This window comes from Pecten maximus, chromosome 18 (assembly GCF_902652985.1).
Source record: "Pecten maximus chromosome 18, xPecMax1.1, whole genome shotgun sequence".
Taxonomy (NCBI): domain Eukaryota; kingdom Metazoa; phylum Mollusca; class Bivalvia; order Pectinida; family Pectinidae; genus Pecten; species Pecten maximus.
In genome coordinates, this window is record NC_047032.1 from 26,094,746 (window position 1) to 26,166,834 (window position 72,089).

A 72,089-nucleotide genomic window follows, 5' to 3' on the forward strand; every position below is an offset into this window, starting at 1 on the left:
CCATGTCGTGTAACGTTGAGATTAAGAGTCTGGTTCCGATAGGGATTAGGACCGTATCGTGTAACGTTGAGATTAAGAGTCTGGTTCCGATCGGGATTAGGACCATGTCGTGTAACGTTGAGATTAAGAGTCTGGTTCCGATCGGGATTAGGACCGTATCGTGTAACGTTGAGATTAAGAGTCTGGTTCCGATCGGGATTAGGACCATGTCGTGTTACGTTGAGATTAAGAGTCTGGTTCCGATCGGGATTAGGACCATGTCGTGTAACGTTGAGATTAAGAGCCTGGTTCCGATCGGGATTAGGACCATGTCGTGTTACGTTGAGATTAAGAACCTGGTTCCGATCGGGATTAGGACCATGTCGTGTTACGTTGAGATTAAGAGTCTGGTTCCGATCGGGATTAGGACCATGTCGTGTTACGTTGAGATTAAGAGTCTGGCTCCGATCGGGATTAGGACCATGTCGTGTTACGTTGAGATTTAGAACCTGGTTCCGATCGGGATTAGGACCGTATCGTGTAACGTTGAGATTAAGAGTCTGGTTCCGATCGGGATGAGGACCATGTCGTGTAACGTTGAGATTAAGAACCTGGTTCCGATCGGGATTAGGACCATGTCGTGTTACGTTGTGATTAAGAGTCTGGTTCCGATCGGGATTAGGACCATGTCGTGTAACGTTGAGATTAAGAGTCTGGTTCCGATCGGGATTAGGACCATGTCGTGTTACGTTGATATTAAGAGTCTGGTTCCGATCGGGATTAGGACCATGTCGTGTTACGTTGAGATTAAGAGTCTGGTTCCGATCGGGATTAGGACCATGTCGTGTTACGTTGAGATTAAGAGTCTGGTTCCGATCGGGTTTAGGACCATGTCGTGTTACGTTGAGATTAAGAGTCTGGTTCCGATCGGGATTAGGACCGTATCGTGTAACGTTGAGATTAAGAGTCTGGTTCCGATCGGGATTAGGACCGTATCGTGTAACGTTGAGATTAAGAGTCTGGTTCCGATCGGGATTAGGACCATGTCGTGTAACGTTGAGATTAAGAGTCTGGTTCCGATCGGGATTAGGACCGTATCGTGTTACGTTGAGATTAAGAGTCTGGTTCCGATCGGGATTAGGATAATGTCGTGTTACGTTGAGATTAAGAACCTGGTTCCGATCGGGATTAGGACCATGTCGTGTTACGTTATGATTAAGAGTCTGGTTCCGATCGGGATTAGGACCATGTCGTGTTACGTTATGATTAAGAGTCTGGTTCCGATCGGGATTAGGACCATGTCGTGTTACGTTGAGATTAAGAGCCTGGTTCCGATCGGGATTAGGACCGTGTCGTGTTACGTTGAGATTAAGAACCTGGTTCCGATCGGGATTAGGACCATGTCGTGTTACGTTGAGATTAAGAGTCTGGTTCCGATCGGGATTAGGACCATGTCGTGTTACGTTATGATTAAGAGTCTGGTTCCGATCGGGATTAGGACCATGTCGTGTTACGTTGAGATTAAGAGCCTGGTTCCGATCGGGATTAGGACCGTGTCGTGTTACGTTGAGATTAAGAACCTGGTTCCGATCGGGATTAGGACCATGTCGTGTTACGTTGAGATTAAGAGTCTGGTTCCGATCGGGATTAGGACCATGTCGTGTTACGTTATGATTAAGAGTCTGGTTCCGATCGGGATTAGGACCATGTCGTGTTACGTTGAGATTAAGAGCCTGGTTCCGATCGGGATTAGGACCGTGTCGTGTTACGTTGAGATTAAGAACCTGGTTCCGATCGGGATTAGGACCGTATCGTGTTACGTTGAGATTAAGAGTCTGGTTCCGATCGGGATTAGGACCGTATCGTGTTACGTTGAGATTAAGAGCCTGGTTCCGATCGGGATTAGAACCATGTCGTTTAACGTTGAGATTAAGAGTCTGGTTCCGATCGGGATTAGGACCATGTCGTGTAACGTTGAGATTAAGAGTCTGGTTCCGATCGGGATTAGGACCATGTCGTGTTACGTTGAGATTAAGAGCCTGGTTTCGATCGGGATTAGGACCATGTCGTGTAACGTTGAGATTAAGAGTCTGGTTCCGATCGGGATTAGGACCGTATCGTGTTACGTTGAGATTAAGAGCCTGGTTCCGATCGGAAATAGAACCATGTCGTGTAACGTTGAGATTAAGAGTCTGGTTCCGATCGGGATTAGGACCGTATCGTGTTACGTTGAGATTAAGAACCTGGTTCCGATCGGGATTAGGACCATGTCGTGTAACGTTGAGATTAAGAGCCTGGTTCCGATCGGGATTAGGACCATGTCGTGTTACGTTGAGATTAAGAGTCTGGTTCCGATCGGGATTAGGACCATATCGTGTTACGTTGAGATTAAGAGTCTGGTTCCGATCGGGATTAGGACCGTATCGTGTTACGTTGAGATTAAGAACCTGGTTCCGATCGGGATTAGGACCGTATCGTGTAACGTTGAGATTAAGAGTCTGGTTCCGATCAGGATTAGGACCGTATCGTGTTACGTTGAGATTAAGAGTCTGGTTCCGATCGGGATTAGGACCATGTCGTGTTACGTTGAGATTAAGAACCTGGTTCCGATCGGGATTAGGACCGTATCGTGTAACGTTGAGATTAAGAGTCTGGTTCCGATCGGGATTAGGACCATGTCGTGTAACGTTGAGATTAAGAGTCTGGTTCCGATCGGGATCGGGATAATGTCGTGTTAAACGATCAGAGAGTACAAGTTTGACATGTCTTATTGTTCATGTCACTGATGACGTAATTGTAACACATGTATGTGACATTTATGTGACGCTATGTATAGACAATAGGAATGTCGAGACAATGCCTTTCCCGGATGTCACCCTGGGAAAGCACTAGACGTTTCTCCTCGACGCAATCTGTCATCCGGGTTCCTAGGGTGTGGTTCGAGTCACATTCGCAAATTTCCGAACGGAAAATCAGATGTCATATGTTCAAACCTTAGCAAAGGCTCTTAAACAATTTAATGCATTTTTTTTTTCTTCACTAGTATATTTCAGTGAGGTAACACTAAAATGTTGACATCAGTCCCGCACTATCACAACTAAACGAACACTAGTATACCACAGCCTCCCAAATCACAAACATTCACCTAACACGAGACTCTCACACACAGGAAGCCGTCCTGTATTAATGTCCATAGCTGTTGATAGGACGTTAAACAATACAAAACCAACCGATATTCTGTCAGTATCTCGTATGAGTATCTTACTGCTTATTGTTAACACAATCATGACGCTATTGATCGGAAACTTGATTTCAGCTTTTCGTGATTTTTTTCAGTATTTTATCAGCAGCCTAATATTCAAATTTCGTCACAGAGAAAATAAAGTAACGATTTGCAAATTGTTTGTATTGTTTTAATACTGGCATATATACAAATGTAAAGTTCATATTTATCACGGGGATCATACTCAGGAGAGGCTATTTTTTATCTGACAATTATTTTGTTTAGGTGTAGTTCCGCGCCTTCCCCCTGTGACATAGTGTTTGTTACGTATACAGATCAATAGATGCGGCTTGCAAATCAAAGAAAAATGCGCACTGTATCAAATCCACCAGATGAATCATTCTTTCTGTTAAAGATTTCATTAAACGAAACAGGTCTGTATACAAGTCAAACAGATTTGAGTTTAATAGCTCAGTATTTGTTTGTTTGTTTTATTCTTTATGTAAAGCCCTCTTTTACGTTTTGTTGAATTGTGTTTATTACAGATCGAATACGACGGTGTTTTTGATATACACTATAACTCCTACTAAAGCATTACAATCAAAATATTTTACATATGTGTGGTCACACAATGTACCAAGAACAGTTTGTGTACATCGTGCAGTTATCGTGTTTACAATTGTGCGATGTGCTGAGCAAACTGCACAGGTATATATGTGACGTATAAACGATAGCTTGATCATTCCCTATATAGTATGTAATACATTGATATACGTACGCATATAAGACGAATGTATTTGTAAATAATTTACAGTGTTTGTTGAAATGATCTCCGGGGGACAGGGATGTATGGTCTCAATCAAAAATGATAGGTATAATCATGACGTGTACAAGTTTATATACCGAATTAATTCATTTTAAACAACGCCGAGAGTGCTCATCTATCTACATGTATATCTAGATCTATAGCTACTATATGGAACGTGATTTTTATGTTTGTAATTTCCTACAATTAAACTCATCATATGCAGATACTGTTTCAGTTTAGCATTTACACCGCATCATTTTTCAAATTACCTTATTAGATACCCGCATCATAGACTCACAGTTACCGTCATCATACCAAAAAATAACGATGTTAATATCAGCTTAATTACACCAAGTATCGCTAACTCATCGCTTCAGATTACATTTATATTGAACCAACTATCGATACGCTTACTCAGAATGTCATATAAAGTTGAAAAACATTGATAATTCACATCAGTTAATACTCGCCGTTTCCACCCTGCATGCGCCATATTGGATGTTGGTAACTATAGTTACCCGCATCATGTGATCCCCTGTGATTTATGGAGTAGGGGGTAACTTATTGCGGATTTCCTATTTTCGAAACGCATTCTTTGATATTCTTATCTATTTAAGTTTTTTGGTTTATTTTGTTGAACATCCTTTTAACAGCAGGTGTCATTTAAGGACCTGCCCGGTTTTGAAGGTGGAGAAAAGCTTCGAATTTACAACACAGATATGAAGGGCTAGTGAAAAAGTGTCGGAAAACGTTAACCACTTGGACACCGCGGCCCCTCTATTTTAGAGATCATTTGTTTCTTTTTTTTCAGTTTTTGTTTTTTGTTTTGTTCTTTGTTTTGTGTTTTAAGCCACGCTTATGTTGTTTCGTGGGTCATAGAGTTGCCCCTTCACAGTAATATCGGCGTATACTTAGTTTAAACATATTTTATTGTATCAAATATATACAATAGGATTGGGCACAAGTTTTCCAACTTATATCAAGCCCTTTCCATACAATATTATATAACACATACAAAATATACAAGATGACATTAACAATAAAATAATTATTTAGTGTGGGAGTGTGGATAAGGGAAGGGTAAGGATGGGGGTGTAAGAAGGTGCAAGTATACTATCTAGATTCAAAATCTAAAATGTATTATTATTCATACAGTATAATACATGTATGACAACATAGCTTTAATTTAATGCCTAAAGTAAACTGTCGTGGTTTGTTTGAATACACTAATTAAGTATTGTAAACTACCTGGTAATTTGAAACATTTCGAACAAATTGATATCGTATTCTTATTTGAGATTCAATGCAGATACTAAAAATAAACTAACTTATGATATTCCGTGGCATCTTACACTGAAACATTTCGGCAAGCTTCAAATTCAACCCGATCCTTTCGAGATTGCCGTTGTATTTAAGACAAAGTGTATATTATTTCACAAACTTATTGATAGTTGTTACGGGTTGCACGGTGATAGCACATATTACAAAAGAACATCCCCCCAAATACCCCCATCATCCCGTAATTTCTCGAACATTGGCCACGTGACGTCATACGAGTGAACCCTCTTTTAAAATTTTCATGTATATTCTACTCTGGTATACATAATATATAATCTTTGCATTTAATTGTAGTTAATCTAAATTACACCTTCTATATTTAGATCCATGTTCTGACCATAAGTTGACCATTGACTAGAATTATCCATCATTACCACACATGACAGGTTCGTGTGACAGAAATGGCCGGTAACGATATACGATGACTGATACGTCTAGTCTGTGTCATTAATGACGTTTTATCGGCGATTATGGTACCAGAGTTAAAGAACAGTAACAGTTGTTCGTTATACCTCCGGCAGCGTATGCACTACTCGTCATGGAAATGTATAAACTTGCATTAGTAGTATAGAAATGTCTCTTATTAATACACATGAAAAATTAATAATAGCGCCATAAAAATGAGTGTTATGGATCAAATACGGAAACGGAATGAAGTTGAATTATTCCCTTTATTCAAATGTAGAAGAGAAATTCGAACATTTCGGAGATAGTAGTGCACAGAACCTCTAGTGTTACTGACATAAAGTCGATATGGATATAATTTTCGGGATGACGGATAAATAGAATGTCGCCAATCACCAAAATTGTACGGTGTATCATTATCAACTGTATACTAGCGCCTGGTTACATTACATTGCTTCTAACCGGAAACAAAAAGGGCGTTTTAATTCGCCGCTCTCCAATAGTCACGTCAGTAAGTTTGATTTCCGGAAAGCCAATATTTTCGGCAAAATTATTCCTCGTGTAATAATTACGACAACAAGTACAAAACTGGCTTTATGACTTTATTTATTTTGCAAAAGTATAACCCGAGGTTGACATTGTTTTTTTGGGTTAATAAAACCATGTATTTACCTAAAATAAAAGGCAGTAATAGATTTATCATTAAACGACTTTTTCATTTTTATAATCAATGAATGCAAGTATATATTTTTTTATTTAAACATATTTTTATTTGTAACTGAACTTTTCAAAGGGATTGAGCACAAGTTATACAACTTATATAAAGCCCTTTCCCGATACAATTACACATAATCACTACAACAAGATGGCATATTTACATATTTAATTTGAGAGAGAGAGAGAGAGAGAGAGAGAGAGAGAGAGAGAGAGAGAGAGTTACATATCTATATATCCACCCAAACATTTAGATAAGAGCTAATCTTTACCGATGCCGACAACAGAAGTATACACAAAGCACTTTCCAAAGCTTGCTGCTGGTACTATTGTTCATCACTTCCCATGCCAATGTTTCGTTCTCCTTTCACTCCTTACTTCCTTGAATATCCGTTTTTCTTTTGTTGTCGGCATCGGACAAAATTAAGTATATTCAATTGAAAATATATATATATATACACACACACATATACACACACATACTTATGTATACATACACAGAAACATAACATACCATATGTAAATATATACATAAAATATAAATCTATAAGGGGTGTAGGAGAGAAATCAGAATCTTTTTGAGTTAGCGATGTATATCTGAGTGACTTGACAAGTTCTTAAATTTTCGTCTTGCAATAAATTATTTCTTGCGTGTTAAAGTAACTGCAGATCTAGTGGAATATACTCATTCAGACCACGAAACAATGCTATTCTCTGGTTCACATAATTATTACAAGCAAAGAAAAAGTGATATGCATCTTCAATTGGATGTCCACATTGGCAGTGACGGTAATTAATCAAGTTTACTCTATATAGGTCATTGTTAAGTGTGCTGGATTTGTTTCTTAGTCTAGCATGCAATATATTTAATTCTCTATCATCGAAAGAATAATAATTTGGAACTACAGTACTGTTTTTGAGGGATTTTTTAAAGGATGGATAACACACACTATTTCTGATTTCAAGATCAAGTTGGTTCCACTGTCAAATGGAGGATGGAAAGAAAGAGGAATTAGTTAATTGTAGACGGAAGTTTGGTAGAGAAAAGTTGTGTGAATCACGCAGATTGTATTGAGAGTTTTCTGAAACAGGAGGAGGTAATAGTGACGACAAGTACTTTGGAACCAGGTGATTTTTAATTTTATCAAATAATTGGGGGTTTTTTTCTTCTGGAACGTCTGTTACACAATGGTTCCAATCCACTTTCTGAATAGCGGGATTCTCTGCTGGCATACGATGGTAACCCAGTTATAATTCTGGCAGCTTCTAACTAGCTGTAGCTTTTCGAGTTTGTCTGCATCACTGAGAGAACACCCATCCCAAACTTCACTACAATATTCAAATAATGGTAGACAATAAGCTTTGTAAATCTTTAATTTTGCTTGTTTAATACATATTTTGAATTACCAAGTACACTTATCTGTTTTGCAACGTTTTTACCTATATTTTCGATATGTTTACTCCGTTTACAATTTTCATCTAACGTTACTCCTAGGTGCTTGTGATGATCCACAAAATCAACACTTACATCATTAAAATTAATATCTATAGCATAATCGTGTTCAGTGTTGGAAATGAGTAAAGCTTCCGTTTTTAAAGGATTAAATTTAACAAGCCATTTTTGCCCAACTTTGAATGTTTGCTAGGCCATTATAAATTTTTGTTTCGACAGCCAAAAGAGAATTATCAGAACATCATAAGGAGGTACATGTATCGTCTGCAAATAGTTTAGGAAGACTTTCAATGTTGTCAGTTATATTATTGTAATAAAGAGTAAGGGACCTAATACAGAGCCTTGTGGAACACCAGCATTTATATATTTAACAGTAGATTTGCTATTCCTAACGAAAACTTGATGGTTTCTATTACTTACGCAGTCACTTAACCAAGATAAAAGTTTCCCACTTATACCATAATTAGCTAATTTTACATTTAGTCCCCTGTGCCACACTCGCTCGAACGCTTTGGAAATTTCAAAAGTTTCGGAAAGATACCAGTTTCCGAGGAAGACCTATATATATATTAAATACAGGGGGAAGGTTATAGATTCAGCGGTGTTTTTTTTAACATATGATGACTGATTTTGTCATTGCCAACTGCTTTATTTATTTGTAAGGATTTGAGAATGTCAGTAATTTCATCTTATCTAAAGGTTATGTCTGATAAAGTAGCGTCCGTACGTAATTCAACTTCAGGTACGTCTCTGTCAGTGTCGTCAATTGTAGAAATAGAAACAAAGTAATCATCTAATCATTAATTAGAGGTGATATAGGGTTTGAAGTATCCGCTGATTTTAACAATCTACGGACAATCCTCCAAAAAATTCTAGGATCCGAATCAGATTAATAATCTAAAATTCCATTTATGTCCGCATGAAATGATTCCTTTGTACGTTGTTTTAAATTATTAACGTGATTACGTTGTTTCCTAAAATTTGTTAAATTGCTTGGTGTACGATTTTTTTTCAATTGTTTAAATAGTAGATGTCTTTTCCTTATCTCACAACGTAAGTCCGAATTAAACCAAGGCTTGTCATTAGGTCGAATAGTTATACAGGTTGGTATACACTCCCCGGCTAGGTCTAAATATTTGTCTGTAAATTTCTCGCACATCTAATCCGGGGAGTGTGTCGTCGAAAAAAAAAATCTAACTAGTCAATATTGTTCAGTCTGTCTCTAAAAAGCTCGTAATTAGCCTCATTATAACATGTTATTTTTCGTTTATAAGTCCTGGTTAAAGGCAGCAGTCCCAACGGTCAGTTCTACGGTAGTCGCTTTGTGGTCGGAAAGTTCAGTGTCCGTGTTAATAACGTCAGACAATATGTAGAGGTGCACGTATCAGACAGTAAAATTGGGTCCAGTAGTGTAGCACTCGTGCGTCCGATATGAGTCGGTTTGTCTATTACGTTCGTCAGGTGAAAGGATTGGATATACGTTATGAATAACATGCGTGTTGTCTACGGTTAGAAGGTCAACATATATATCACCTACAATTATGACTTTAAGAGTTCCATGGAAGGCATTTTCTAAAGAAAAGCGAAAATGATTCCAGAAGGAGTGTTCTGTGTTAGGAGGTCTATACAAAGAGCATAGTAGGTATTTCTTTCTTGGAAACTGGATATCTGTCCAAATTACCTCACCCACCCGGAATTCTAAATCAGCTCTACGACGGGTGCACAAGAGACTAGATGCATACACGGCTATCCCCCCTCCCGGAGTACCCCGATCTTTACGGTATAAATCATAGCCACCCAGGAGGGGGTGTTCTCTGAACGCCAACATTTTTTTAAACAATAGATAGGTGTTGTTTCAGGAAACAATGGGGATGCAATTATATACTGTTTCATATAAGTTGTCCTTTTTTACCTGTACAGTCAACTGAGATTTACATGTGTTTCACTAGGAATATATCATAAATATATTTTTCCCCAGCTTTTTGTACATGCCCACATTCAATAAATGGTAACACATATATGATACAATGTACCATGTAATAACATCATGTTTTTATATATATGTACTTATACAGATCACATTTACTAGAAATGTTCCAAGAGTTAAATATAGTTTACTTAGCTTGATCCTCTAAACGTTGTTTGATCAAAGGTAATAAACTGAGGAGCAAGTCGCATCCATATAAAACCCAATCCAAGTTCAAAAAGTTCCTGTTTTACAAACTCTAGCTAATTAGATTTTGGATAAGCTTTTTCAATTTCTTGAGACAAAAATCTGTAAATTTCATTCAAAATACAATATGTACAATTATCATGATTTAACAACAAACTAATATTTTATGTGATTAAAAAACGTGGTTATTTCTTAATCTTAAAAACGGAGATAGATTATCGCCTAGTCGGACCCCGGAAGAACTCAAAAATACAGTTGAGAATACACCATCTTTACTTACTTGGGCCTTGATACAATTGTACAAATTTTTAATAATTCGAAAACATTTGCATCGATGTTATTGATATTATTGATCAAAGATTTATTCCAAAAAAGACCAATTCGCCATACACTATCAAACGCCTTTTCAAAATCTATAAAGGCGCAAAACAATTCTTCGAAACCCTTCCTGATTTTCGAGAATGAGTTCAATTTTATTAGCATATTCATTTAAACGGGGATCGAACAAACTACCATTATTTTAAAAAACAGGAATAATAGATAAAAAAAATAATTTAAGTAATGGGTATACCTTTGATATTAGTATTGTCACATCAGAGAAGATTACTGAGGCTGACATCAATTCTGTGAAAGGAACAGAGCTCATCGAGAGCGAAGATGACGATGATGATGGAACTGACCCGGAAGTTTACATGCGTCACAGATCGCGAGGCCCTCGAATGCCTTGACAACATGAAACGTGTGCACATGTGCTGTGCGTGCATACATGGTGTTGCACATTGGAAATACGACCCCACATAATACGAAACCCGTATAGTACGAAAACATTTGAGGGGTCCCCTGAAATTCGTCATAGCCGGGTTGGACTGTATACATAATCACGTTTTGAAAAGTAGGAAATTTAAAAGTAGGAAAACATCTTCTCTTAATATTTATTTTCAAAAATTCCAAAGAAACTGTTAATGTTATATATCTAAATGGAGTTCATTTGAAAATCGTACGCTTTGCATAAGCATCTAGTATTTGTAAACTACAAGACAAAAACACATTACGTTATAAAGATGGCAAATATAAATGATATATTAGCTATTTAAAATTGATTTTCTCCTAAGCTTAGCATGAATCAATATCTTCCAAAATTCCGTTACTTTGTAAACCGATGGTCGGTAATAAAAGTATGAGTAGATATATTGTAACTCTTGATTCTGAATAAATTGACACAACAATATAAGATGATTTTCATCTACATCTTAATAACTTTCACATGGCGTATCTACCAGTATTAAAATTCAACGAATGTGCACTCAACTTATATGTACAAAGTGTATAATTATATGTATATTGCTGTTTGGATATACTTTTCTATATAAAGCTGTATATATTTCACTATTTCATTTATCGCATTAAACATTTTTTGGGGAAAATAAACAGTTATAATTAAAGACTTTAATTTTAAGACTGATATAAATTAATTCAATAATAATTTTTGACATAAAAATCATATTCAGAAATATAATATTGTATTGCATTTTTTTTAGAAATGATATATTAAACTTTAGAAAAAAATACACATATAAGTATATGATGTTTAATTTAAAATCCTTCAATTTACCTACAAGTGAGTATCAACAGTAAACATTTACAGGTAAATTTACCTGTTGGCATTGAGACTCCTTTTTGGAAAAAGACTATAATCACTATCAAAACAAACTGCCCTACAGGTGAATTCAAAATGTTGGCGTTCAGAGATACACCCCCTAGGAGTACATCAACGTCAGCTATAGATATGTCAAGGTGAATCTCAGTGATACAGACAATATCATAATCAGATGCAATATTTTCAAGTTTTGATAATTTATTTCTGAGACTACGAAAGTTAAGATAAAATATAGATATATCATTTTTTGGATCGGAGGGGCCGGGGTTTGGATGAACGTCATTACAAGAAAGCAGGAGGAGATGTAATATAAGAATAAAACACGAGTTATCAGTAAGACAAGAGAGCAGAACATGGATAAAATAAATTAGTTTGGTTAATATAGCACTTACACTAGATCTGCAGTTACCAAAAAGTTTAAACGTATTTAAATGGATAAAAAATTAGAAATTGCCGTTCCGATAGCCGCCCGGTACTGATCTAATTCATTACCAATAATCATATAAAACTAGTTTAATTATAGAGAGGCCATCGGTCACGTACATGTATACCATATCTAGAATAAACATGAAAATGACAAAACACTCATTTATAGGAGAGGATAGACATAGATAGAAGAAGGTAAAGTTAAGAAATAGAGAAATAAAAAGACAGGAAATTAAAGGGAAAATGGTTAAGGCTAGGATAAAGATAGTTTCCAAGGTGAAGATGACATATGGGTGCATCATTTATAATAAACACCATTCAAATTGATGTTCTTTTGTGAATATTTTATGTGAAAAATATTTGCAGAGAAAAGAAATTTAAAAGGAAAATGATAACATTCCTTGTTAATATATACAAAATCAGATTCACAGTTAAACATGTAAACTACAGAACAAATTCTTAAGAAAAATCCAAAATCAACAAAACTCAAAAAATTACGTCAAACTTATTAAAAAATATAAAGGTAATATGTGACGTCGAAAGAGACATAGCGAGACATCAGATATACATCCCTCATGACTACACACAAGGTTAAAACCACAGATATAAATGAGCCACGACTGGACGGGGAAAAAACGACGAGAAAAAATATGAGAGAGATGTGACATCCTAATACTAGAACTGGAAAGGCGCGGCATCAGACATTTGTGACGTCCGAGAGATATTGTTACTTATGGAAATTTATAACGAGAATAATCATGACACGATAAGACTTGTTGATTTATCTGGTAAGTAAATATAAATGGTGACGGTTTAATATACACAGACATGGTAGGTATATCTAACTGGTGACGATTTAAAATGACTTCCGAGTGCTATTTACTTGTGGAATTCAAAAGAATAATTAAGACACGATAAGACTCATAACATGTGCAACACATTTGCAACACTAAGTTTTGCTCAAATAAATGGAAAAACTGTGCAGTTACTTCAATACTACAACTGTGCTACACCCGTACCACACATGTACCACACTTGTACTGCACATGTACTAAATCTGTATAACACATGTACCACACAAGTACCAGGCGTGTACCACACATATACCACACCAGTACAACAACCGAACCACACATGTACCACACGCGCAATACACATGTACTATACCTGTACACCACATGTACCACACAAGTGCTACACTTGTACAATACATGTACCACACATGTACCACACCTGTACTACACTTGTACAACACTTGTATCACACACGCAATACACATGTGACACACCTGTACTACACTTGCAGCATACTGGGTTAGCTTGATATCAAGATACTAAATGTATTGAGGATACAAAATATCTAAACCATATATGTAAACACATAATCTAATGATTGTATCAGGTTTGATATTGATAACACAACACAATTTCTATATCTGACAAACTTTATACAGTAACGCTATTACTAATCAAATACTGTATATCATCACTTGATTTACCAGACAGTTTTAGACTTAATATAACTACTTTGCAAGTATTGAAGTGGAGCTTCGGTAAATATTCAATTATACATTTCATACACCATACAAATTAACACATGGATATGCATCCAGTGAACTTATTCTTTAATAATTTGATAATTTCAAAACATTCAGAGTTATCGTTTGTCATGTTTCAATAGCGTGCAAGATATTTGACACTGTTTGACAATACCCAGGGGAAGCAAATTATCATTCATTTATTTTCTATTATCACGTGACACCGTGTTAGTCAATGGTTATCCTTTTATAATAATCAATATGACATCAGACTTCATCCGTCGAAAACATAATGCTGACTTATAACAAACTCATCAGGCAGATTCTTTACCTTCTAGTCCATCAGATGATGCACTTTTCAAATCGTCCGTAGTCAATCCTCAGGCCGTCCGTCGATATATTTTAGGAGTGATGACCAATGACAGATCAAGGTCACATGCCAATCATCAGTGTACTATGTGGTTAATGGAATGTCTGGTATGTAAAGTATGACGTTATACACAGCCAAGTGTGAAGGTTAGACGAGGTCAAATAAACAGTCGATACGTTAAATTTATCATAAACAATTAAAGTGAAACCTGTTTATGACGGACATAATCTTGTAATCTTTTACTCTTCCGTGCACTTGTTTTTAAATATCTGCTACGTATAATTATTGTTGAGCTTGACCTTTTTTTCAAATACAAAGTTTGTTATGTTTTGTTTTTAAAATTCTGTTATTTTATTGTGAGCTCGATTTCCATTTCAAAATTGCTTGATTCATATCCGAAACGCATGCTTTGTATGTGCAACCGGTAATCGATGTAGAATCCATTTCCGAAAATATGTTACTTATATTAACAATCTCGTGATGTGTGTGTGACTTCAGTAAATTTAGCCTCTTGGATTCCTACAGATCATCAATGTCTATTCATAAATGACCTCTGTTACTATGATTTGTACAATATGTTCAATCGATCAGTGACGGAATTTGTCTTGACGTCACGATTGTTCGTCATCCTGATGATTTGGGGGAAAGGAACATATGTGGCTGGGCGGACCTTTTTCTCTGTTTTTAGCGACTACATCCGATTACCCATGATGCAAATTATATTGCACAATGACGTCACAAGATACAGCCATTGACCTATGTAACGGATATGTTTAGTACTCAGATAATTTACCTACATACATATATCTATCAACTTCATTTTTAGCTATGACACTGATCAATAGACGCACAGGGACTTGGAACAAATCCCAAACCCATGGTCCGTATATGTGTATAATACACACATAAGGATAGTGTCGTTGATTATTTGTGCCAAGTGCCTATGAATAGACGATATGTAAATACATACCGTACTATAAATACAACCGAGATCACGCTATCCAGATAAACTATGAACATCATTATAAGCTTTATCGTCTTATTACAAATATCATCGTCGTCCCATGGGATATTTGTGTCAAGGTCACGCGAACTTTTACATCAACTTGACGACAACTTAATGACGTACGGAGCAGCGGTCACTGACGTCACAGGAGATGGATATTTCGAAGTTGTCGTTGCGACATACAGTGGTTCGAATCTTATACTGTCTTACGACCACAAAATCCACGCGCTAAAGAACATTGCCGTGACTGGATCACCTCACGAGGCGGTGATGGATCCCGAGGGCCATGCAGTAGGCGTGGCCGCTTGTGACGTAGATGGTGATGGAAGGGAAGAAATTTACATCCTGAACTCAAACTCCGATATCAAAAAGCGGGAAAATCACGGCGACAAGTTATTCAAATATGTGGACAACAGATTCGTAGATCTGTTATCAAATTCCGTTAATTCATGGATTCGGGAAGTGGCGCATGTCGGCCATTCTGTGACATGTATTGATAGGAAAGGTACGGGTCTTTACGCATTTGCTGTGATGACCTCGATGCTAAACGGAACTGAACGTTTTTTACTCATTGAAATGGACAAATCACACCCGGATAATAATATCATTAGTGGTCCAATCGTCTTTAGAGACGTTGCCAAGGACGCCGGGATAGACATGGCAACGAGCGGTAGAGGCATAGCCATTGGTCCAATTTTAGGAACAGATGGACGATCAGATATTTTTGTTAATGTTGATGGCGATCAGAACAAAAATGGAGAAAACAAACTATTTATGAATATCGGAGAAGGCAAGTTCAGAAATGTAGCCCGACAGTTAGGCTTGACCGACGAAAACCAAAGGGGACGAGATGTTGTCCTTGGTGACATTAATCAAGATGGCCTGATGGATATCGTAGCAGGGAATTGGTTGGGTTCTCACAGATTATTTATCCAACAGGTAACATCTTATAGTCAAAATGTGAAATTTATCGACATGGCCACTTCAAAAATGCAAGATAGTTCTGCGTTATGCTCCTTAGCTATGGCGGACTTCGATAATGATGGCCATTCGGAAATACTCTTTAACAATGCTTTATATTACAAGCCGGGGCCAAACAGGCTATTTAGAGTCAACATTACGACGACAAGTGCAGAGAGGCAGGATTTGAATATCACAAAAATTGACATCGGAGAAGCCCTCGAGCCAAGAGCTTATAGTACCGGAAGTGTCGTCACGGATATCGACCGTGACGGTGTCCTTGACATTCTTATAACTCATGGTGAGTCTATCTCTCATAGTATGACAGCTTATTCGGCAAGGTCTAAAAAGCGAACAAGGGGCGACTTGGCATCAAATGGTTCAACAATAAATTCAAAAGTGATGTTATTAAATAATTATACACGAAATATGTTTGGTAATGAATCACTCAGTTTGCCCAGAAATGAAAATTTTTGGGTAAGAATAATTCCTAAAACTCGTTTCGAAGCACCTGCTCGTGGGGCGAAGGTCACTTTGGTGTTAGCTGGAGGTAAATGGATGACCCAAGTCATTGGTGTAGGGTCAGGATATCGTGGTCAGATGGAACCAGTGGCACATTTCGGTATCGGGAGAAAAACGGATGTGCTATTATTGGAGGTACAATGGCCTGATGGGAGGGTCTACCAGAAGACAATGGGTGTAGAAGATGTAAACAGAGTACACGATATACCTTGGTCCAGCCTGTACAAGGAAACGAGTATATTTCCGAGTAAAAACGTGGACAAAAATCTACGTAGACGAACCGGAAGTGCAGGACGTGTTAACACTAGTATTGGGTTTGTATTACTGGTGCATATATCTGTTGGTATAGTGCTATTTTATATGTAGATGCCACACAGCTTTCCTATTGTGAGCTTCAATTGAGCAAACCGGAATATAATGAGCTCACGGAGATACACCGGTAGAAAACATTTACGTTAGAGTTCACAACTATTGCAAATAAACAAAAAAACAACAACAACAGGTAAACAAATAGAAAAAAGAAACAAAAACTCGTGGAAACAATATTTGACTCATACCTTATCGGAACTAGGTTCGTCTGATGACCTATCACGTAATACGGCTGTGTAGAGTAATATGTACATTGATGTATTACCAGATAACTGGGTAACCTTCTATGCGGGCTCCATTGTAGATATTGGATGTGACTGATATGCGTTCATACCAGCATGAAAAATCTCTGTTTAACACACGTATTTACATTTGGAATTCATATTTTATTTTAATATTATTGCTTCATTGGAAAAAAAAATTCGGTGTCAACTTTCAGTTTGCTGGTTGTTTCAGTGACAATATGAAAGCGTTTAAAAGGAAGGTGGTGAAACTGTTATCGTAATGTTATATTCCACAGAGAGACGGTTATATACAAAGAGAAAATCAGTTGAACTATAAACACGTTTTAATGTCTTAGTCTGTTTTCTGAAATGGCGAAATAAGAATGGTAAGAAAAAAGAGTAGGAAACATCGGTATTTATTTTCTAAGGGCGTTTTACTCCTAATCCTGTACTCAAGAATCAACATAAATAGAAACCACGTGGAAGGCATTTTATTTAAGGATAAATCTGTCTTTTTGGATGTTTTTGTGGTCCATTCCACACAGCGATACCGTACTGAAATGTATACTTTGATAAAACAACCAGAAAGACGGCCTAAACCTTAATTATAATAACTGTCCATATTTTTAATATTAGCAACAAAGTTTTGCTCAATCAGACGTTGAAATACTAACAAAGGTTAAATTGAAATGTATCGTTTTGTTTTGAGGCTCCTGAGATAGCCACCTCATGTTGTACGGAATTCACACAAACTTATCAATAAACTAATGAACAAAAATAGTTCCATGAAATTAGATAGCTTCATTTGTTTCTTCCTCGAATGGTACCGAAATAGCTTACGTTATTTTCTTTGTCAACTCATTACCATGTGAAATAAAGACATTCCAAGCATTTGTACAATATTGTAACGCCGAAACTGTGCGCACACTTGTTAACATTACGTGACAAGATATAAAAAAAAAAAAATACTCTATCAAAGAAAGCGAAGACATGGACAAACGTATTATGAAAATAGAATGAAGAATGAAGGAATTGTTTGTTCTAAAATTACAAATGTTATGATATACATGTATATATTTGTCATATGTCATGATATGGGGAAATAAACAATTTAAATAAAACTCGAGTTATCTCCCGTTGCATGTAATCTTTACAGTATCATGAACATGAGAATCGTTTAGAGTTGATATTCATTCGCGTTACTCCTAGCTGCTGTAGGGCTTTGTTCCGCCTACGTACGGGCAAATCACACACATCCGGGACATCCTTCTCGTCGTTCATGTCTCTAAACACATCGTCCAGTAGGTCTTGATGATACATACACGACTGTTGAACTTTCATCTGGCGGATCTGCACGTAAATGTGAAGAAGCTGTTTCGAAAGTTCCTGGTTCTTTTCAGCAATTTCCTTCTGAAAATGGTTAAAAACGCAATATATGTAATGATTAAAGACATGATAACGTTAGCAAAATTAGTAATTAGTGATACGTCGGGTTGAAATAAGAATTATCAGGACTTACTACTCAAAGTAACTTTGGTTTATCTTGAGTAAAACTGCCGTATTAGTGTAAAGATTATAACTTTTACTATTTCGAAAAAATACCTAATTTCCAGAAAGTTTAATTTTGACGACCTCAACTTTATTAAAACGAAGCAATGCTCCTTTAACATTCCTTATTTTGGCCATGTTTCAAATCTACTACATTCTGTAGTTTCGTTATTACGGAAAATAAATAATTTCTCTTTTCCTGTATAAAATTTTAAAAAAATGAATGCAGTTCAGTATCTAATTTCCTGCCATTATGAAGTATTTTGATTCTTTATCCCGGACTAAATTTCGTTTTCCTAATAATGATTCATCAATCAGGACGATATTTAATATTTTCCATGAACGGATTCGTTATCCTGGCGTACATGTACATGTATCTATTTTTGTTCCATCGAATATGACAAATTTGATATTTCTAATTATGATTAAGTTAAGAGAAAAACTTTTCAACGTTACTAATACAAAATATCGATTTCAAACGTATAAACAAAATGTATTTCAATTGAATTACTCCTACTCCATCAGAAAAGTAACCAAAATGTCACTCACTTATAATCATTGCATGTCTCGTGTAATAAATGTCATATTTCCACCGAAGTCTTGGAAAATCGACCACAAACTCCATTTTATAAACCATGATTTTATTGTTTTAATAAAACTTCGATGTCTGACATGATTGCACAACGAATCACATTTTATTAAGGGCTTCAGCTCGTAATTATTTCTTAATTTGATATGTTTTATAATGGATATTACGATGAGTTATCAACGAAGAGACCGTATATGTTGATTCTTGTAACTTTGTGAGGGTGGTAATTGTGTTACCAGTGTAATGTTTGTAACGTTTGGAGGGTGGTAATAGTGTAATGTTTGTAACGTTTGGAGGGTGGTAATAGTGTAATGTTTGTAGCTATGTGAGGGTGGTAAAAGTGTAATGTTTGTAACGTTTGGAGAGTGGTAATAGTGTAAAGTATGTAACGTTTGGAGGGTGGTAATAGTGTAATGTATGTAACGTTTGGAGGGTGGTAATAGTGTACAGTATGTAACTGTTGCAGAGTGGTAATAGTGTAAAGTATGTAACGTTTGGAGGGTGGTAATAGTGTAATGTATGTAACGTTTGGAGGGTGGTTATAGTGTTTAATGTATGTAGCTATGTGAGGGTGGTAATAGTGTAAAGTATGTAACGTTTGGAGGGTGGTAATAGTGTAAATTATGTAACGTTTGGAGGGTGGTAATAGTGTAATGTTTGTAACGTTTGGAGGGTGGTAATAGTGTAAAGTATGTAACTTTTGGAGGGTGGTAATAGTGTAAAGTATGTAACATTTGGAGGGTGGTAATAGTGTAATGTTTGTAACGTTTGGAGGGTGGTAATAGTGTAATGTTTGTAACGTTTGGAGGGTGGTAATAGTGTAAAGTATGTAACGTTTGGAGGGTGGTAATAGTGTGAAGTATGTAACTTTTGGAGGTTGGTAATAGTGTAAAATATGTAACGTTTGGAGGGTGGTAATAGTGTGATGTTTGTAGCTATGTGAGGGTGGTAATAGTGTAATGTATGTAACGTTTGGAGGGTGGTAATAGTGTAATGTTTGTAACTTTTGGAGGGTGGTAATAGTGTCAGGTATGTAACGTTTGGAGGGTGGTAATAGTGTGAAGTATGTAACTTTTGGAGGTTGGTAATAGTGTAAATATGTAACGTTTGGAGGGTGGTAATAGTGTGATGTTTGTAGCTATGTGAGGGTGGTAATAGTGTAATGTATGTAACGTTTGGAGGGTGGTAATAGTGTAATGTTTGTAACTTTTGGAGGGTGGTAATAGTGTCAGGTATGTAACGTTTGGAGGGTGGTAATAGTGTAAAGTATGTAACTTTTGGAGGATGGTAATAGTGTCAAGTATGTAACTTTGTGAGGGTGGTAATTGTGTTACCAGTGTAATGTTTGTAACGTTTGGAGGGTGGTAATAATGTAATGTATGTAACGTTTGGAGGGTGGTAATAGTGTAAAGTATGTAACTGTTGGAGGGTGGTAATAGTGTCAAGTATGTAACTTTGTGAGGGTGGTAATTGTGTTACCAGTGTAATGTTTGTAACGTTTGGAGGGTGGTAATAGTGTAATATTTGTAACGTTTGGAGGGTGGTGATAGTGTAATGTTTGTAACGTTTGGAGGGTGGTAATAGCGTAAAGTATGTAACGTTTGGAGGGTGGTAATAGTGTCAAGTATGTAACTTTTGGAGGGTGGTAATAGTGTAATGTTTGTAACGTTTGGAGGGTGGTAATAGTGTAAAGTATGTAACGTTTGAAGGGTGGTAATAGTGTAAAGTATGTAACGTTTGGAGGATGGTAATAGTGTCAAGTATGTAACTTTGTGAGGGTGGTAATTGTGTTACCAGTGTAATGTTTGTAACGTTTGGAGGGTGGAAATAGTGTAATGTTTGTAACGTTTGGAGGGTGGTAATAGTGTGAAGTATGTAGCGTTTGGAGGGTGGTAATAGTGTAATGTTTGTAACTTTTGGAGGGTGGTAATAGTGTAATGTTTGGAGGGTGGTAATAGTGTAATGTATGTAACGTTTGGAGGGTGGTAATAGTGTAAAGTATGTAACTGTTGGAGGGTGGTAATAGTGTCAAGTATGTAACTTTGTGAGGGTGGTAATTGTGTTACCAGTGTAATGTTTGTAACGTTTGGAGGGTGGTAATAGTGTAATGTTTGTAACGTTTGGAGGGTGGTGATAGTGTAATGTTTGTAACGTTTGGAGGGTGGTAATAGTGTAAAGTATGTAACGTTTGGAGGGTGGTAATAGTGTCAAGTATGTAACTTTTGGAGGGTGGTAATAGTGTAATGTTTCTAACGTTTGGAGGGTGGTAATAGTGTAAAGTATGTAACGTTTGGAGGGTGATAATAGTGTCAAGTATGTAACTTTTGGAGGGTGGTAATAGTGTAATGTTTGTAACGTTTGGAGAGTGGTAATAGTGTAATGTTTGTAACGTTTGGAGGGTGGTAATAGTGTAAAGTATGTAACGTTTGGAGGGTGGTAATAGTGTCAAGTATGTAACTTTTGGAGGGTGGTAATAGTGTAATGTATGTAACGTTTAGAGGGTGGTAATAGTGTAAAGTATGTAACGTTTGGAGGATGGTAATAGTGTAATGTTTGTAACGTTTGGAGGGTGGTAATAGTGTAATGTTTGTAACGTTTGGAGGGTGGTAATAGTGTCACGTATGTAACGTTTGGAGGGTGGTAATAGTGTAAAGTATGTAACGTTTGGAGGATGGTAATAGTGTCAAGTATGTAACTTTGTGAGGGTGGTAATTGTGTTACCAGTGTAATGTTTGTAACGTTTGGAGGGTGGTAATAGTGTAATGTTTGTAACGTTTGGAGGGTGATAATAGTGTAAAGTATGTAGCGTTTGGAGGGTGGTAATAGTGTAATGTTTGTAACGTTTGGAGGGTGGTAATAGTGTAATGTTTGGAGGGTGGTAATAGTGCAATGTATGTAGCAATGTGAGGGTGGTTATAGTGTAATGTATGTAACGTTTGGATGGTGGTAATAGTGTAAAGTATGTAACGTTTGGATGGTGGTAATAGTGTAATGTATGTAGCTATGTGAGGGTGGTTACAGTGTAATGTATGTAGCTATGTGAGGGTGATAAAAGTGTAATGTATGTAGCTATGTGAGGGTGATAAAAGTGTAATGTATGTAGCTATGTTAGGGTGTTAATAGTGTAAAGTATGTAACGTTTGGAGGGTGGTAATAGTGTAATGTTTGTAACGTTTGGAGGGTGGTAACAGTGTAACGTATGTAACATTTTGAGGGTGGTAATAGTGTAAAGTTTGTAACTTTTGGAGGGTGGTAATAGGGTAAAATATGTAACTTTTGGAGGGTGGTAATAATGTAAAGTATGCAATGTTTAGAGGGTGGTAATAGTGTAAAGTATGTAACTTTTGGAGGGTGGTAATAGTGTAAAGTATGTAGCATTTGGAGGGTGGTAATAGTGTAAAGTATGTAACGTTTGGAGGGTGGTAATAGTGTAGAGTATGCAATGTTTAGAGGGTGGTAATAGGGTTAAATATGTAACTTTTGGAGGGTGGTAATAGTGTAAAATAGGTAGCTTTTGGAGGGTGGTAATAGTGTAAAGTATGCAATGTTTAGAGGGTGGTAATAGGGTAAAATATGTAACTTTTGGAGGGTGGTAATAGTGTAAAGTATGCAATGTTTAGAGGGTGGTAATAGTGTAAAGTATGTAACTTTTGGAGGGTGGTAATAGTGTAAAGTATGCAATGTTTGGAGGGTGGTTATAGTGTTTAATGTATGTAGCTATGTGAGGGTGGTAATAGTGTAAAGTATGTAACGTTTGGAGGGTGGTAATAGTGTAATGTTTGTAACGTTTGGAGGGTGGTAATAGTGTAAAGTATGTAACGTTTGGAGGGTGGTAATAGTGTAAAGTATGTAACGTTTGGAGGGTGGTAATAGTGTAATGTTTGTAACGTTTGGAGGGTGGTAATAGTGTAAAGTATGTAACGTTTGGAGGGTGGTAATAGTGTAAAGTAGGTAACTTTTGGAGGGTGGTAATAGTGTAAAGTATGTAACGTTTGGAGGGTGGTAATAGTGTAAAGTATGTAACTTTTGGAGGGTGGTAATAGTGTAAAGTATGTAACGTCTGGAGGGTGGTACATGTAATAGTGTAAAGTATGTAACTTTTGGAGGGTGGTAATAGTGTAAAGTATGTAACGTTTGGAGGGTGGTAATAGTGTAAAGTATGTAACTTTGGAGGGTGGTAATAGTGTAAAGTATGTAACGTTTGGAGGGTGGTAATAGTGTAAAGTATGTAACGTTTGGAGGGTGGTAATAGTGTAAAGTATGTAACGTTTGGAGGGTGGTAATAGTGTTAAGCATGTAACTTTTGGAGGGTGGTAATAGTGTAAAGTATGTAACGTTTGGAGGGTGGTAATAGTGTAAAGTATGTAACTTTTGGAGGGTGGTGAGGGTGGTAATAGTGTAAAGTATGTAACGTTTGGAGGGTGGTAATAGTGTAAAGTATGTAACGTTTGGACGGTGGTAATAGTGTAAAGTATGTAACGTTTGGACGGTGGTAATAGTGTAAAGTATGTAACGTTTGGAGGGTGGTAATAGTGTAAAGTATGTAACTTTTGGAGGGTGGTAATAGTGTAAAGTATGTAACGTTTGGAGGGTGGTAATAGTGTAAAGTAGGTAACTTTTGGAGGGGGGTAATAGTGTAAGGTATGTAACGTTTGGAGGGTGGTAATAGTGTAAAGTATGTAACTTTTGGAGGGTGGTAATAGTGTAAAGTATGTAACGTTTGGAGGGTGGTAATAGTGCAATGTATGTAACTATGTGAGGGTGGTTATAGTGTAAAGTATGTAACGTTTAGAGGGTGGTAATAGTGTAAAGTATGTAACGTTTGGAGAGTGGTTATAGTGTAATGTATGTAGCTATGTGGGGGTGGTAATATTGTAATGTATGTAACATTTGGAGGGTGGTAATAGTGCAATGTATGTAACTATGTGAGGGTGGTAATAGTGTAATGTATGTAACGTTTAGAGGGTGGTTACAGTGTAATGTATGTAACGTTTGGAGGGTGGTAATAGTGTAATGTATGTAAATATTGGAGGGTGGTAATAGTGTAAAGTATGTAACGTTTGGAGGGTAGTAATAGTGTAAAGTATGTAACTGTTGGAGGGTGGTAAAAGTGTAATGTATGTAACGTTTGGAGGGTGGTAATAGTGTAAAGTATGTAACGTTTGTAGGCTTGTAATAGTGTAATGTTTGTAACGTTTGTAGGGTTGTAATAGTATAATGTATGTAGCTATATATGTGAGGGTGGTAAAAGTGTAATGTATGTAACGTTTGGAGGGTGGTAATAGTGTAATGTATGTAACGTTTGTAGGGTTTTAATAGTATAATGTTTGTAGCTATGTGAGGGTGGTAAAAGTGTAATGTATGTAACGTTTGGAGGGTGGTAATAGTGTAATGTATGTAACGTTTGTAGGGTTGTAATAGTATAATGTTTGTAGCTATGTGAGGGTGGTAATAGTGTAATGTTTGTAACGTTTGGAGGGTGGTAATAGTGTAATGTTTGTAGATATGTGAGGGTGGTTATAGTGTAATGTATGTAGCTATGTGAGGGTGATAAAAGTGTAATGTATGTAACGTTTGGAGAATGGTAATAGTGTAATGTTTGTTACGTTTGGAGGGTGGTAATAGTGTAAAGTATGTAACGCTTGGAGGGTGGTAATAGTGTAATGTTTGTAACGTTTGGAGGGTGGTAATAGTGTAAAGTATGTAACGTTTGGAGGGTGGTAATAGTGTAATGTTTGGAGGGTGGTTATAGTGTAATGTTTGTAACGTTTTGAGGGTGGTAAAAGTGTAATGTATGTAGCTATGTGAGGGTGGTAATAGTGTAAAGTATGTAACGTTTGGAGGGTGGTAATAGTGTAATGTTTGTAACATTTGGAAGGTGGTAATAGTGTAAAGTATGTAACGTTTGGATGGTGGTAATAGTGCAATGTTTGGAGGGTGGTTATAGTGTAATGTTTGTAACGTTTTGAGGGTGGTAATAGTGTAATGTTTGTAGATATGTGAGGGTGGTTATAGTGTAATGTATGTAGCTATGTGAGGGTGATAAAAGTGTAATGTATGTAACGTTTGGAGAATGGTAATAGTGTAATGTTTGTAACGTTTGGAGGGTAGTAATAGTGTAAAGTATGTAACGTTTGGAGGGTGGTAATAGTGTAATGTTTGTAACGTTTGGAGGGTGGTAATAGTGTAAAGTATGTAACGTTTGGAGGGTGGTGATAGTGTAAAGTATGTAACATTTGGAGGGTGGTAATAGTGTAATGTATGTAACTTTTGGAAGGTGGTAATAGTGTAAAGTATGTAACGTTTGGAGGGTGGTGATAGTGTAAAGTTTGTAACATTTGGAGGGTGGTAATAGTGTAATGTTTGTAACATTTGGAAGGTGGTAATAGTGTAATGTATGTAACGTTTGGAGGGTGGTAATAGTGTAAAGTATGTAACGTTTGGAGGGTGGTAAGAGTGTAATGTATGTAGCTATGTGAGGGTGGTAATAGTGTAAAGTATGTAACGTTTGGAGGGTGGTAATAGTGTAATGTTTGTAACATTTGGAAGGTGGTAATAGTGTAAAGTATGTAACGTTTGGATGGTGGTAATAGTGCAATGTTTGGAGGGTGGTTATAGTGTAATGTTTGTAACGTTTTGAGGGTGGTAATAGTGTAAAGTATGTAACGTTTGGAGGGTGGTAATAGTGTAATGTTTGTAACGTTTGGAGGGTGGTAATAGTGTAAAGTATGTAACTTTTGGAGGGTGGTAATAGTGTAATGTATGTAACGTTTGGAGGGTGGTAATAGTGTAATGTATGTAACGTTTGGAAGGTGATTAAAGTGTAATGTTTGTAACGTTTTGAGGGTGGTAATAGTGTAATGTATTTAACATAAAGAGGGTGGTAGTGTAATGTATTTAACTTTTTGAGCATAGTTGTAGTGTAAAGGATGTAACCTTTGGAGGGTCTTTTGGGAAAAAGATTGATGCCAATCACTCTGAAGTCATGCAGCATGCCCTCCAAGTGTTGATTAATGAGGTTATCACCATCTACAACAATTAAGGAGACCCGCCCAAAAATGACATTGCCTGTTGACTGTCCAGCGATTAAGCTCAAGCTACTTCAAAGGAACCCGCCTAAAATGACTTAACTGTTGACGTTCAATGAGGTAGCCACAAGCTACTATAAAGTTAACCGCCTCAAAGTAACCTACCCTGTGGACCGTTAAGTAAGGTAGCCACGAACTACTACAAGATGACACCTCAAAATGACTTTAGCAGTTTTTCTGTTTAGACCCTTTCTGTGAACACTGTGTGGTAGTGTCCCTATCGTTTTAGGAAGGAACGGTCCTTGTTATATAAAGCGTGTCTTAATCATGTATAGTGATTATTTTGTTAACACATGTATTACTGATTAATTATTTATCACCTACCCTTGATTCCTGAACATATTTAAGTTTTTCAGACATATTCATCTGCTGGATGATACGGTCCTGTTCGGAATTCCCTTCCTGTGCCTTACATTCCGTAAGGTCACAAAGCATGGTTCCACTGGATATTTTCCGATATCCTCGTCGCGTTGCCATGTACTGTCTTCCCGACGACTTCCGACTTAAATCCGGAAGTGGATCAAGCTTCAAGCGTTTGGTTATATCTATCAAATCAAGCAAATAGTTTTGTTCATGCATAATGTCCAATTTCTCAGTAGATTTCCTTAGAAAATACTCGACGAAAACAAAACTATCATTAGTCCAGTTAAAATGTCCGAAGGATGTCTAGGCGAGGATGGGGAAGGCCGGGATCAGGAAATGACATTCTGATAGACACATCCTAATGAATGTGTGTACACGCGTGTAGTGTTCACGTGCTGTGTTTATCCATAGTGTTGCGTATCCGGTTATACACATTAGATTACAGTACTTAAAACATTCACAATATAGTCCCCATCAAGGTCAAACATGATGTTGTCGGGACCGCGATAGCTCGGTCGGCTAGAACTAAGCACCATTTGTCAGTATAATGTGACTGGGTAGGGTGTCCTGCTGGGTGTCTTCGGCAGTATGCTTCAGTGAGGTAGCACTATAAAGTCGTCATCAATTCTGCGGTTTTACAAGGGGACAAAACACGAACATTACACAGCCTCCCACACTACACACATTTATCACACGCATACATGTAGAGGGGGGTCATCTTAAATAACCTTAGCTGTTGATAGGACGTTAACAAACACAAAACCAAACCAAACACAGGGGTGGCCGTACTTACATAGCTGTTGATAGGACTTAAACAATAATTTATAAACAACAGAACATTTTCAGAAAAAAACAAAGCCGATTATTTTTTTCCATATCATTTGTTATTAATGTCTACAATCATTTTTGTCAATTAAACTGTCTTATGTTAAAGTGTCTTTAATCTATTTTTGTCATTCTGACATCCATGGCTTATCGTTTGGTCTCTTAGTCACAGGTCATCGCAGCATTCTAAAGTTGTTCCAAATCTAACAGCCCACCGCAATGCAAACATTGTCCACAACATCATATTGTTTACAGGAAACATATTCCAGTCCTTGCTTTTATATCAAAGTCATATCTGAGCCACCATCATAAGATGGTATGCTACACAAATCGCCCTTCATTTTTGGTCCGTCTTCCGACTTTTACTTTTGTCTATTGTGTGTCGTCGCCAATCGACATGGTATTATTTTAACATAACGTTAGTATTAATCTGTTTATCTCCTTAAATGATCCTGAGATGGCCCTGACCAGGTGTTGCTATTTTTCTGAATGCCAAGACTTCAACAAAAACCGCCATGTTGGAAAACACATTTTAAACTTCCTCAGTTCAAATGATGTATGAAACAAGTTAATGTTTGTCTATTCTATAAGATGGTTGTACAATCAATGATTTACTATTCCACAGGAGAGATTTAGCTTCTATCTTTTGGAAATAATCCCGAGATGGTCTTAACCAAGTGTTGTTAATGTTCAAGCTGTTCTGAAATCCAAGATGACTGCCAAACTGGAAAAAAAACCCAAGCATTTTCTTTCGTCACCTGAGACTAAATATAAAGTATAATGATCGTCTTTTGTCCGTCGTCGTTCTTCGTGCGTACTTAAACAATTCACATTTTCGACTTCTCAATAGATGAAAGGTCCAGGACCTGATATTGAACAGTGCCATGCTTGGACTACCAGCTTTGTTTAAATTAATGTCACTGGCTTTAATTCAAGGTCATATTGGCAAATGGGCTAAAATCTTTCAACGTCTTCTAAATAGCCAAGAATCCCAGAGACCTGATATTGGGTCTGTAGCATGCTGGGATAAATGGCCACACAATTTGATCAAAATGTCTCCTTGATTTTAACTCAACAGTCCTAAGCAAGAATCCGCCAATACAAAACAGGTTGACCAAAAGACAAAATGGCATTTCGAAAAAAAACGAAATAATATTTCGATAAAACGAATTATTATTTCGAAAAAATGACTTATAATTTAGACAGACAAAACGAAATAACATTTCGTTAAATCGAGATAACATGTCGTTAAAACGAATTATGATTTCGATAAAACGAAATATTATTTCGATAAAACGGTATAATTTGCTCAATACAGGACCTGGACTAAATCATTTGTTCGCCATGAACTAGCAGTATCGGTTGCACTTTTTCAAAGCTGTGAACATTTAGACGGAGTAATAACTGGTTATGCCTGTCATCAACTAAAATCACACGGGCCACTGCATGACTAGTTAATAATATATAGATCACACCAAATACCGGGTCTCTGCACATTTCACATACGGTAAGAATTTGAGGTTTATTTTTCTAGCCTTGTTAAAAATTGACTATAGCTTAGAAATCAACATTTTTGAACCGGTTCAACTAATTTGCTATGAGAGATTGTTTTAATTTGACCTCTATCGTTTTAAGTATGATGCCTTTTTTAGAGGATGGGAGGGGTCGGATGGTGTGGGGAGTCGGGAGTGGGGGTGCGTTCGACCTAAATGCTTAAAAATCCTTGCTTTGACACAAAATAACAACTGGAATTTCTTCCAAAGTATTTTCAATTTTTGTTTCAGTTCGTTATTATGTAAGCCCGACTGCTAGCTTATTTGAGTAGCGTTGTATGCTTACACACGAAATTAAATTTACTCAGGTAATTCATCAATGATATGTATGCTATGTGATGTACAGCAGAACGGAATTACAAAGATAGTCAGTATCGTCATCCAGTTGATTCAAATCGAAGTCAAGTCAGTAAGTAATACCCTTTACAGATTGAGAAAAAGTTTAAAATAACATGAAACTCATCCTCAATATTTCGATAATCACACAGTGATCAGTCTATATGCTAGTCCCGAGTCCTATTTGTACTCACAGAATTTATAGAAATATTTAATTTAACATTGTGGGACTCATTGATGAATAGAATTAACATTTGATGGCTTAACATGAACAAAATGGAAAAAAAAGAATAGAAAGTTTGTGGAAATAAATAAACAGGTCTGAAGTATGATCTTCGCTCTTGACCACAACATGATATTTGTAAAGTTTGTGGAAATAAATAAATAGGTCTGAAAGATGATCTTCGTTCTTGACAACAACATGATATTTGTAAAGTTTGTGGAAATAAATAAATAGGTCTGAAGTAAGAAATGTTGTTACAGTGAATACGTTCCTTTTTTCCTATTATAAGTAACCTGGTGACAGTCTGATTCATGATGTACTTCTACTTTCTTTTTATCCTGATTTCTGACAAACTGACCTTTCTGACAAAAGTATGCTAATTCATTTTGTTTTAAAATTTTCCAAGTATGAAAGGAATAACCTACTCATTTATGTGATTATAGAGTTGGCATTCTATCTTGGCTTCGTTTGCTTTTCCTGTACTGTCAAATTCAGTGCACTAAACTCTCGTGTTTAAACTAATATATATTTGATAATTTTATATCATCGTTAAATAAACGAAACTCTTCCAGCATATCGTAAGTTAGACGTAACTCTTCAAATAGCGTAGGCATTTTCAGGAAGTTATGCGAGATGTCAACAGGCGTGCAAAGGCACGTGGAGATGAGCCATAAAAGTCTACCTGGCGATCGTTAATTGTATTTACACATACCACTGCCATAAAATAAATAACTTCAATTTTCTCTACATGCGGCTGTGCATTGACGTACTGTTGGTAATATGTCAGAACGATGATAATTGATGTAAATTATCGACATAACATGAACATTTACAAATCACGGTCGAATTCTTATAAAAGGTCTTTTACAGATATACACACTTTTGTAGCTGTTTTTTACATCTCCTCTAGGGCAAAATGTAATTAAAATCTTGACTTTGAATTTATGCTTTGTTATGTAATTATTTTAATTTTTCTATAATTTTTGTTTAATGTCACTTATGGTGGTCATTTTCAATGTCTATATTATTTTGTTATTCTTTAGTTTCCGTAAGCATACATTAAGCTATCTAGCTGCCTTTTATTTGGTTTTAGGGGTTTAACTTCCTTACAACAGCAAAGGCGGAGACACCTAGAATAAGACAAGGCATAGGAAGACATATCAGTAAGAGAATAAGACAAGGCATATGACGACATATCAGTAAGGAAAGAAAGATATAAACATGTGGGCAGTAAGGTGTCTTGGTCTTTTTGATACCTCTAACCAGAGACCTATATACTATATAGGTCTCTGCCCTAACTAGAAGACAAGAACCCCCCCCCCCCCCCCCCCCCCCCCCCCCCCCGATCATTCAGGGGTGCCTACTTATGCTCGGCTTCTACGTACAACATGCAGTGGAAATATTTGTTTATGGTCCGATACACTTGCTTATCTAATACCATGCAACCAAAGAGAAATAATGAAGAAATGACGACCCATTTATCTGCTCAGTAATGTCAAGTAAATCAATAATGTCAATAAACTAAAATCTACTTCTATTATTCATGATACATGTACGATATAATATATATATATATATGTGTGTGTTGGTGATCCGAAGATATAGATTTGAATGTCCTGTCGTGGTTGTACCGACAGAAATATATATATACATAGTTTGAAGTTCACTGTTGATATTTAATAGGCTCGGAAGTTATCTATATACAGTCGAACTTCGAGATATCACGAATGTTCGTAGTAGAGTAAATGTACATTTTACATAGATATTTTGGACTACGGAAATACATGTTTACCTCGATTTAGCAGTGCATGTTTCCAAGATTTCAGTATTCGAGATTAGGATGTTTGAAATTTCAAAATGGACATATCTGAGTAAAATTGAAATAAAGAATTTTTGGAAAGATCCTAAATCATAGCACATAGTCCGTGTTAATTTGCCTTATACTAATTAATATATCCCTAAAAAGAGTACGTACAAATACAGTACGTGAAACCGTGTTTGGATGGAAATCATGTTTTAATAAAAATTGGGCCCGTTGTCGTTAAAATAACTAACCAACAATTCGCCATTAAGCAACATATTTCGATTTAAAACTTAATTGTTGGTATCAACAACCAACATTCCGCGTGACTATTCGGGATGTCAGAAAACATTCAGCAATGCGAGAACTACATTGCCCACATAATATAAGTTTTATTTATTTTATCGTGCTTAATGATACATTGTATAATATAACTAATGATATTCTTTAATCGTTTAAGTTTGCCTGTAAAGCTGTCATTTATAAATATCATAGCAGTGGAGTTTAACATTTATAAAAACAATCCCTTCGCATTTTGAAGATTCTGATTCGATTTAACCTATTTTACTGATAACCTGATCCTTTACCTAAACAGCCAGCTTTTAATCAGCTGTTTACGAACCGAATTATATAAGGTATTGATCAGTGTCCTCCGTATATAGCATATACGGACATCAAATATTTCATTATTACTAATCACTTTTAAACCAATGATGTCATAACCAGAAGGAAGTGTATATCGTCGTGGCATTGCTCTTTTAAAAATGAAATTAATTTTCAACAGTTTTTTTCTAGTTATATAATTAAAAAATATTATTGAAGTCGAAAGTAGCGTTGTTTGATTTTGATGGGCTAATATCTCGAGATGCATGCGCGTGGTAAGTGCGTGTGTGTTTATGGAGGCTGCGGTATATTCCTTTTTGCCTCCTTGTGATGCAGGACAGGTGCTGTGTTTATCCATAGTGTTGCGTATCCGGTTATACACATTAGATTACAGTACTTAAAACATTCACAATATAGTCCCCATCAAGGTCAAACATGATGTTGTCGGGACCGCGATATCTCGGTCGGCTAGAACTAAGCACCATTTGTCAGTATAATGTGACTGGGTGGGGTGTCCTGCTGGGTGTCTTCGGCAGTATGCTTCAGTGAGGTAGCACTATAAAGTCGTCATCAATTCTGCGGTTTTACAAGGGGACAAAACACGAACATTACACAGACTCCCACACTACACACATTTATCACACGCATACATGTAGAGGGGAGGTCATCTTAAATAACCTTAGCTGTTGATAGGATGTTAACAAACACAAAACCAAACCAAACACAGGGGTGTCCGTACTTACATAGCTGTTGATAGGACATTTAACAATAATTTATAAACAACAAAAGAACATTTTCAGAAAAAATTAAGCCGATTATTTTTTTTTTTCATATCATTTGTTATTAATGTCTACAATCATTTTTGTCAATTAAACTGTCTTATGTTAAAGTGTCTTTAATCTATTTTTGTCATTCTGACATCCATAGCTTATCGTTTGGTCTCTTAGTCACAGGTCATCGCAGCATTCTGAAGTTGTTCCAAATCTAACAGCCCACCGCAATGCAAACATTATCCACAACATCATACTGTTTACAGGAAACATATTCCAGTCCTTGCTTTTATATCAAAGTCATATCTGAGCCACCATCATAAGATGGTATGCTACACAAATCGCCCTTCATTTTTGGTCCGTCTTCCGACTTTTACTTTTGTCTATTGTGTGTCGTCGCCAATCGACATGGTATTATTTTAACATAACGTTAGTATTAATCTGTTTATCTCCTTAAATCATCCTGGCCCTGACCACGTGTTGCTATTTTTCTGAAAGACAATACTGCGACTAACTTTCTATCTTTTAGCTTCTATCTTTTGGAAATAATCCCGAGATGGTCTTAACCAAGTGTTGTTAATTTTCAAGCTGTTCTGAAATCCAAGATGACTGCCAAACTGGAAAAAAACCCAAGCATTTTCTTTCGTCACCTGAGACTAAATATAAAGTATAATGATCGTCTTTTGTCCGCCGTCGTTCTTCGTGCGTACTTAAACAATTCACATTTTCGACATGAAAGGTCCAGGACCTGATATTGAACAGTACCATGCTTGGACTACCAGCTTTGTTTAAATTAATGTCACTGGCTTTAATTCAAGGTCATATTGGCAAATGGGCTAAAATCTGTCAACGTTTTCTAAATAGCCAAGAATCCCAGAGACCTGATATTGGGTCTGTAGCATACTGGGATAAATGGCCACACAATTTGATCAAAATGTCTCCTTGATTTTAACTCAACAGTCCTAAGCAAGAATCCGCCAAGACAAAACAGGTTGACCAAAAGACAAAATGGCATTTCGAGAAAAATGAAAAAATATTTCGATAAAACGAATTATTATTTCGACAAAATGAATTATAATTTAGACAAAACGAAATAACATTTCGTTAAATCGAGATAACATGTCGTTAAAACGAATTATGATTTCGATAAAACGAAATATTATTTCGATAAAACGGTATAATTTGCTCAATACAGGACCTGGACTAAATCATTTGTTCGCCATGAACTAGCAGTATCGGTTGCACTTTTTCAAAGCTGTGAACATTTAGACGGAGTAATAACTGGTTATGCCTGTCATCAACTAAAATCACACGGGCCACTGCATGACTAGTTAATAACATATAGATCACACCAAATACCGGGTCTCTGCACATTTCACATACCGTAAGAATTTGAGGTTTATTTTTCTAGCCTTGTTAAAAATTGACTATAGCTTAGAAATCAACATTTTTGAACCGGTTCAACTAATTTGCTATGAGAGATTCTTTTAATTTGACCTCTATCGTTTTAAGTATGATGCCTTTTTTTAGAGGGTGGGAGGGGTCGGATGGTGTGGGGAGTTGGGAGTGGGGGTGCGTTCGACCTAAATGCTTAAAAATCCTTGCTTTGACACAAAATAACAGCTGGAATTTCTTCCAAAGTATTTTCAATTTTTGTTTCAGTTCGTTATTATGTAAGCCCGACTGCTAGCTTATTTGAGTAGCGTTGTATGCTTACACACGAAATTAAATTTACTCAGGTAATTCATCAATGATATGTATGCTATGTGATGTACAGCAGAACGGAATTACAAAGATAGTCAGTATCGTCATCCAGTTGATTCAAATCGAAGTCAAGTCAGTAAATAATACCCTGTACAGATTGAGTAAGAAAAAGTTTAAAATAACATAAAACTCATCCTTAATATTTCGATAATCACACAGTGATCAATCTATATGCTAGTCCCTAGTCCTGTTTGTACTCACAGAATTTATAGAAATATTTAATTTAACATTGTGTGACTCATTGATGAATAGAATTAACATTTGATGGCTTAACATGAACAAAATGGAAAAAAAGAATAGAAAGTTTGTGGAAATAAATAAATAGGTCTGAAAGATGATCTTCGTACTCAACGACAACATGATGTTTGTTAAGTTTGTGGAAATAAATAAATAGGTCTGAAAGATGATCTTCGTTCTTGACCACAACATGATATTTGTAAAGTTTGTGGAAATAAATAAACAGGTCTGAAGTAAGAAATGTTGGTACAGTGTATGCGTTCCTTTTTTCCTATTATAAGTAACCTGGTGACAGTCTGATTCATGATGTACTCTACTTTCTTTTTATCCTGATTTCAGCAAACTGACCTTTCTGACAAAAGTATGCTAATTCGTTTTGTTTTAAAATTTTCCAAGTATGAAAGGAATAACCTACTCATTTATGTGATTATAGAGTTGACTTTCTATCTTGGCTTCGTTTGCTTTTCCTGTACTGTCAAATTCAGTGCACTAAACTCGTGTTTAAACTAATATATATTTGATAATTTTATATCATCGTTAAATAAACGAAACTCTTCCAGCATATCGCAAGTTAGACGTAACTCTTCAAATAGCGTAGGCATTTTCAGGAAATTATGCGAGATGTCAAAGGCACGTGGAGATGAGCCATAAAAGTCTACCTGGCGATCGTTAATTGTATTTACACATACCACTGCCATAAAATAAATAACTTCAATTTTCTCTGTGCATTGACGTACTGTTGGTAATATGTCAGAACGATGATAATTGATGTAAATTATCGACATAACATGAACATCTACAAATCACGGTCGAATTCTTATAAAAAGTCTTTTACAGATATACACACTTTTGTAGCTGATTTTTACATCTCCACTAGGGCAAAATGTAATTAAAATCTTGACTTTGAATTTATGCTTTGTTATGTAATTATTTTAATTTTTCTATAATTTTTGTTTAATGTCACTTATGGTGGTCATTTTCAATGTCTATATTATTTTGTTATTCTTTAGTTTCCGTAAGCATACATTAAGCTATCTAGCTGCCTTTTATTTGGTTTTAGGGGTTTAACTTCCTTACAACAGCAAAGGCGGAGACACCTAGAATAAGACAAGGCATATGACGACATATCAGTAAGAGAATAAGACAAGGCATAGGAAGACATCAGTAAGAGAATAAGACAAGGCATAGGAAGACATCAGTAAGAGAATAAGACAGGGCATAGGAAGACATCAGTAAGAGAATAAGACAAGGCATAGGAAGACATCAGTAAGAGAATAAGACAAGGCATAGGAAGACATATCAGTAAGAGAATAAGACAAGGCATATGACGACATATCAGTAGGAGAATAAGACAAGGCATATGACGACATATCAGTAGGAGAATAAGACAAGGCATATGACGACATATCAGTAGGAGAATAAGACAAGGCATAGGAAGACATCAGTAAGAGAATAAGACAAGGCATAGGAAGACATCAGTAAGAGAATAAGACAAGGCATAGGAAGACATCAGTAAGAGAATAAGACAAGGCATAGGAAGACATCAGTAAGAGAATAAGACAAGGCATAGGAAGACATCAGTAAGAGAATAAGACAAGGCATATGACGACATATCAGTAAGAGAATAAGACAAGGCATAGGAAGACATCAGTAAGAGAATAAGACAGGGCATAGGAAGACATCAGTAAGAGAATAAGACAAGGCATAGGAAGACATCAGTAAGAGAATAAGACAGGGCATAGGAAGACATCAGTAAGAGAATAAGACAAGGCATAGGAAGACATCAGTAAGAGAATAAGACAAGGCATAGGAAGACATATCAGTAAGAGAATAAGACAAGGCATAGGAAGACATATCAGTAAGAGAATAAGACAAGGCATAGGAAGACATATCAGTAAGAGAATAAGACAAGGCATATGACGACATATCAGTAAGAGAATAAGACAAGGCATATGACGACATATCAGTAGGAGAATAAGACAAGGCATATGACGACATATCAGTAAGGAAATAAGACAAGGCATAGGAAGACATATCAGTAAGAGAATAAGACAAGGCATAGGAAGACATATCAGTAAGAGAATAAGACAAGGCATAGGAAGACATATCAGTAAGAGAATAAGACAAGGCATATGACGACATATCAGTAAGAGAATAAGACAAGGCATATGACGACATATCAGTAAGGAAATAAGACAAGGCATAGGAAGACATATCAGTAAGAGAATAAGACAAGGCATAGGAAGACATATCAGTAAGGAAAGAAAGATATAAAAATGTGGGCAGTAAGGTGTCTTGGTCTTTTTGATACCCCTAACCAGAGACCTATATACTATATAGGTCTCTGCCCTAACTAGAAGACAAGAACCCCCCCCCCCCCCCCCCCCCCCCCCCCCCGATCATTCAGGGGTGCCTACTTATGCTCGGCTTCTACGTACAACATGCAGTGGAAATATTTGTTTATGGTCCGATACACTTGCTTATCTAATACCATGCAACCAAAGAGAAATAATGAAGAAATGACGACCCATTTATCTGCTCAGTAATGTCAAGTAAATCAATAATGTCAATAAACTAAAATCTACTTCTATTATTCATGATACATGTACGATATAATATATATATATATATATGTGTGTGTGTGTGTTGGTGATCCGAAGATATAGATTTGAATGTCCTGTCGTGGTTGTACCGACAGAAATATATATATACATAGTTTGAAGTTCACTGTTGATATTTAATAGGCTCGGAAGTTATCTATATACAGTCGAACTTCGAGATATCACGAATGTTCGTAGTAGAGTAAATGTACATTTTACATAGATATTTTGGACTACGGAAATACATGTTTACCTCGATTTAGCAGTGCATGTTTCCAAGATTTCAGTGTTCGAGATTAGGATGTTTGAAATTTCAAAATGGACATATCTGAGTAAAATTGAAATAAAGAATTTTTGGAAAGATCCTAAATCATAGCACATAGTCCGTGTTAATTTGCCTTATACTAATTAATATATCCCTAAAAAGAGTACGTACATATACAGTACGTGAAACCGTGTTTGGATGGAAATCATGTTTTAATAGAAGTTGGACCCGTTGACGTTAAAATAACTAACCAACAATTTGCCATTAAGCAACATATTTCGATTTAAAACTTAATTGTTGGTATCAACAACCAACAGTCCGCGTGACTATTCGGGATGTCAGAAAACATTCAGCAATGCGAGAACTACATTGCCCACACAAGTTTTATTTACTTTATCGTGCATAATGATACATTGTATAATATAACTAATGATATTCTTTAATCGTTTAAGTTTGCCTGTAAAGCTGTCATTTATAAAGAGCAGTGGAGTTTAACATTTATAAAAACAATCCCTTCGCATTTTGAAGATTCTGATTCGATTTAACCTATTTTACTGATAACCTGATCCTTTACCTAAACAGCCAATTTGATGACTGCAATGCTTTTAATCAGCTGTTTACGAACCGAATTATATAAGGTATTGATCAGTGTCCTCCGTATATAGCATATACGGACATCAAATATTTTATTATTACTAATCACTTTTAAACCAATGATGTCATAACCAGAAGGAAGTGTATATCTTCGTGGCATTGCTCTTTTAAAAATGAAATTATTGTTCAACATTTTTTTTCTAGTTATATAATTAAAAAATATTATTGAAGTCGAAAGTAGCGTTGTTTGATTTTGATGGGCTAATATCTCGAGATGCATGCGCGTGGTAAGTGCGTGTGTGTTTTTGGAGGCTGCGGTATATTCATTTTTGCCTCCTTGTGATGCAGGACAGGTCCCAATTAAAAACAATTAAGGTGTTGTTACGCAAATTTTAATTCCCGCGAAATTGTCTCCAACGGAACAATATCGCCATTCTTAAAATGAGTGAAACGCCACTTTGAAAAAACAAAAATGCATTAAACAGGTTAACATGCATCAAAAAACATTATAATTCTAGAAAATAATTTAAGTACATTTTCGAGTTATATTCAATATCCGCCAATGAATCGAGATTGATTTCAGCGGGGACTATTATCAACGATACAGTATCGACAAGGCCCACCGGTGATGGCTAACTATAGTCATTAGTTCTAGTAGCTCTAGGTTAGAAACACACTAGTTAGACGTAAGAAGCCCTATCCCTGTATTTGTGGACGATAAATGAGGACAAGTCATAGTGTGTATGGTACGCACACAACTGTAAGATGGTGGGAAACAGTTTGGTTGATTAGACACTTTAAGGAGGATAACGTACAGTTCCGGTCTAATTTGGCGTTTTGCTTGACGCTGCCTTCAAAGATGGCTTCCTTTTCTAAGCTCACGGGGTTCTAAATTAAATGTTGAAGTTATTCGCATTGTTACTTTGGAAACAAACATTTTGATGTTTGACCGATCTATTTATATATATACACATACATGTAGAAAAGGTTAGCAGAGTTGCAAACAAAGTTAGTCAGAAATAACACCATTATATAAATACAAAATTGATATCTCATTAAAAATTCTGCACAATGGCTAACAATTATTGGTATCACCGTGTTATAAGTATACCAAGTTAAACCTCCATCACAAAGTTTACCACGGTGCTTTGTCGACTTCCTGTTGTTCCTGTTGCCCCCCCAAATAGTCCTTTTTGTGCAAGAGAGTACTAGAAACCAGGAAAATAAAATATGAAGACTCGCAAAAGAAGTTTTCATTATACATTGATACATAATCTCTTAGCAATAGATATTATCGATGTTTTCGAAGATCGAAATCTAAAGGGAAAATAGATCAAGGTCAAATGTATCGGCAGGAATAGCGACACGGAAACGAAACCGCTATTCTTACTCAAACTTAAGGAGACAGAAATATATACATATTTGGACAGAGAACGTTATCAAAGTATCGGTGAGAAATCTTCAAGTGATCATGCAGGGGAAGCAATGCTATATGTTAGCACCCACGTAGTTCAATGTCTGTGTTATGAAACGCTTTTATTTACCGTCAGTTACCTAGGGAAAAAACATCCCACATTGGCCTTAATTTGTATCACAAACATCCTGTTTATTACTTAGAACTGCAATTGACGTCGTTCTAGGATAGGTTTTATTGCTGTGTAAACCAGCATACATCTATCATGTGGCGTTCTTGTAAAAAAATGATCCAGCAAGTGTAAGAACACACGTGGTTATCAGGGAACATGACAGCCATTTTGAAAGCAGAAGTTTCACTAAGTGGGTTTGTGTCAGTCCCTACAAACTAAAATAATCAAGTATAAACATCTAATTTCAGCTCACTTTCCAAGATTTCAATGCATAACAGCTTTTCCTCTGATATTTTTTTTCTTTTGTAAATTGCATAGCATTATTGTCAGTCGATTTTAAAAACTTTGCACAGAACTCCTAATTATTATTTTAATAAATTTATCTTATACGTTTTGAAGATATTTTTTTAGCATATAACTACCTATGGGCTGCAATAGGAAGTTGTATTTTTGACCATCAGAAAGATTCGCTTAATGTAAAAAGGGCAAGTTCTTACTCAAAATCCACCGAAATTTTATCTCCTGTTTCCAATACAAATTTGTATATTAAAAAGACAAACTCATTGCTTATCGATATCTAACATGTTATTTTTAGCTTATTCATGTTTGGTTTTCTCATAAAGAATGGAGAAATTAAATATAATTCTTGGCATAAATCGAGCGTTATATTCCATCATATTTACATGGTCATGGTAACCTTGTTTTTAGGGGTTTTACGTCCTCGAAACAGCCAGACGTAGCAGCAAAGAAATGATTTAAGGGAAAATGTACAAAATATGGAGGACAGAACGTTTTGATTTCATCATTAACACGATTTGTTAACAAAATGAATTTTCGTTTTTACTTTTTTGTTTGTTTGCTTGTTTTTGTTTTTTTTGGTATTGTTTTTTAGGGGTTAAACGTCCTCGTAACAGCACATATATGAAAAGAACAATATGACTCGCCAGAACTTTTTTTTAAAAACATACAGTGTACAACAATTATTTTGTATCAGAACACGCGTTCGAACACGATCGGAAATGGACCATTTTCTAATCAGCGATAGAATCAGGATCAACCGTGTTAGGCCCCACCCATCGCGCTTAATCAAAACAATATGGTGTCAAGTTCACCTCTTAGCGAAAGTTTAGCGAATGAATTGTCAGTGAAGCATTATAATGCAGTCACATGAACAGAAAGTACACTACCAAACGGAATATATTTCATTGAATGAATTAAACAAAAATAGTAAATATTGTTCTTACCGTCATTTATTGATTGAAACGTTCAACCGTCCGTGTGGAGGTACAATGTATCTAGCCAAACTAAATACTTCCTCAGTGTTCAGAGGAAAATCAATTGATGCTGCAACAGAATGCGATGAATTAGAGTCTCTGACTTATCAAAGAAACCAGAGGATTAAGGAATAATGATGGAGTACCGTTATAGACTTGTTACAGCGTTTGAAGAGGTCGGACGTTAAATATTTTTAACGTGTTAAATGCTAACGCGTTGAATTTATCTCGTATTTTACATGAACGGCCTCTCGTAGCCTACAGTATACAGATTCCAAACTTTCAACATTTAAAGACGCTGCAAGTGAAGATTAAAGAACGCCAGACAGATGCAATGTATAATCAACATCAATCAGCATCTGTCGATGGAACCCAAAATAGTCAACCCAGTTGTACGAGTTCAAAAGCTATATTTTGGTTCTGACGACCTTCACCAACCGGCTCCTATTTGACACTGCGCAAGTTCAGCCTTGATTTCAGGGCGGAAAGAAGCAGACATTAATGTCAGTATTCATAGGTTTGAATTTGGTTACAACGGTGTGTACTTACAGGTTAGGTATTATATATCCCATTTAAACAGCCCAATCACTTATTTACACATGGCGGCATTGGTTCTAAAAAATACGGAATGTGTGTACCGAGCGGAATGAAAATAAAGTACAAAGGAAAAGTTTTTCGTTTGTTTTTGCTTATATTCCATTTTTGTATTTACCAAACCGCCATTTTATATCCGAGTTGTTACCGGAATGTAGTCTGGCAATGTAAATAATCGTAAATGTGTGTCTTTCAGTGTTATTTTTGTGGATTTAATGATTGATTCCTGAAAAAAAGTAAAACCATGACACCATTAAGCACTTAAACGTAAATTATCTGCTTGACATGATCAAAATCTTTACTTAGAAAATTTGACATTCTGCGCAGTGTAAATCTGCCTTGGGAAGTTAGAGGTTACACGGTGCATGTTATAAGTTTCTCGCCGCGTGTTATCCTCTAATATTTCAATTTCTACTCAAGTTGGACTCAATGAAACTACCAAACTTAATTGGTTTCATTTGCTCATGAATTTGACCAGATTAACACTGATCAGTGCGTATGAATACATGGTTAAAATCCTTCCGCGGAACGATTTCACTTTTTCTACATTGTTGTTATAAACATGTAATAATTAATAAAATTATCAAATTTATAATGTATTCTTGTATTTTATGAAGGGCCAGATATGCTAAATACTTTTATTTCGACAAATTAATGCTGTTTTTAATGCTAAAATTGCGGACTATTTTACTCGACCGGCTAGGCATGCACAATCCGGAACTCCTCGGGCTTTTTCGCATGTGGACTTGCACATGCTTTGAGACATTAATATCTAGACCGACTTTTTAATTCCAAATAAAAAAAACAATTGAAATATAAGGATTGAATCTTGATTTGGTCGATTTCATGGGGTCATGAATTGAGTTGCTCTTGAGACAAATTCAACATGAACTGCTTCGCAGTTCATTAAATTTGTCTCAAGAGCAACTAACTATTCCAGAAGATATGTGCATACCTTGAATTAAGAGTAGAATGGTTCAGTTACATTCATGATCTTGACCTGTAAAATTTCACGTACTCTTTAATGGCCTGTATTTTTTTAAACAATGGATTTCAAACGTTATTGTTACTTGAACACTTGAAAGACAATGGAAATAAGTGCAGTATGCTTATTACACAGCATGATGGTACTGTTTGTATTGGTTGTGCTGTGAGTAAAGATCCGTGGACTGTACAAAATACAGCCTCGTAGTGATGGTTCCCGATTGTATCAACAGCAAAAAGGTCATTCACCGATAATGTCTTTAATCGAGCGTTATTTGCTGTCTACATATTGATCATTTCCTGTTGTTATTGATATATTAAAGTATTTGTTCAAAATGTTTAAAATCGGTAAAATGAAGTTTAAAATCAATTCATGTAAGTGGAAAAGCCGGGTACTCCCGTATGACCTTGAACCAAGCAAAATATAACATGACAACGTTAAACTAAATTATGAGGTAAAATAAACAATGTTCTTAAAGAGGTATTGTCCTGAGTTTTGCTGTTGAGACTCTGTAAGACAGAGAGAAGGTCAAAATGTTGGAAGGTATCTTAACACAATAAAATATTGCTATCTTATATCAAAGAGACGAACTTCAATCTTAATTCATGCATACTGTATTAACTTGGTTTTCAAAGAAACTTACACGTCACCTCATTGTAGTCATCCAACTGTAGATAATCGTTACATTTGTGTTTTATTCCTCGGCAGAGTCAACCTTTTATTTTATTAGAACCATTGATAAGCTCGCCTGCTCTAAATAATTGCAAAAAAAACGCCATTTAAAGCACAATATGTTTTTGAAGTACATCCTAACCATTACTTGGTTAAGCTTCAACCAAATAGTCCTTTTTGTCCAAGAGAGAACTAGAAACCAGGACAATATGAAGACTCGCAACTGTAGGTAGAAAGAAGTTTTCATTATACATTGATCGAAACTAATCTCTTAGCGATGTTTTCGAAGATCTAAATTTAAAGGGAAAATAGATCAAGGTCAAATGTATCGGCAGGAATAGCGACACGGAAACGAAACCGCTATTCTTACTCAAACTTAAGGAGACAGAAATATATACATATTTGGACCGAGAACGTTATCAAAGTATCGGTGAGAAATCTTCAAGTGATCATGCAGGGGAAGCAATGCTATATGTTAGCACCCACGTAGTTCAATGTCTGTGTTATGAAACGCATTTATTTACCGTCAGTTACCTAGGGAAAAAACATCCCACATTGGCCTTAATTTGTATCACAAACATCCTGTTTATTACTTAGAACTGTAATTGACGTCGTTCTAGGATAGGTTTTATTGCTGTGTAAACCAGCATACATCTATCATGTGGCGTTCTTGTAAAAAAAATGATCCAGCAAGTGTAAGAACACACTGTGGTTATCAGGGAACATGACAGCCATTTTGAAAGCAGAAGTTTCACTAAGTGGGTTTGTGTCAGTCCCTACAAACTAAAATAATCAAGTATAAACATCTAATTTCAGCTCACTTTCCAAGATTTCAATGCATAACAGCATTTCCTCTGATATTTTTTTTCTTTTGTAAATTGCATAGCATTATTGTCAGTCGATTTTAAATACTTTGCACAGAACTCCTAATTATTATTTTAATAAATTTATCTTATACGTTTTGAAGATATTTTTTTAGCATATAACTACCTATGGGCTGCAATAGGAAGTTGTATTTTTGACCATCAGAAAGATTCGCTTAATGTAAAAAGGGCAAGTTCTTACTCAAAATCCACCGAAATTTTATCTCCTGTTTCCAATACAAATTTGTATATTAAAAAGACAAACTCATTGCTTATCGATATCTAACATGTTATTTTTAGCTTATTCATGTTTGGTTTTCTCATAAAGAATGGAGAAATTATACTGTAGCATCCCCCCCCCCCCCCCCCCCCCCCCAAAATAAATATAATTCTTGGCATAAATCGAGCGTTATATTCCATCATATTTACATGGTCATGGTAACCTTGTTTTTAGGGGTTTTACGTCCTCGAAACAGCCAGGGTCATATGGAGACGGCTGTCAAGGATACACCTATAGAGGAAAACAAAGCACAGAAAGACGTAGCAGCAAAGAAATGATTTAAGGGAAAATGTACAAAATATGGAGGACAGAACGTTTTGATTTCATCATTAACACGATTTGTTAACAAAATGAATTTTCGTTTTTACTTTTTTGTTTGTTTGCTTGTTTTTGTTTTTTTTTGTTATTGTTTTTTAGGGGTTAAACGTCCTCGTAACAGCACATATATGAAAAGAACAATATGACTCGCCAGAACTTTTTTTTAAAAACATACAGTGTACAACAATTATTTTGTATCAGAATACGCGTTCGAACACGATCGGAAATGGACCATTTTCTAATCAGCGATAGAATCAGGATCAACCGTGTTAGGCCCCACCCATCGCGCTTAATCAAAACAATATGGTGTCAAGTTCACCTCTTAGCGAAAGTTTAGCGAATGAATTGTCAGTGAAGCATTATAATGCAGTCACATGAACAGAAAGTACACTACCAAACGGAATATATTTCATTGAATGAATTAAACAAAATAGTAAATATTGTTCTTATCGGCATTTATTGATTGAAACGTTCAACCGTCCGTGTGGAGGTATCTAGCCAAACTAAATACTTCCTCAGTGTTCAGAGGAAAATCAATTGATGCTGCAACAGAATGCGATGAATTAGAGTCTCTGACTTATCAAAAAACCAGAGGATTAAGGAATAACGATGGGGTACCGTTATAGACTTGTTACAGCGTTTGAAGAGGTCGGACGTTAAATATTTTTAACGTGTTAAATGCTAACGCGTTGAATTTATCTCGTATTTTACATGAACGGCCTCTCATAGCCTACAGTATACAGATTCCAAACTTTCAACATTTAAAGACGCTGCAAGTGAAGATTAAAGAACTCCAGACAGATGCAATGTATAATCAACACCAATCAGCATCTGTCGATGGAACCCAAAATAGTCAACCCAGTTGTACGAGTTCAAAAGCTATATTTTGGTTCTGACGACCTTCACCAACCGGCTCCTATTTGACACTGCGCAAGTTCAGCCTTGATTTCAGGGCGGAAAGAAGCAGACATTAATGTCAGTATTCATAGGTTTGAATTTGGTTTACAACGGTGTGTACTTACAGGTTAGGTATTATATATCCCATTTAAACAGCCCAATCACTTATTTACACATGGCGGCATTGGTTCTAAAAAATACGGAATGTGTGTACCGAGCGGAATGATAATAAAGTACAAAGGAAACAGTTTTTCGTTTGTTTTTGCTTATATTCCATTTTTGTATTTACCGAACCGCCATTTTTATATCCGAGTTGTTACCGAAATGTAGTCTGGCAATGTAAATAATCGTGAATGTGTGTCTTTCAGTGTTATTTTTGTGGATTTAATGATTGATTCCTGAAAAGAGGTAAAACCATGACACCATTAAGCACTTAAACGTAAATTATCTGCTTGACATGATCAAAATCTTTACTTAGAAAATTTGACATTCTGCGCAGTGTAAATCTGCCTTGGGAAGTTAGAGGTTACACGGTGCATGTTATAAGTTTCTCGCCGCGTGTTATCCTCTAATATTTCAATTTCTACTCAAGTTGGACTCAATGAAACTACCAAACTTAATTGGTTTCATTTGCTCATGAATTTGACCAGATTAACACTGATCAGTGCGTATGAATACATGGTTAAAATCCTTCCGTGGAACGATTTCACTTTTTCTACATTGTTGTTATAAACATGTAATAATTAATAAAATTATCAAATTGATAATGTATTCTTGTATTTTATGAAGGGCCAGATATGCTAAATACTTTTATTTTGACAAAATAATGCTGTTTTTAATGCTAAAATTGCGGACTATTTTACTCGACCGACTAGACATGCACGATCCGGAACTCCTCGGGATTTTCCGCATTTGGACTTGCACATGCTTCGAGACATTAATATCTAGACCGACTTTTTTATTCCAAATAAAAAAAAAAAAAACTGAAATATAAGGATTGAATCTTGATTTGGTCGATTTCATGGGGTCATGAATTGAGTTGCTCTTGAGACAAATTCAATATGAACTGCTTCGCAGTTCATTAAATTTGTCTCAAGAGCAACTCAATTCATAACTCCATGTAATTGACCAAATCAAGATTCAATCCTTAAATATTTTTGGAGTTAAGATAGAGGTAATTGTTAATGTTTATGTAAAAAAATGATTCCATTTACTCCATGTGTTGCAGACCAGATTAGGTTGCAAAGTAGTCTGTACAATGTACACAAGAGGAAGGCGCCCATGCTTGTAGACATTTGTATATATAAACGAAATATGTACTTTATATTGTAGTCAATCTTCGAGCTGTGTTGGCATACTAAAGGATTGTACCACATTTTGACTGCGTATACGGTAATATGCCCGCAGTTGGCAACGAACATTTCCTATGGTTAGCGCGTGAGCGCTGCATAGGATAATATGTTCGTTGCAAACTACGGGCATAATATCGTATAAATCACTCAAGATACAACGTTTATAACATTTCCAGTTTTTGAATTGATTGATATATTCACAATCCACAATTTCCAGCTTTGATTTACCATGGCGTTGTCGAGTTGACGTTCCGGTAACGTCACAAATAGATGACATCATAATTATGTTGCCGATTCACGCTAATATTAAACCACTGGGACTTTTTCACTGAGTATACGCTAATATATTCGCATTCAGAGTTTACTTAGCTGAAGAAGGGATACATGTAAATAGTGTAAGATGTGTTTTACTTCTTAGATATACATGTATTTAAAAGTGTATCATAATATCACTTTACCAAGTCACGCAACTAAGTTAGGCTAAGAAGAGAGAGAGAGAGAAAAAAGAAAAAGAAAAATATTCCAGAAGATATGTGCATACCTTGAATTAAGAGTAGAATGGTTCAGTTACATTCATGATCTTGACCTGTAAAATTTCACGTACTCTTTAATGGCCTGTATTTTTTTTAAACAATGGATTTCAAACGTTATTGTTACTTGAACACTTGAAAGACAATGGAAATAAGTGCAGTATGCTTATTACACAGCATGATGGTACTGTTTGTATTGGTTGTGCTGTGAGTAAAGATCCGTGGACTGTATAAGATAAACAGATGTTGTGATAGACTAGAAGAAAGATTTTTATGTGATATTCACCTCCAATTTGAAATTGCTACCATTTATGTTATAGATCTCGAAGAATACCATCTGCCCGGGGTATTAAATCTATATACAAACTAACTCATCAACATCTCGTTACTGTTTGTTTTTATCCTCGCATAATTATAACTATATTTTTAGAAACACTAGTCATATATTCTATACAGTTTACAGCTGCCTCTTCGTAATGCAGAAACATATTGTGCGTTCCCTTATCGAGTTCCCTACCAGGTTTATCAAATATTGATACTCTATTATTCAAAGGAACGCAATCGAATCCGAAAAGAGTTTACCAAAATAGGTGCTGCACAATATGCTCTGTAGATACGAAAATTATTGCTGTTCTGAATATATCTGAAAAATTCCATAATGTATTGATATGATCCATATACTTCTATCAGTATACAAATAACGAAGATTTCCTGTCGTATTTTTGGAAAAAGTACATTTGCAAGACAACTAATTCGTGACTGTTATGTCATTTGGGATCCAAATGATAAACTTCAAGAACTGGTTCAGTTCAGCTCACTGCTAGTAGGGCGCGTTCTATTAGGAGTACAGCTGATTTGTAAAGGTACAACATGTACAAACTCGATAAATGATAGCATGGACGGTGTCAAAGGACACATAACTGTCACGTGCCAGTGTTTAGGATATCAATCAATCAAGGTGACAACAGATCGATTAGCGTTAGTGTTTTAAAGAACACTTCTAGACGCCTTATCAATGACACACGAGCTAATTGACGGGGGCGGTAATTGTCTAAATCAATGACCGTGGACTATACATTCACTTAGTTTTTGGAGACAAACCATGCATTTGAGGCTGATCAGCAGACATCTTCGTTAGAAAATAAATAAATTCATCAATGAATAAATAAGTGCATCGCGGTGACAATTCGTAAGAGGCAAAAGGCTATGTAATTCCATACAGAAATTAATAACTCACCAGAAGAAGCTATAGAAAATACATGTGCTGGAGCTCTCCCAACGCATATCCTACTACCAACGCATATCCTACTACCAATGAATATCCTACTACTAACGAATATCCTACTACCAACGAATATCCTACTACTAACGAATATCCTACAACTAACGAATATCCACCTACCAACGAATATCCTACTACTAACGAATATCCTACTACTAACGAAATATCCTACTACTAACGAATATCCTACTACCAAGGAATATCCTACTACCAACGCATATCCTACTACCAACGAATATCCTACTACCAATGAAAATCCTACTACCAACGAATATCCTACTACTAACGAATATCCTACTACTAACGAATATCCTACTACCAACGAATATGCTACTACTAACGGATATCCTACTACCAACGAATATCCTACTACTAACAAATATCCACCTAACAACGAATATCCTACTACTAACGAATATCTTACTACCAACGAATATCCTACTACCAACGAATATCCTACTACTAACGAATATCCTACTACTAACGAATATCCTACTACTACATTGTAACGAATATCCTACTACCAAGGAAAATTCTACTACCAACGAATATCCTGCTACTAACGAATATCCTACTACCAATGAAAATCCTACTACCAACGAATATCCTACTACTAACGAATATCCTACTACTAACGAATATCCTACTACTAACGGATATCCTACTACCAACGAATATCCTACTACTAACAAATATCCACCTAACAACGAATATCCTACTACTAACGAATATCTTACTACCAACGAATATCCTACTACCAACGAATATCCTACTACTAACGAATATCCTACTACTACATTGTAACGAATATCCTACTACCAAGGAAAATTCTACTACCAACGAATATCCTGCTACTAACGAATATCCTACTACCAACGAATATCCTACTACTAACAAATATCCAACTTACAACGAATATCCTACTAATAACGAATATCCTACTACCAACGAATATCCTGCTACTAACGAATATCCTACTACCAATGAAAAGCCTACTACCAACGAATATCCTACTACTAACGAATATCCTACTACTAACGAATATCCTACTACCAACGAATATCCTACTACTAACGAATATCCTACTACTAACGAATATCCTACTACTAACGAATATCCTACTACTAACGAATATCTTACTACCAACGAATATCCTACTACCAACGAATATCCTACTACTAACGAATATCCTATTACCAACGAATATCCTACTACCAACAAATATCCTACTACCAACGAATATCCTACTACCAACGAATATCCTACTACTAACGAATATCCTACTACCAACGAATATCCTACTACCAACGAATATCCTACTACCAACGAATATCCTACTACTAACGAATATCCTACTACCAACGAATATCCTACTACTAACGAATATCCTACTACCAACGAATATCCTACTACTAACGAATATCCTATTACCAACGAATATCCTACTACCAACAAATATCCTACTACTAACGAATATCCTACTACCAACGAATATCCCACTACCAACGAATATCCTACTACCAACGAATATCCTACTACCAACGAATATCCTACTAGATCTACTAACGAATATCCTACTAATAACGAATAAGTGAGATATAGTAAAGTGATCTGATAGTCTTAATTTTCTAAGTAATATTTAACCAGATCAAAATTAATGTTTAATGAAAAAATACATAATTTTACACATGTCACGTTTTTCAAGACTCAGCAAATTTCCATACTTAGTACCTAGTTTAACACTAATGACACCATCGAAAACTATCTATGTTCTCAGGTAAGACCAAATAAATATCTGTTTTTTGTTTAAACAGCAAAAAACTAGGGTAGGTTAGTCGGTTTTTTTTTAATATATATATTTGTACTTCATGTGCTAGTTGTGATGGCTTTTACCACAGTGCTATTTCATGAAATAAGATGGATTAAACACAACATGCTGATTTATAATACAAACTGTATTGGTACACCACCAATTTGTAATTCAGGGACACTTCAACCGTATGATTTCTGTTCGCCTGTAATTAACATCTTTTAGTCTTCCCTGTTAAAATAGATCCTTGTATGTAGACGGACCTCTGACATGTAATGCCATGTGTAGCTCCAATTGGGGAAGGAATGGTAAGTAAATTGATAATTGGTTAGGTTTGTTTTTGTTTAACGTCCTATTAACAGCCAGGGTCATTTAAGGACGTGCCAGGTTTTGGAGGTGGAGGAAAGCCGGAGTACCCGGAGAAAAACCACCGGCCTACGGTCAGTACCTGGCAACTGCCCCACGTAGGTTTCGAACTCGCAACCCAGAGGTGGAGGGCTAGTGATAAAGTGTTGGGACACCTTAACCACTCGGCCCAATAAGTAAATTGATAAGACTATATACATGTTCATCAACTGTTTAGTATTGTACAAGTGTACATATGCACAATCACAATCTATATTCTCATGCAAATAACAACACGTCAACAGCTGAATTGGTTTCAGTTAATTGAAATTCGGCTGAAATGAAATACAGGCAGTAAATATTGCAAAGGTAGAAAACATACTTTTTTTGGAATTATAGTCAACACATTCAGGACTTTTCACTGAAACAATGTGTCAACAATTCAACATCAAAACAATTTTAAAGGCAATCAAATGTGATGATCAACATAAGGTGGCACTCATGTTATGATACTATTTACCAATGTCATTGAATGTTTTTATTCTGAACAACACAATACAGAGGTCATCATCTTAATGACCTGAACTTTATAAGAGCGCAGCTCATCGCGCCCTAAGCTCTCTTGAAGACAGCACTTGTATAAGCTATATTTCCAATCAATTATATATACCCCTTCAACTTTGAAATCGTGTCCCGCGGGAAAAGTCGCGCGCCTCCACTAGAGGCAGCCATGTTTGAAATATCGTTACCTACACGACGAGATCTGAATGATTTCTCTCTCGTCTAAACAAATAACTGAAAGTTAGTTCAAATTACTTAATTCTTGAAATATCCACACAACCCATGCCAAAAGCCCGATTCATTTAAAAGTTACCATTTCCATTTTCTTTTGAATGACGAGGTAAATGTATTTGGCTTGAGATATTTCGTTTGTTACCTAAATCGGAACCCTCCCAGTTTCCGGTGCTGGTCGCATTTGAAGCGAGAGAAGAATAAGAGGCTATTTTGCTGCACATGTGCATTATAAAGAACAGTTTTTAATTGTATTATCATTAGATAACAGCATTGTAAACACAACTTTCCAGGTTACAACCGAAAACCCTGAAATATTACTGAGTTTAACACCCCATTCTGAATGGTGCTGTATTGTCGTCAAGCGTGACGGCATAAGAATTCAACGTCAAAGATTATGCCACTGATTCCCGCGCTTTCTCAGCGCATATATTTCAAGAGTAACTTCTCTATTTTCAAAGTGGGTTATATACTGTATTAACTGCAAACTTGTATTATATTAATAAAAATTCATAATTTGTCCAAAATGCACTCATTTCAGATTAAAAACATGGATGTTTATAATATATCTCAAATAATAGTCTAAGTGAGTGATTTTGCTTCTTGTTACTTCAACCACGGACTTAGATATACATACTAATATACAATGTATGTCCATGCTTTAATAAAAACAAAACCATGATGCAAGGTGGCGTTTTTTGGTCCCCTCACCTACAATAGTTATACAAATTTAATATTATTTTGTATTGCTTTAGATAAATACTAAGCAAATACAATTTGTATTCTTTGTAAGGGACTTATTACATGATTTGTAACATGTATGTTATATGTTATGTTGTTTAGATAAAACTGCCCTTTTCAATCAAAACCTAAAGTATTGCTTATTTTTTACTATTGTACTATTACATAGCTTGCTGCTGGTCTGTCTGAGGAAACCATTCAACATCAAAGATATTATAGATATACGTCGCAAGTTTTAATTGTAACTGGTTGATATAGGGATACGGTTGCCTCCTAGCTTCCTTCAGCTCAGTCTGTAAAGCGGCTGTCCAGTAAAGCCGGGGGTCGCGGGCTCGATCCCGGCGGAGGCACACTACTTGCTTTTCTGTTACATCGGTTGACCACTCTAATTGCAAGCTATAGGGAAATGAGAGGCTTCGTTGGGGATAAAACCTGGGTTAATGTGTGTTCGGGGCAAACACGTTTGAAAAGTGAGGAATAGTGAGGCAGGTGTTAATTGTAAAAAGTGTATATAGTGATTTCAGGTAGGGGAATTTCCATTAAGCTCAGTCGGTAGAGCGACGGACCAGTAAGCAGAGGGTCGCGGGTTCAACCCCCTGTGGAGGCACTATATTCGCTTTCCTGTTATATATATCATGAAAATATTGTTGTATCGTCTGCCCAATATGGCAGTAGAATACTGATGCCATTATTAAGTGCATATGTCATCACGGATATGATATGTACGATCATTTTGAATCTGACAATGCAAAGTGAAGACAATGAAAGTCACATCAGGACAACAATAAGAATTTCAGCTGATACATGTATAGATGTAATATATAGTTTATGTTACACTCTGTTTACATGTTAAGATTTAGATTTTTTTAAAAGGGGGTTTTAATCACCTATTATATTTTGGCCTAGTTTGTAGCATATTTTGTGTGTCATTCTTTTAAATTAACCCCCCCCCCCCCCCCCCCCCCCCCCCCCCCCAAAAAAAAAGTCTAAAAATCTGAAAATGTGGTAATATATACACACTGCAATAGGTCCAAATATACATGTACATGTTCATAAACTGTAATGATTAACGGCGAGTGATAACTGTTATAGCTGAGCTCTTCTACGGCTTTGCCTTCATTCATATTAAGATATAAAACACACGAAAACATGAACACGGGTAAATACCGCGTCATTAGACTTAAACTAGTCGGTAAGTTCGCCGATGGTGATTGCCTCCAGTGCCGAAATCTTAAACCCGCCGTTGTTTGTTGTTGTGAAGCCACTTACATCGTCCGTTTCCAAGCCGGACCGTGGTATTGGAGAAATGCATCAAATAACAATGCCAGGCTGGAAACGCTCTCAATACTTTTCTTGTCCGTTAAACATTACACGGGTTTGACCCACCATCTTATATAATTTGTCAGTGTCACTGAGACGCTTTCATTTTTAGGCGCGTTCGATAGGAACGTTTAAAGTGCGTTCGAGTACAATTTTGTTTTGCTTGATTTGGTTATAAAAAGTTTGGGGTTTGGTTTGGTTTAGTTTATTTTGTTTAACGTCCTATTAACATCTAAGGTCATTTAAGGACGGCCTCCCATGCGTGCGACATGTATGCGTGTGGTGAGTGCGTATGTGTGTTTTGGGAGGCTGTGTTATGTTCGTGTTAAGTCTCCTTGTGATAGGCCGGAACTTTTGCCGATTTAAAGTGCTATCTCACTGAAGCATACTGCCGAAGACACCCAGCAGCGCACCTCACCCGGTCACATTATACTGACAACGGGCCAACCAGTTGTCCCACTCCAAATATGCTGAGCGCTAAGCAGGAGTAGCAACTACCATTTTTAAAGACTCTGATATGTCTCGGCTAGGGTACAGAACCCAAAACCATCCTCACAGCGGCGAACGCTCAACTAAAGGCCAAAAGTGAGGCATTGTCAAGGGAGACATTAGGAAGAAGAAAGTTGTTAAGAAAGAGAAAAGATAAGATCCCAAATTTAGTCGCCTCTTACGATCATGCAATGGGGTTAGCAGGTACAATTCTTACGCCCTACCTGCAGGGCAGAAAGTTTGGGGTCGGTGGCTAAGAGCTAGGGTCGGTCACAAACCCTAAACAGACAATTTGTTTTGGTCTAATTGTTACATATGACTTGCAAGGAGGCCACTTCAGTAGGAGGTAAATGTCCCATGACCGATAAGAAGATTGTAGTCAACGTGCATTTCCACATCATTTACTTTACCCTCGCAGTTAATAAATACCATTGGATTTTGATTCCATGGTTTTCTAATTTGTAACGTCCTATTAAAAGATATGGTCATTTACGGATGGCATATCCAATGTAATAATATGGGAATTTATAGAAAAACGATAAATGGGTTCGTCATCTCCCCAGCATACCTTATATTGTAGAACTACACGATGGAGTACATTCATTCTATCCCCATCTGTGTAGGAGGTATAATTGGTTTGAGAGGTATTGAACTTATCACCTACGAATTGTAATTAATCCAAAGTCAGCACAAGACTTGACTTCGATTGTGTAGCGACACGCGCATGTCATTGACAGTTATCAAGGCCAAAGAACACCGATCCATCGCCCAGAACAAAGTCCATCAATTTGTCAAAGACGTTGCAATTCGTACATTTGTTACTTTCCTAGGATTCCTCGGAAGAGGTCAATTTTCAAGAAGCCACACTTAATAATAAAACTCTTTGTTATTTGTTTTGAATGATGTACAATGTACCAGAAAGTAACTTCAGGTATAGCTCAAATTATTCAATTTCTCTTTTATTTCATAGATATAAACTTTGTTCAAACCTTATTATTTTATTGTTATGCCTTTTTATGTTGCAATGAATAAAATAAATTCATTTTTTTTGTTAACCAATGTTCTTTTCTCATAACTGAATTTAAAAATAAGTCATCATATTGCTACTTGTTAGTGATAGATTATTTTCCGTTTCTTCCATGCATATACTATTAATCAATATTTTGGAGGTTTATGTGTCGTAGTCTACGGAATCGTCCTTTCAGCATGCCAAATGCATGCTCAATTACTGTACTACTACAATGATTTGTTGGAAAAAATAACCAAAAATCACGAGTCCTGTGACATGTTTCTACCACAATAATATCGGCTTGAATCAAAGGAAAACTTGGCCATGTCTAATTTCGCGTATGCAAATAAGGTGTACAGGTGACGGCGGGACCCGGTGATGTGATGTCTTTATATGTATTACACACACGATCATGCTTGCATACATCTTGCAATATAATTGAGGTGAAATTCTTGAGGTTTGCATAATCTGCCTCATTATCGGCTGGTGGAGTCATTTGGATATGGGTGTCATCTATTGCACCAAATGTACCAGGAAATCTCCAGACGCTTTCAAAGGCTGTCATCATCTATAGCTGTCCATCATCTATAGCTGTCATCATCTATAGCTGTCCATCATCTATAGCTGTCATCATCTATAGCTGTCCATCATCTATAGCTGTCCATCATAAGTGAGCCATCTAATGAATTTCTAACAAATATCACGACAAAAAACATTTTAAAGTGTCCTAGTGTAGGCAATAAAAGTAGCTTATTGTTCATTGAAGCGATCACACATTGATCCCAAATACCAGAACGTCATTAGAAGATCTTTTTCAAGGAAACCTAGGGTCTTCCTACCATTGTTTTCCTCCTCGCAAGCTCTGGTATATCAGCTAGATTATATTAATGAACATAGTATCAAAGTCATCAAAGGATTGAGGTGAGCCTATATATGAAAGATCCAGTACTTCCTGAGAAAACCCCCACAGTAATACACTCCAGTTGTCGAAATCCAAGATGAACACCTGTTGGCCATGTTGTTTTCTTACCAGAGACCGAGAGTAACCATCATGCGAGATTTAAAAAAAGATCCCCCAGTACTTTCTGAGAACAAGCTGTAAAAATGCTACTGACTTTTAAAAAATGTTTACAGTATAAATAAAGCTACTTTTATGTTCAGTTCCAATTAAACTTGCATGTACATAGAGATGGTTTAATAATGATAAAATGACAAAATACCACACAGATTTCCCCGAGTTTGCCTGGTTTAAAACGCTATCCTGGCCAAGAGTGATAGCAGTGTTATCTATCGAAGTTTGACGATGTTCCTTTTTCGTAGCCTTTTCTGCATAGAAAACAAATATTCCAGCAAGTAATGATTTTTAGAGTTTTTGAAGAAATCTCCTGCCTGTTGAATGTGGGTTTTAATTACAAATGCAGCAGGTCCCACTATCAGAAAGCAGTCTTATATCAAGGAATAAACATGCACTAGTTATTCTAAATATTGTACTTGTTGTTACCTGGCTAAAACTTTAATCTTGAGCGGATCATCAAACTTACTAAGCGTATTACATACGGTAATTGGAGTTTTTTTAGTACGGGAAAACCATCGTGTTTGTCTGTATGCAAACAGAAGAAAATGGAGCGCGCACCTTTCTTAAAATTAATTCCAAACAGCAGTGAGATACTGCTCTATCTGTGATTGTACTTTGGGAAGTAACACAAAGAACGTCGTGATCAATTGACCTTTTACCTGTAAGAATTTCCTCCAAAAATCGTGAGACTGAATTATCGCCCCAACAGTGTTGTCATGGAATTGGTTTTGAAATACTCTCTAGGCTAATATATAAGTTGGAGTTGTTAATGACGCGAGCGTGATATATTTATCCGGGTATTCCGCATTAGATTGGTCTTCGAAAGGATGTGTTCCATCTATGAAGCAGTTTGAAATTGTAACTGACACAATAGTATCCATAATATGTTCTAGTTAAAATGACAACATTATCTTTTATAAGTGAACGGAGATCAGCTGTTTGGCTACCTAGACAATGGACTTCAATCTCATAATAGAAATCCTATTATTTTAGGTGCTACACCTCTGACAAATAGTGTGTTTTATCAATTAAAATCACGAATGAACTCATATGTAATTTTCTTCAGCATAAAAAGTTACACATTTTACACTGTTACTACCCTCGGAAAATGTCATCTTGTTTATCTTTAAAGTTAAAAAGATAAGAATAATTAATTACGTCCCGTAGAAATTCTATTTTGAATGAAACACTGAAAACAGAAACACAAACGAGTAATGGCGATCGCACTAAGAGCGAGAAGTGTTAACATCTCCAGAAAAAAAGGAAGCCGTAAATAAGATTATGAAACGAATAAAGGGAAGGATTTCAATCGTATGCTACATAGACAGGCGGAATTATATATAGTTTTTGAAGGAGAGGCAAGTGTGTAACGTTTGATCTGCTGTTATATTAACTGAAACCTGTAAGCATGTGACGAGAGTGCATCAATGGTTAAGATTTCTTCCTTTAGTGGTATGTATCGATTAAAGATTGACTATTTATCGTTCACGAGTATACACGTATTGATATACACGGATAATATTGAAATTTTTACTTTTTTTTTTGCATTAAAACCTCGGAATTTGAAAATAAAATAGTTACGATAGGCAACAGGCAGTATTTGCCCAAGCTGAAGTTCACCATATTCTTCTGTATGTAAATCTCTCCGCGGATGCACTGCGAAAAAGGTCACGTGTATGCAAAGGAAATTAAAGTGTTGGGCTCTTCAATAGGCAGGTATATTCAAATGTTCGTAGCTTCTTAGCTTCATTACGACCATTTTTGAAGTCATAAACTTATTTTTTTATTTGTAGGTTTTAAATAGGCATACATATATGAACTAAATGTCATTTATTGAGAAAATAATAACAATTTATTACAATCCGTCGGAGGTGTAGCCTCTTTTAATTTTGTAGACTTATAACAAGGACTATTTTATTTCTTAATAACAGTCTTTTGACGTTTGAAGCTCAATAAAAAGGAAAGTGTGAAAAAAAATCTTTGATCTATAACTATCCCTTTGACGTGATATGCTTTTTTGGAATTTTTTGTTTTCTCTTTAAAGCAATGACAGGTCAGATCCATCCATATGTAGGACATCAACATTTATGTAGTCAGACACGATCACAGGAAGCCGTCCAAACCCGTTTTAGAATCGTATTAAGCATGTTGGAACAATATCGTGGGATTTAAACGGTTAAATCTGTATCTGTTGTAAATATTGTAGAGACAATTCAAAGTAATCATTTACCAATATTAACCGAGTTAAATGTTGAAACCGAAGTGTCATGATCAGTTTATCCAAAAATAAGTTTAATGATACTGATACGATTCGTTAACGGGAAATGTAATTACATGTACACTCCTTGTTCATAATAAATTTGGTTGTGAGAAATGTATACCTGAAAATCTTACATAGATTAAAGTATAACGATATTTTGTGTTAATATAGAACTTCAGTTTACCATTTCCTGATGAGATGAGTAGTTGGTAAGGTTTTGAATGTATGATAGAGGGCAGGCAATGTCCCCATTGTAGCAATGACGACGGAGAAGAATTGTATCTGCTGCCCCCATTGCATGATCGTAATTTGGGACTAAAAATGGTATATTATATTGTATCTTCCTCCTTAACAAATATTAAGGGAATGGAACGACTGGCTCGTCCCACGTTAGTATAATGTGACCGAGTGGGGTGTCCTGCGGGGTGTCCTCGGCAGTCCGCTGCAGTGATGTATCACTATAAAAACGACATCAGTTGTGACAAGGTGACAAGCACGAACATACCGCAGCCTTCCAAATCACACACGCTCGAATTTTCCTTAATTAGTCCAGTTTCGATTTAAACATACGGTATCGTTAACATGTCTCTATCCGTATGTGTTTGATTTTCACATGTAATGAAAGTATAAGTATAAAGAAAAACAGAGTTCTATATGTTTAACGATTGAGTCGCGGTGAGCCAGAACAGCCAAATTAGGTATAACGTTTTAATATTTAGTGTTAGATAATTAGTATAATACAAAGCTTGGTAGATGTGTCTGATGTATTTCCCAAGCGAAGAGTAGTCCAACCGTTTAGGTTAAAGACAAGATTCTAATTAACCTTTCAAATCACAGTATGTATGGCTAATTGCTACTCCTGTATGTCACACAACCATTCTCCTGTTTTAGATGATCTCTTTTTCTGTATACATCATCTTATTATAATTTCGTTTGATTTCTGTCTTTTATCGTCAGGCACCTGAAATGAAAATTGTGTTTTGATAAGTTGTATAGAAGCATAAGAGCATGGTCTGCTGGTTTTAATTACATTCTTTTCTTCTACAGGCCATCTACTGTTCCTCGTCAGTCTTCAGGACGCAGGGAACCATTGAGTCTGTGTGGTAATATTGACTGCGATCAATCTACCTCACATAAATACGTCATTTCAAAGACAAGTAATTATGGAAAGCAGCATCACGCGGTAAGCATGGTTACCTTCATATCAAAGACAATCCTGAATATGATAATTAAAACAACTCACTGATTGTCTCGTTTGTAGCTTATTTGATGACTCCATACCTCTCACTTTTTAGTAAATTTCAAAGAAAACAAATGTAATTAAAGGCAGCACAATGGTATATGCATTTTATTTGGTTATTGAGTTTGATAACGAACCTCCTAAGAACACCAATCTTCTGACAAAATGACCGAAGATCTAGGTATTTGCGAAAAAGATGCATATTCATATTGCATCTGTTGTCAAAGGGAGCCAGTGTAACCTCTATTAATTCGTGAAAAGGGGATAATAAATTTATGACTTCATCAACATCTGTCATAGCCTTAAGGGAAATCAAATTCGTCCTCAAATCCTCTGGGTAGTTTATATTATGCATATTCAATCTCTGTATAGGTTCAGCTGTGTTCTATGAGGCTCGTGGACGACGCTTGATACCAGAACCTTATAAAATCAGTATGCTGTAACTTCGTCTGTTGACGGTGATTTTTATTAGTAGATATCATTTATTAAGGACCATGATTTTCATGATTACATTACGGTCGTTATCCCCTCGTCAGGGTGGGGACAGAACGTTTCGTTTGTACGTAGGGTACGTTATTTTTCCAACGTTCTAGCGGCTTTATTTTGAAACGAATTATATCATTGTAATCTCGAGTGACCCCGTGTTTCAATGTGCCAAGGACAACGTTACTGTTATTATTCATGAAAGCAACTACGAAGTCAGGGGTTATACTGAAATCAACGTGTCCGTGGTCCCGTCCGTCCGTTTGTCTGCAATTGTGTACCACTTACACTCCTAAGATTATGCATGGAATTCAACACGTTACCCCTGTTGTTATGTCTCGGAGTTATGACCTTGACAGCCCTTGTGGTAACAATTAATATTATTTTAGGAATAGTTAATATTTTGTGTAATATGTACATTTTGAGTATTTTTTGCAGGGATGTAAGCCGCAATTCTGACAAACTTCAGAGGATATGGGGTCAAATGCCAAAGGTCACGAATGCAATACAGCACTAGTCACTAATTGAAACATGTTTTGTTTAAACATGTGATGTAGATTGCTACGCCTATACTTTAAATTTGAGACATCATATGTTTTCTAGAACCGTTACTATGGATACATAATGCTTCTGATCGGCCAAAATAAGATATTGTCCGATTTTACTGACAATCGATATTTGAGAGATGGATAGACAATGGTACACCAATAATGATATATCTTGTCCGGACTACTCTGACTAACATGTATCACCATTTTGTTTTCAATGAAAATACACATGAATGTTAATGACATTGTTTACATGGCCAGGTGTTTCCTCTGGAAAATTTAACTGTTGACCTTTCGCTAAAGAACAAGAACAAAAGGCCAATGGCCTCATAGGTCTCGTGTCGTCTTGTTGCTTTAATGGTACAACTCTTGATTATTTTGTTTAGGACACCTATACGGCATTAATATGAAGAGTTAACTCCAGCAGAAATTAATAAACCTGTCTGTATTCCCGGCAACAGCATTTAATCCATTATAATAACTAATTAGTCTTGTTAGGCTCTATATCTATATTTATGTTCAGCTGCTTGTTTCTTACACTATCTGTCAAACTTATGGCAAGCCAAGTTGTCATTTATTCACGGAGCAACGTTGATCAAGGATTTTACCAAATTATATAAGATATCTTATATAATGATATAAGATATCTTATATCTTTTATGATATATCTTATATGTCATATAAGATATCTTATAAACAACATATAAGATATATCATAAACATATAAGATATCTTATAAACATAATTATAAGATATCCTATATAATGCATTTGTATATAAGATATCTTAAATCATTTGGTAAAATACTTGATCAACATTATTCCGCGAATAAATAACAACTTGGCTTGCCATACAAACTGCCATTGAGCCTGTTCACTTAAGAAATAATTAACGATGATTCGTGTATTATTGCAGGATATACAACGAGGACGAGGATATTTTGCAATTAAATTAATAACGAAGGCCGCAGGCCTGAGTTATTAATTAAAATTGCAAAATATCCGAGTCCGAGTTGTATATCCTGCAACAATACACGAGTCAAAGTTGATTATTTCTATTCTACCATGTACTGTTTGGTTCTTAGATAGACCTCTTAATAATAGAAAAACAGCAAAGAAACCCCGAGAAAACCTTGTGATTTATTTCTTGGGTATTACATTATTTGTTGATGAAATATACAGACAATACAGTACTACGGTCAAGAGCATCTTTCATATGGCATTGATTTTGAAAATAAAAAAAGGGATAAAAAAAAAAAAAGAAAAAAAAAGTGGGCCTCCGTAGGATTCGAACTCGCATCTTGATAAAAATTAATGAAAGACTAACCCATTAGCCCACTAGGCTATGATGCCTTAAATAAAACGGGTGAATATTAGATATATAAAATTGTTACAGCCGTGACTCCCGACCGTGTATTATTTGCACGAGCGTGTATTATTGGAAAATAATACATGGTTTTAAACCAATCAAAACTGGCGTTGCATAGCAAACATGGTAGAATAGTCAATAAACAACTTAACCAAATTGTACAAATTGAAATGACCGTTTATTAGAACGACAATCATAATCAACTCTCAACCTTATCGTGACATAACATACTAATTAAATAATTTCATGTAGGGTAAACAATTATGATGTGACTAGTGTAGGTGAGGGGAAAACAGGCCACAATGCATACTGAGATGTCCGTGAACCAACTTTGTAACTTCTGATAGGTCACAGACATTTCAGTATCCCACACCCTAGCTGTGTCGGTAATGTATAGTGCTCTCGCTACAAGGGATTGCAGTGAGAATGAGTCGTCGCTATAGAAAGATATACTCGTCAATATCTCAACAACCAACCAATCAATCTACGATCACCAAATTTTATCAGTGTTCACTTCAGCAGGATATAAAACGTCAACCCAATTATCATGGCTAGCCAGAAACTGCAAAAGGTTGAAGTTAGTGATAATTAATAGCAGATTAGCTCCTTGACGTCCGTGACCATTCTATTTTTGTCTGCAAAAAGAAATTGAAAACATAATTTGATAACAGATATACTGAACAAATATACTCTTCCCATTTTCAGTGCGGTAGCATAAAAAGAAGGTTCTTTGCGCAATTAATGCCCTGCAGGTAGGGCGTAAGAATTGTACCTGCTGCCCCCATTGCATGATCGTAAGAGGCGACTAAACTTTGGATCTTATCTTTTCACTTTTTTCTGAACAACTTTCTTCTCCCTAATGTCTCCCTTGACAATGCCTCACTTTTGGCCTTTAGTTGAGCGTTCGCCCCTGTGAGGAAGGCTTTGGGTTCTGTCCCCTGGCCGAGACATACCAGAGTCTTTAAAAATGGTAGTTGCTGCTCCTGCTTAGCGCTCAGCAAATTAGGAGTGGGACGACTGGTTCGCCCGTTGTCAGTATAATGTGACCGGGTGGGGTGTGCTGCTGGGTGTCTTCGGCAGTATGCTTCAGTGAGGTAGCACTCTAAATCGGCAAAAGATCCGGCCTATCACAAGGAGACTTAACACAAACATACCACAGCCTCCCAAAACACACATACGCACTCATCACACGCATACATTTCGCACGCACGAGAGGCCGTCCTTAAATGACCTTAGATGTTAATAGGACGTTAAACAAAATAAACCAAACCAAACCAAACCAAACTGCGCAATTAGAAGGATACAAACACAATTTGAGGTCATTACTTGAAAAGGAAACGAATGAAAGACAGAATGTTTTAAATAATAGATATATTTAAGACGTTTAAATAAATGGAATGTTTATCAAGCTATATTTTTTCAATGTACATGCAAGTATGAATGAATGAAATACAGAGATATCAAACAACTCAGATGGCAATAGATGTTGTAATCCAAAGTTTTAGGACTGTATCAGCGAATGAAATACGTGTACCTTGCGAATTGTGTTATATATCCTACTGCTGCCTATTTTCTTTTGTGTTGTTGAGGCTTTTATACTACAAATTCTTAATTATTGTAACTCCTTGATATTGTATTTTTGTTTTATACGACATATTAATTCATATCAGCATGTATGCTTTCAAATTTTTAGTTTTTGCCATATTGGCATATATGTGCATTTATTAAACCGTCTTTGAAATTGATTCATATACTGTATAACATTATGTTTGTATGACCTTTAATCAATTCGTATCCTTTCATCTATCTACGATGCATGCTTCCATTGTGATATTTGTTTGTGCTTTATTAATTTTATTTGTTATACTATAGTCGTAATTTCTACTGAACTAAAGTAACTTTCTGGTTACTTACTACTCTAAATCAAGATTATTGTGTCTGGTATTAGTCAACTGGGACGTATAAAAATGACCATTTATACGTCCCCGGTACTGAGACAACTTGCCATTCCTATCACAAAACATTACTTTTAAATTATTATTTCAGTAAGCTTAATTAATAAGACTTTCTATATACTGTAAAAGTGGATATTTTCGCGCGTTGAAATTTTCGCTTAGTCAGTCTCCAAACTGTTCGCGGTGTTGATATTTTCGCGCTGTCAGTCATGATGAAAATATAGTTTCGCGCTGCGACGTCATTGGCCATGTACATAAACTAAGATCATTTTCGGCAAACTCCATTGAAATCTCGCGACGATCGGTCCAGTAAATATACCAAACTTTGATAAGCAGACACGTTTAGGTCAATTGGTTGTAAGTGTGATCATTGCATTACGTCTGTGTGACAGAAAAAAAAAGAAGATATTTTAGCGGTGAAAAAATACACCACGTACGAGACACCTGATTGCAACTTTAGGCCCCGAAAATAAATAAATAACATGCGTTATCGGTATTCGTACTGTATGGTAAATTAAGAGATCATCCGTGTACTTTTGAATGCAGTGTTAACGAAGTATTTTGATTATTTAATTGCGATTGAACACCTCTTAATTATTTCCAATCAAACTATTACCTGTAAACCTACTCCCTCAAGTCTAAAATTTCAACGTATTTGTCAGAATTTATGTTCCCGTCAACACGAGTGAGTGTTCCTGCACCGTGATAAGTGATGCAACCCCAGATCATCAGGCTCAGTTTTTTATCTTTTACTCGGGGAGAAATACACTCAGGACGATAAGCTTCGTCAGATTTTCTCCAAATACACACTCGATTGTTCTTGCCAATCACAATCTGACTTTCATCTGAAAATATAACTTTTCTCCAGTTCTCCTCCGTGTACAGGCGCTTTTCATTACACCATGTTACCCGTTTCGCCCTATTGACAGGAGAAATCCTAATTTGTTTCTTGCAAACACATCTACTATATCCATTTTATTTTAAAAACCTCCATACAGTTTTAGAAGAAACATTTTTGTTTTCATTAGTGTTGAAATTGTTACAAATATTGTCCAAAGACATCCGTCTGTCGGCTTTCAATTCTCGTAAAATTTTCCTTCCGTCACGTGCAGTTAAACTTTTTGGTCGGCCCATTGTTTTCGCCGTTTTTCACACTTCCACGTTCACAGAAATTTCTATAAATTCTATGTACTGTAGTTTTAGGCATATTCAGTAGCTCACCAACTTTTTGGAAAGATACGCCTTTCTGAACCATAGCTACCACACTTTGTTTCTTGCCTTCACTTGCGTATCTCGAATTTGGCTCCATCTCGCTTCTTCTATTTGTAAACAAAAACCATGCTAGCAGACGACAAAAATAGAACGCCAATCAAAGCACGAGACCATGACCTTTCCGATGATGTAAGCGGTGTCGGTGTGCTTTATATACCGCGTTTATAGTTCCGACTTTGACAACGCGAAAACTGATGTGCCGTCATCGTGGAACGATTATCGTTCCACTACTTTTGTCTATAGACTGTAGGTAGACAGGCCACGCGAGGCGTCACTCGCGGATCGAGGTCATGTTGAAAGGATCGGACGTCCGGTCATGCCGAGTGACGTGACAAGCATTCATGTCTAGTCAAAAAAACCACAGGTGTCTCAATTAGCGATAGATGATTTTACAGGTACATGTATCAAATAAGTTTGGTAGTAATTAAATACGACTTGGCCATTTAAAAGCAGACATATTGATGTTCTAACCTAATTTTACCAACATATATAGACCTTTTTTCTACAGTAGCAGTTTCGTATTTTCAATATATTAAACGGACCATTCATTAAATTTAAGTATTGATAGTGTCTGATTTAAATAAAACGTATAACCACTCGGAGACTCAACATTAACATTTTTAATACAAGCAAGTTTATCTATTTTGTTACAAATGAAACGTGTGCTGTTTTGGGGACTATAGCTACAAAATGGCCGACCGGCTTTGCGATTGATATGAACAGTAACGTAGAAGCGATCGTAATTATCATGAAATGAAGAAAGTTTAATGATCAATCAACATTAAATTAGATGAAATACTATTATTTTACTAATTACTCAAATTTGTATGGCCATGTCTCAGACAAATGACCGATAATGACAACGGTTATTCATCACGGACGACATGGTTTACTACCAGGAACTTGCGTCTAGGATATTAGTGTATTTAGTGGAAATATTCGCATGTCAATATTTTCACGTGTTATTATATTCGCGTGTGGATATTTTCGCGGAGATTTAATGATCGCGAAATAAGCGAAAATTTCCACGCCGCGAACATTTCCACTTTTACAGTATTGTTTTTTATTTAAATTTCGGAAATTATTTTGTGCTCGCTGATATATGTATGCAAATTCAACAATCAACGAGTCCGTAGCGCACTTTATTTTATCCACATATTTCAATTGCAAATAAACAATTTCCAAATAGATTGTTTTCATTTCTTTTAGAACAAGAGGCTTGATTTTGAAATTATTCATGGTTGCTCCGCTACATATCTTTAAATCAATATTACACTCAATGGATTACTTAAATATGTACGAAATGAACACCTACCAAATTATTTGCAGTGTTTAATATGAACAAAAATTGTTTTATTACACGTGGGGTTGAAATTTCATCGGGTTTTGACACTTCTGAATACAAGCAGATTTCCTTCGAATAGTTAAGTACTGAACGCCTGAATAAATTTTGATTAAATGTATTCGGGATCATTATTAGCCAAAGGCGATTCAATGTTCTATAAATGAGGAGTGTTGCCTTCTTGAAGCCGTAGAAAATGGGGCCTAATAGGGAAAATATCGCAAAATACTATAACCTCCTCCGAGTGACATTATTTGGTCCTCATTTCGTTTGAACCTTTGTCGAGTTAGCTCAGTAAGTAGAAAACTATTTGTAATAACAATCTAAGCTGTTTGTGCAAAAAAGCTGATATAACAACGTGTTTAAATGTGTTTTTTTTAAATGAATTATGAATCACCTCATTTGCCTTTGCCAAAAAATGTTCGTGCTATTACAACACGTACACCCACTAACTTATTTTGAATTAAATAATGTTTTTAAAAAATTGTTATGGTATGTTTGACGTGCAAGTTACTTTATATAGAGAAAAACTGCTCTAAAATACTCGAAATTTCTCATACTTAACATCTGTCACGCCTGGCAATATGACCTTTTTATGATTCTACGTTCATTCCACCTATAAAACTAACAACTGTTTTAGGATTGTAAAACGACGTTTCCTGAAGTGCCGTCGCGATAGGGTTAAACAAAAAAGGAAGAATGTCTTAATCAGTAACCATGTACATATTTTTTCTACAGACAGTGTTTCAACTCCAGATGACAAAAATGAAACCATAGTGCTTGGGATAACTTTATCATCATCTTATAATTGAGGTATGTACTAAAGACACAGACGCTATACATCTAGTTGCCAATAAAAATGGCGTACATGCATACGTCATTGTCACAATTAGACATCAGGGTTTACCTTACACGGAGCGTGCTTCGAGATGTCATGTAAGGATTCGAAGTATGAAAACGAATTCTGGCCTGAGGTTGGACAAACCTTTCATATCCGGTACGAAATAACACAAAATAACATTGAAACATCACACCGGACATTCATACGATACCCATTAAGTAAGAATATCTGCACATTATGTATTCCCACCAACCTCAAACAATTACACATGTTTTAAAAATGAAACTGAAAAATATGCTGAACCATTGCGACACAATGTGTAATTCGAAATTATATTGAAATCTATACAACAGAAAATACTTATTCATTAGCAAATAGACAGAAAAATACATTTGATATGATATTAACCGTTTCAATGAAATGGAAAAACATACGAGCTATGAAGTTGATTTATTGCATGTACAATGTAAATATCCACCTTGAAATATTAAGCGTTCGATAGACGTCGATGCAAGTTTAAGTTCATGTGCAAAACAACAGTTGCCATCAATAAGGAAATACTCTACATTTAAAATGCTAGAAATGCGCTAAAATTGGAATAAATCAAAATCAGTACATGTCTTGATATTCGCGGGGGCAGTTTGTGTAAAATTGTAAATCTACAACTTGGAAAATATGATGAAAACATCGTCAGGAAAATGAAGGATCATTCAGAAAACATGAAATTTCTTATTTTGACCTTGATTTTCATAAATTGTGTCTCCCACTAGGATTGTTTACCTACCCAATTTTGTTACAAGATTGTTTTTTAATAAATATTATTTTAATAAATATCTGAAAACTCGGAAACGAGCCCCTGTGAGTGTGACGACATTGACAATTTGATTATTTCGTATAGATCAAGAATGGTGCTTATAGTAATTTTGTGGCGACTACATTTTTTAAATTATAAATAAAACTCTCGTAACTTGGGAAGTTGCTTTATTTTTTGTTGTGGCTTCTGTAAAAAAAATGCTAGCATTCGAAAGTTCTCAAGGCCGAAAGTAACTGGCGGCCATTGTTTAACCTACAACACCTAGCCTAGAGCTGTATTCCTACACTGACCGAATCACTGTAAATTGTAGTATACAGCCTCATGAATACAATTTGGTTTACTAACGATATATAGACAAATGCAACACAGAATGTAAATATAGAAATAAAACCGTCCATACTTAGTTTTTAAAAAGTCTATCACTAATATATCAAAAGTCCCTTATTATTACTCTGTTGGAAATAGAAAATCTAATATATTGCATGCAAGATTAAGAAATAGTTGTAGTACTTTAAATAATGATCTTTTCCGATCTCATCTGATTGATTATAGTTACTGTCAATGTGGTCATCCTATTGAGGATACATATCATTTCGTCTTCGTCTGTAATAATTATGTTGAACAGAGAATCGAATTGTACCGAAATCTGAACAATTTCATACCGCTAGATCTGCAGCTATTACTGTATGGAAGCAGTGATTTATCCATAGAGGATAATGTTACAATATGTAAAAACACTCAGAAGTACATTCTTGATTCGTATAGATTTTAATTCCCCTTATCTTTCTAAATATATCTGTGTAAATTTATGTGTGCTTATCATATCTATTCCGATGCCGATGGCAAAAGAGAATTGAATTTCCAGGAGGCATAGGAAGCGAACGGAGAGAGCTAACCATGGCACAGGATGTGATGAACTTTAGAAACAGCAGAGTGTTTTGAAAAGTGAATAGTGTGAACTTCTGCTATCGGCATCGGAATAGTTTATTGGAATAGTTTACTTGAATTGTTTATTCATTTGATAATCTATAGTCATAATGATTTTTTTTTTAATTATATCTTCATTATAACACACACTCTCTCTCTCTCTCTCTCTCTCTCTCTCTCTCTCTCTCTCTCTCTCTCTCTCTATCTCTCTCTCTCATATGTAAATATATGTCATCTTGTAAAATAAATGTATTATATGTATGTAAAATTATATAGGGAAAGGGCTTAATATAAGTTTGATAACTTGTGCCCAATTCCCATGTATATATTAAGATACAATAAAATATGTTTAAATCAAAAATGTGCCCTACACATCCTATATCATACAAGTTTAACCACTGATGTCCCCTACAGACTCAACATCATTTAAGTATAACCGTTGATGTCCCCTGTACACCAAACATCACACAAGTATAACCGCTGATGTCCCATACACACCCAACGCCATAGAAATATAACCGCTGATGTCCCATACACACCCAACGTCATAGAAATTTAGCCGTTGATGTTCCCTACACATCCTATCTCATACAAGTATGAATATATATTTACATTCTGAGTGTTGATTCTTTAGATGAACATACCAAGTGAAAACAACAAACATTTGACCATGAAAAAACTATGAAAACAGTATGAAAACATCGTTTCACGTGCTGATTTTCCACACATTACATCGGAAAAATGCGCTTGAAAAATAGTCCGTCCGAATTATTGTTTTCGATGTTATTTCATGCCTTTTTGTTTTGAATAACAAGAAACAAAATAATAAAAATAACGACTTGAAACTGCAGAGCGGAAGGACACGGTAAACGATTGTGCATTGGCGGGATCACCGGCTGTTCCATTAATTTAGCATCTTTTTCGTATAGATCTATCGTATCAAAAGTTGAAAGTTTTAAAATGAGTCTGTTCTTTATGTTTCTATTCTAAATCACCCCAATGTAAATTTACGAATTGAATGGATTTGTTTTCATTTTCATGGCGGCTATGAATAGCAATATCTTCCGAGGTGCGCTAACGCGCATCACGGGATATGTAGATAGCTACTGATATTCATAGCCGCCATGAAAATGAAAACAAATCCATTCAATTCATATATTTAAATATAACCGTTGATGTCATCTATATACCTAACGTCAAACACTTTTATTATACCTCATGTTTATAACAGTGCCTGTGATTAGCCGAAACGCATCACGTGGAAGGGGGACAAAACATCATATCTCCCTGAGGCGCGTGAGCCAGGGAGACATATATCATATCTCCCTGGACCGCGTGCCCCCATGGCGACCCCCCCCCCCCCCCCCCCCCCCCCCATTCTGTTGCGAGGAATTGTTTCCCTTTCAGTTATTTACAAATGGCAGACGAACAGAACACGAAAATATCGACAAATGTACACGCCAACTGTTTACAAGAGTTCTAAAAGAAACTGTCAATAACACCTTGACTTGGAATCGTATCAATTGAGCGACCGGGATCACAGGGGTTTGTGATAAAAATTATATTTCATATCTTCAGTTTATTTTTGAGTATCATCAACAATTTATGGCCCTGGATGCAGTGTAATATGGAGGTTTGTTTACCCTCAGCTCTCATATTTCCCTCGGGCAAGACCTCGTGAAATATGATACCTTCGGGTAAACAAACCTCCATATTACCCTGTAACCAGGGCCATATATGCATAATAACCGTTGATGTCTCCTTCACACCCAACGTCACAGAAATATGACCGTTGAAGTCACCTACATACCTAACGTCAATAACCGTTGATGTCCCCTATAACCCAATGCCATACAAGTTACACCTTTGATTGAATGTTGGGTTTCCTACACAACGACGTTATACACGTATAACTTAGTCGGTGTCCTTCTACACACGCTCTCATACAGATCCCAAAGACACCCATCCTCATATGAACTTTACTATCGGTGTCCCCTTAAACCCAGCCATATCCTGACTGTCCTGTCCCTTATAGAGCCCTAGCTGTTATTTTCCTTCTAGAAACCAGTTTGACTCTGACTGTTGATGTTCTCTGAAATATTACGAGGATGTTTAACGAGTAGACTTCTTTAATCTTTCATTTAAGTGTCCGTTATTACCCTTTTCCTTTCAATATACTGGTAGATTTATCATGCATGTAACCGTCAGGTCTCGACAAACATACTTTTGATAACGCAATACGATCAATTAGACGAATGAAGAAGACAGAGAGGTCCCGAACAGCTTCATTACGATGGTGTACTTTGCTACACCTCAGTGGACATTCATGTATCGTCGTGTCACAAGTCGATAAACATTTCGTGACACTGAACTATGAATCTTACGAGTGTTACAGAGTAAGAAGAAGGATGTGGGAAGGAATCTTAAGACAAATATACGAACTACAATCACAAATGATGCACACTACACTGAGCTTGCTTTTCAAAGAAACGTGTTCGTCTC

General features: G+C 36.1%; 2 protein-coding genes across 2 annotated transcripts; one reads left to right on the forward strand and one right to left on the reverse strand.

The window, feature by feature from the left end:
- The first annotated feature begins 15,203 nt into the window (after window positions 1–15,203).
- On the forward strand, window positions 15,204–16,937 carry LOC117316334 (cartilage acidic protein 1-like). The gene has a single exon (XM_033870875.1). It carries the CDS (start codon window positions 15,204–15,206, stop codon window positions 16,935–16,937), a length of 1,734 nt encoding a protein of 577 aa, XP_033726766.1.
- A 553-nt stretch (window positions 16,938–17,490) lies between these two features.
- On the reverse strand, window positions 17,491–27,441 carry LOC117316761 (protein FAM167A-like). Its single transcript, XM_033871528.1, has 2 exons — window positions 26,714–27,441; window positions 17,491–18,574 (listed from the first exon to the last, which is right to left on the reverse strand). The coding sequence occupies exons 1-2, from the start codon at window positions 26,966–26,968 to the stop codon at window positions 18,323–18,325; spliced, it is 507 nt and encodes a 168-aa protein (XP_033727419.1). The 5' UTR covers window positions 26,969–27,441; the 3' UTR covers window positions 17,491–18,322.
- Between the last annotated feature and the right edge of the window lie 44,648 nt (window positions 27,442–72,089).

Bases quoted from the DNA above. Each gene is read 5' to 3' on its own strand.
- LOC117316334 (XM_033870875.1), top strand. From the start codon at position 15,204: ATGACGTACGGAGCAGCGGTCACTGACGTCACAGGAGATGGATATTTC.
- LOC117316761 (XM_033871528.1), bottom strand. From the start codon at position 26,968: ATGCATGAACAAAACTATTTGCTTGATTTGATAGATATAACCAAACGC. The intron at 18,575-26,713 runs GTAGGTGATAAA...AACCATTTTCAG, and splicing joins AATATGTTCAGGAATCAAGG to AAGGAAATTGCTGAAAAGAA.